Source organism: Manis javanica, chromosome 8 (assembly GCF_040802235.1).
Source record: "Manis javanica isolate MJ-LG chromosome 8, MJ_LKY, whole genome shotgun sequence".
Taxonomy (NCBI): domain Eukaryota; kingdom Metazoa; phylum Chordata; class Mammalia; order Pholidota; family Manidae; genus Manis; species Manis javanica.
Genome location: NC_133163.1, coordinates 1,093,540 through 1,162,084, shown reverse-complemented (window position 1 = coordinate 1,162,084; position 68,545 = coordinate 1,093,540). Strand labels below are relative to the sequence as shown.

At 59.9% G+C, this 68,545-nt stretch overlaps 1 protein-coding gene across 11 annotated transcripts; it reads left to right on the top strand.

Annotated features, from left to right (window-relative positions):
• Positions 1–9,913: 9,913 nt before the first annotated feature.
• PACS2 (phosphofurin acidic cluster sorting protein 2) lies at positions 9,914–68,345 on the top strand. Of its 11 annotated transcripts, none has more exons than XM_036991643.2 (25): positions 9,914–10,207; positions 40,936–41,023; positions 42,488–42,577; positions 43,570–43,695; positions 46,032–46,194; positions 46,807–46,880; positions 47,259–47,339; positions 48,630–48,689; positions 50,927–51,084; positions 52,578–52,668; positions 52,969–53,043; positions 53,626–53,768; positions 55,051–55,183; positions 55,527–55,631; positions 55,777–55,883; positions 56,366–56,520; positions 56,971–57,081; positions 57,349–57,457; positions 58,262–58,294; positions 61,465–61,507; positions 62,942–62,984; positions 63,280–63,415; positions 64,167–64,393; positions 64,597–64,710; positions 65,317–68,345. In XM_036991643.2, exons 1-25 carry the CDS (start codon positions 10,089–10,091, stop codon positions 65,433–65,435), a joined length of 2,703 nt encoding a protein of 900 aa, XP_036847538.1. In that variant the 5' UTR covers positions 9,914–10,088; the 3' UTR covers positions 65,436–68,345. The 11 variants fall into 11 exon arrangements, 9 of the variants coding, with proteins under 9 accessions (XP_036847538.1, XP_036847542.1, XP_073097834.1 ...); XR_012133607.1 differs by lacking the exon at positions 9,914–10,207 and adding an exon at positions 32,248–32,447 and having other exon boundaries at positions 64,309–64,393; positions 65,317–65,400; XM_073241733.1 differs by lacking the exon at positions 9,914–10,207 and adding an exon at positions 32,248–32,447 and having other exon boundaries at positions 47,259–47,315; positions 50,945–51,084.
• Positions 68,346–68,545: the final 200 nt, after the last annotated feature.

Sequence of the window (68,545 nt, the reverse complement as noted above, 5' to 3'; positions counted from 1 at the left end):
TTTGATAAAGGCCGGGGTAGTGAGAGAAAAACTCGATGGGCAGCCCAACAGGATCTGTTAGAACCGTGGCACCAATTAAAGCCAGAGCAGCAGCTACAGCCGCTGAGGTCCAGGACACAGAAACCAGAGTCAAGGCCACATGCCTGGCCCGTTCCCTGCGAAACTTCCTGGGGGACAGTACTCAGAATTCGCCAGGGCCCTCACCCCCACAGGAGGATGACTGGGCATTGTGGTTCGACTGAGGGAGTCAAAGTCCCCACCTTAGGGGACATGGTGGGGACCAGAGGCCACATGTAGAATTAGCAGTTCATTGGTCCCCTGTGAATGTACCACGTGTTGGTGCTGGTGGGCACAGGAGCTGAGTGTTCCCTGATTCGTGGCAACCCTGAGCGTTTTCCCGGGACCCCTGCTGTGACAGGTGGCTATGGGGAGAAGGCAATTAGAGCGAAGAAAGCCCAAATCTCACTGGGGATGGGGCGTTTACCCCCAAAGGAGTATACCGTGTTCATTTCCCCCGTCCCTGAGTATATTTTGGGGGTAGATATCCTGCAGGGCCTGTGGTTACAGACCCCTGCAGGTGAGTTCAGAGTGAGGGTACGTGTGCTAAAGGCAGTTCTGAGGGGACAAGCTAAGCACCCACCTGTAGCTCTGCCCGTACCTTGGTGGGTGGCAATTAAGCAGTATAAATTGCCTGGGGCACAAGGAAATTGGAGAAGCTCTACAGGAGTTGGAGTGGGTGGGCATCATAAAGCCCACTCATAGTCCTTTTAATTCCCCAGTGTGGCCATGAGAAAGCCAGACAGCTCCTGGCGTATGACCGTGGACTACAGGGAATTGAAGAAAGTCCCACCCCCTTTGCATGCTGCTGTCCCCTCTATCGCAGACATTCTGGACACCCTCAGCCATGAACTGGGAAGGTATCATTATGTAGTAGACTTGGCTAATGCTTTCTTCTCCATTGACATAGCACAGGAAGCCAGGAACAGTTTGCCTTCACGTGGGAAGGCCGGCAGTGGACATTCACTGTCCTTCCACAGGGACATCTCCACAGTCCCACCATCTGTCATGGGCTTGTAGCCCAGGACTCGGCCACACGGAAGAACCACAAACAGTGAGGTTGTATCACTACATTGATGATATACTCACATCTGATTCTCTTTCAGATTTAGAAGGGGCAGTTCCTAGACTGTTGTAACATCTACAGGAAAAAGGACGGGCTGTGAACAGCACCAAGGTTCAGGGACCCGGTTTGTCTGTGGAATTCTTGGGGGTTGTCTGGTTGGTAAAACTAACGTTGTTCCTGAAGCAGTCATAGACAAGGTCCAGGCTTTCCCCACCCCTACCACTGTGGCAGTGTTACAAGAGTTTTTGGGTCTTTTGGGCTACTGGAGAGTGTTTACCACACTTGGCACAAATTCTGAAGCCCTTATACTGGTTGGTATGAAATGGCATCAGGTGGGACTGGGATGAGACATGTGCAGCTGCTTTTACTGCTGCCAAGCAGGCAGTCAAGGCTGTACAAGTCTTGAATGTAATGGACTCATCAAGGCCCTGTGAGCTAGACATTCATGTAACCAAAGATGGTTATGGATGGGGTCTTTGGCAGCGGCTTGAATGGACAGGCCAACCTATTGGATTCTGGTCACAGCTATGGAAAGGAGCAGAGGTCCGGTACACCTTGACAGAGAAGCACCTGGCTGCTGTGTACCACGCCTTGCTGGCTACAGAACTCATTGCTGGAACAACTCCAACCAAGGTAATAACCACCTATCCCATCGTGGGGTGGATGCGAGACTGGACCCAAAGGCCACGGAGTGGCGTGGCACAGACACCTGCACTGGCCAAATGGGGCACGTATTTACAGCAGCACAGCACCCTCTCTACTAGCCCGTTAAGTGGAGAACTCCAGCGCTTATTGGGGCCAGTGACCTACACCAGTGGAAAGCGGGAAGAACTTGCTTTTCAGCCTTTGGCAGCCGAGATTCCTTATCAGGAGGGAAAAGCCCCTATACCTGAAGATGGTTGGTACACAGGTGGCTCCAGTCATGGGCAGTCCCCAAAGTGGAGGGCTGTGGCTTTCCATCCTAAGACTGAGACAGTATGGATGGAGGATGGAGAGGGGAAGAGCAGCCAGTGGGCTGAGCTGCGGGCAGTATGGCTTGTGATCCCCCAGGAGCCCTCCCCCATAGATGTCTGCACTGACAGCTGGGCTGTCAATCAGGGCTTGACCCTGTGGCTTCCAACATGGTACCATGCCAACTGGCTGGTTGGTCACCGGCCCCTTTGGGGGCAAGAGTTGTGGCAAGACCTATGGGCCTCTGGTCAGACTAAGACAGTTACCATTTATCATGTGACTGGCCATTTGCCTTTGGCTTCCCCAGGGAATCATGAAGCAGACACTCTGGCCCAGGTACACTGGCTACAAGGAAAGCCTGCCTCTGATATGGCCCAATGGGTGCACCAGCATTTGTTGCACGCGGGGCAAAGACAGTGTGGGCTGTAGCCCATAGGTGGGGCTTACCACTGACCTTTGAAGAAGTCAGCAGAGCCCGGAAGGAGTGCCTTGTGTGCTCTAAGAGGGACTTACACCGAGTCCCACAGCAACATGGGATAATAGTAAGGGGGCCAATACCCCTTGTCAGGTGGCAAATAGACTACACTGGGCCTCTGCCCATATCAGAAGGATATTGGTATGCCATGACTTGTGTGGACACAGCTACTGGCCTATTGGTTGCTTTTCCTGCACGTCACACAGATCAGCAAACCACCAAGAAGGGCCTGGAGCGTCTCTTTGCAGCCTATGGCCGGCCGCAGGTGATGGAGAGTGATCAAGACACCCACTTTACTGGACATGTGTTACAAGGATGGGCGCAGCAATTAGGAATAAAGTGGAAATTTCATGTACCATATAATCCTACTGGGGCAGGCATGATAGAGAGGTACAAAAGTTTATTGAAATCTGGCCTGAAGTTGGACACCAGTAGTCTATGGGGTTGGTCAGTTCGCCTATGGATGGTGCTGCGGCGTTTGAACGAGAAGCCCCGTGAAGGAGCTCTGAGCCCTGTGGACGTGCTCACACCTTGCCGCCTCTCCTATACAACTGTACGTCCAAACCAAAGAGGAGCTACTGAAGCCAGGATACGGGCAGCAGAGCAACACCCTGCTGCCAGCCCTACTGCATTAAGCCCTGGGGACACTGTTGAATGGACCTGGCCCTGGACATTTCAACACATGGACCAGCGATGGCCAGCCCTTCTGGTACCTTGGGGGAAAGGCCTGGAAGCTGGCCTCCTGTGTATTCCTGGAGTAACAGCAGAATGGCCCCCAAAGGTCATGGTAGTGTACCCAAAACATCCAGGAGGTAGGAGCATCTTGTGGGGATGTTTTGTTTTATCTTTATGGCCAGTGCATGTAGCCCTATATATCGACCCATCTGTCACTCCCACAGGGAGGGGGGTGAAAGTCTAGTAACTAGACCAGGGCGAGATCCCATTCCTGCCACTGTTTTATCACAAGGCCACTCTCTTGCATGCATCCTACCTGATGGACAAGATTTGCCTACGCTGGTGTCATTAAAACATGTATCTTACTGCCCTTAAGGTTATTTTCTCCTACAGTCCTTGTGGCCTGAATGCACCCCCTGGCTGCAGCTGCCGTGTGATGACTGCTCTGAACCCTCGGCTACTGCCTGCCTGGGGAATGGACGGGCTATGGACTTAGTCTGCATGGGACTTTGGACCTAGCTGAATCCTCCGGCTTGAGGATGGTCATGATTTTATTGCTGTTGCTGTTGTCATTAGTCTGGTCACAAAGCTCCAGTTTTCTCACCCAGGGACCAGTGCAGAAGGGGAAGGAGTAGACTCTAAGGCGAGATTTCTGGAGGGGTGGCCTGTGGGTAAAATTGTACCAGATTATCTTGCCTGGCTTTGGTGCATTTGCATATCCTCAGGGGTGGAGAGAAGTTAATCTCCATATCAATGGGTAATTACCTGGGCAACTGAGGGCTTATCGGAACCTGAGAGGTTAAGGGGAGGGGCTTGCTTGCTTGCTTCTTCAGAAGCAGAGGAGGGAGATGGCACTGGACTGCAGTTTGTGAGCAATAAACGGGTTTTAAGCTTTATTTCTCCCTTTGACTGATTTTGGTTTTTAGAGATGTTTTGCCCTGGAATTTCCTCTCCCTGGACTTACACTTCTTGCTGGTAAATTTGAGAAGTATCAACACCAGTGAGCCGAACACCCTGCCCCGTCCCTCTCACATCCGTGTCCCTCGTACTGGTCACTTCACTCCTCAGTCTCCTCCCACGATCAGTCTGGAGGTGCATCAGGTTTAGTGACCTTCTCAAAGAACCATATTTGGTTTATTGTTTCTATTGTTTTTCGTGTTCTGTTGCATTGATTTCTACTCTGAATCTGATCACATCCTTCCTTCTGCTTAATTGGGGTTTAATTTTTTTCTAGTTTTATAAGGTGGAAGATGAGATTATCAGCTTAAGATCTCTTTTATAACATAGTGCTATAAATTAGCTGCTATAAATTTCCAGTCACTATGTTAGCTAAATCCCATACATTTTGATATGTTGAGTTTCATTTCCATTCAATTCAAATTTCTTCCTAATTTTCCTTTTGGTTTCTGTAAGTCTGGGGAAAGGAAATCCCAGGGCAAAATATCTCCAAAAACCAAAATCAGTGAAAGGAAGAAATAAAGTTTAAAATCTGTTTATTGCTTACAAACTGTAATGCCAAGCCGTCTCTCTTTCCTGCTCCAGAAGAAGCAAAACCAGCCCTCCCCTCGCCTCTCAGGTACAGACAAGCCCTCCATCCCTCCATTGCCCAGGTAATTACCCATTCCCTCCACCCCTGAGGAATGATGCAAATTAACTAAAGCCATACTTCTTTCCACCTATGAACGCCTATTGATAGGCAGATGTATTAAAGCCAGGTGAGATAGTCTGGCAATATCACAATTTTACTCACATTTCTTCTTGGATTCAAGAATTATTTCTGTTTGGATTCAAGTACGTTGTTTATAGTTTCCAAATACTTAGTTTCTCTGTACACAAGTGTCTGTCTCTCTGTACATGATTGCATTCAATCCTCAAGGTGGTGCTTCATCTGAGATACCTTCATTTTATAGCAGAAACCCCTGAGAATTTAAAGGGCCACCTGCCACCATACCCACTACTGCCCACCTCCATTTCTGTGCATGCCCCCCATGGGTATCCCCACCCACCTTTGCCTCACAATTGAGTCTCTCCAGAACTGCCAGGGATGCTTTAGAAGCAGGAGGTAGATTACCACTCCCCACTTTGGAAAACTTCTAGTGGCTTCCTGCAATAAAGACCTTACCGTGGCTGGCGGGCTCCCCCCTCCCCCCTCTCTACCTGCCTCCTGCAGTTCTCACTGCTGCTGACGCTGCTTCTGCTGGAGTGGCTCCAGTCCTCGCTATGGGGCTCACACACTTGCTGTTTACTCTGTTCACTTATCAAACGCTCTGCCCTGAAGCTGCATGACTCTGAGGGCTCCTGTTGGTGAAATGACCTCCCCATGGTGTGTTTTCGTTTATTGCAGAATTCTGAGCACATACATATTATAGACCTTTGCACCTGTCTCCACATTTTGACCTCTTTTTTTGTATTTTCTATTTGAGCTGCCATCTGATTGATTTCCCCAGGTCTACCTTCCACTTTACTGATTCTGTTTCCAACTGTATCTAATCTGCTCTTTTAACCCACTCACTGAACTGAAGTTCAGTAAAAAAAAAATTTTTTTTTAATTTATAGTACTTCTCTTCAGTTTTTGTTTTTGAAATCTGCCTGGTCTTTGTTTTTTATATAATCTTATTCCTCCCCATTTTTGCTTTGAGCAGATTTGTGTTTTTTCTGTAGGTGATAACTCTGGTATTTGAGGTTCATGGTAAGTTCTCACTGAAGCTCGCATGGCATTTCTCTGTGACAATCCTGCATATCCACCTGGAAAGATCTGTGCCGGTGCCCACATGGCCCACCAGCCACCCAGGACCCTCATTGCCTGGAGCTCTGGGATAGTGTCTGGCTTCGGTCTCTCAGACACACAGAAGGATGAGCTTTTAGTGCAAACTAGGCTGAGGGTAGGCCTGACCTAAAACTTTTGGGGAATACCCTACCCTCCAGAGCTGAGCCAAGCAGGAAGCTTTCTTGGAGTGGGGTGGGGGCTGGGGGAGCTCCTGGGATAGTGCTGCCCTTTCTCATAGCTGGCTTCTCACTGTCCTCAGCCTCCAACTCAAACATTGTCTTCTCTCTCCACCCTGTCTCAACCACAACACCCCAGGTTGTATTTCCCTTTCAGAATGGACAATGTCTTTGTATGCTGGCTGAATTATTTATATTCTTTCTCCCAGACGATGTAAACTCCCTGGTGCAAGCACTGTGTCCTGCTATTTCTTTCCTCTGTTCCCAGGGTTTGAAACTGGCTTGGTAACCACTTATTAAATGAACAAATGTTTGAACCCTCTGACTCAACTCTGTGAAGGTCACAGGGGCAGCTCCTGGTAGAATTCCTACTTTCTGTGGCAGTCGGGCAGTGGTTAATGGGGTTCCCACCCCATGCCAGCTGCTTAGCAGGACATCCCAGGGGAGATACCAGATAATGTCTTGACTCATAAAGCTCAGGCTCTAGTCAGGGGTAGTGTGAGTAGACAGGTGAACAAGATAGGCAGGCACGCCCGGGTGTCTGTGAGCCTCTAGCCTGGCGATGGACATAGCAGAAGGATTATGGGTGGCACCGTCAATGTGACTTCTGCCACCCCTTGCAGCTCTTGTCCCAAGTGCTCACATTTCTGTTCCACCTGCTCAGAGCATCTCAGACAGGCCCTGAGGTCTGGCACTCTGCAACCAGCCTCCCTGCTCACGCCATTCCATGAGCACCTACCTTGTACCCGAGGCTGCCTGGATTCCTGATCCCAGCTGCCCCTTTCCCTGTAAGAGGACTGCCTCCCTGGCCACTCTTTGGGATCTGCTCTATGCCTTCTGTGAGAACAGTTTCTGTCTCTACCTCAGTGACGGTGGCTTGGACATCCGATGAGCTCCGCCAGGGGAGTGGATGGCACAGAAGCCACATCCAGGAGTTTCCCCAGTAGGTTCCTCTGCCACGAGCATGGACTAGTCAGGGCCTTGCTCCCCGGGGGGCGGCTTCCTCAGCCCTGCTTTGGGAAGGAAGAGAAGGCAGCGCTGCAGAGCTCTGGGCTGGGACGGGTGTGGTCATCCAGCTGACCAGAGCCACTTACCTGAGCAGCTGGGGCCGCCCCATAGGCTACAGTGCCCAGGAGCGCGCCAGTGCCCCTGGGGGAGCATGGCAGAAGGCCTGGCACCATTGTGCCATCTCTTGCCACTTTGGTGTGCAGAGTCTGCTGCTGTTCCTGGCTGTGAAGACACATGCCATGGTTCTCAGCCCAAGGGTGCCCAGGGCCCTCTAACCAGGAGGGGAACATTTTGCTGGCAGGGACTATTCCTGACTGGTGCCTCATCATGTCCCCACAACTGGGATGTATCATCTGAACTCAGGTTAAATAGATGCACGAGTTTCTAAGGAGCTGTAGGTCCAGAGGACCTAGAAATGCCAGAGGCCTATTCTGTAGGTGGAGGGACCCCTAGCAATGCTGGGTGGGACAGCAGGAAAGGGGCTTGTAGCCTCAGCCTCATCCCATCTCCCAGGAGCTGGGGGCCTTGATGGCAGGAATCCTAGTGCACATTTGGAAATCTGAGGCTTTAATTCATCAAAGGAAATGTTCATGCAGGTGGGTGCTGTTGGGTTCTCAGCAGGGCTTTACAGGGTGTCTTCCTGGGACAGCCCTCTTCTCAGGCTTCCTCCCCAGCCACACCGAGCCACCCCAGCTGTCCAGAGAAGTCCCTTTTGAACTAACTTCCTGCTTTAAAGAAATAGCCATCAGAAAGAGTACATGCGCTCCAAACATTTGTGTTTGTTTGGGGGTGTGTATGTGAGAGAGAGAGAGAGAGAGAGATAGAGCGAGAGCGAGAGTGAGCGAGAGAGAGAGAGAGAGAGAGAGAGAACGGGAGAGGGAGAGAGAGGAAGACATCTAGCCAGGCCCCTTTGGAGGCATCCTTCCAGCTATGAGGGTGCTCATCCTGGGACCCCCAGTCCATGAGTGGAAGGTGGGTACAGTCATTTTCAAATAACAGGTTCTGGCCAAACATGTAACTCTGATAACTGAAGTGTTATTTATCCACTGTAGAAAGTTTGTAAATCACACAAAGCCAATCTCATCACCACAAACACTTGGTGTCCATGTGGTCCAACCTCAACGCACAGTGCACACTCACACAGTCACCAGCACAGGGTGTTCAAGCACTTCCGCCATGGCAGTTCCTTGGGGCACTCCTCCCCTCAGCATTAAATCACCCTGTGTGCCTCAGTTTTCTTCATCTGTAAAATGTGGGTGGGCCAGGGATGTTCTGGCCCTGAAAGGCTCACCACAGTGCCTGGTACAGAGGAGAGGTGGGACTCTCTGGCAGCAGGCAGCTGGTGTCAAGTCCCTATGTGCACAGCTTGGTCACCCACTTCCCATCACTTGACCTCAGTTGTACTCCTTGCCTGGGTGAGATGCTGGCACACGCAGACACAAAGTGTCAGGCACCCGTTCTTCTGACCTTACCCGCACCCTGCTGTCCCATGGCACTCACCCCAAGGCTGAGGTCAGTGGGTATCTGTCTTCTGCTCTGCCACCAAAGGCAGCCTGTCTGCACAGGGGACTGGGTACAACTCTCTGAACACAGTATCCCCATGCCCCTCTCATAGGTAGGAGACCCACAGGCACTCTGCTTGGCAGGGACCGCACCATAAAACAATGCCTAGTCAGCTGCCCAGGACAGACAGACCCTTATGGGTTTGAGTTGCACTACCCCAAAGGGCAGGAACACGTGGAACACACAGATTCTCTTGTTCCCCTGGCTTTAAGCAGTCACAGCTGTTTGCAGCTCCAGACCAGCAGTTACAGCTGGAGGCCGACCTCTCACAAAGCAGGGAGCACGTGGGGGCCTTTGCAGAAGAAAGAGCCAACGGGGGCATTGGGGTGGTAGACCCCCGGGACAAGGGAGGAGAGCCGTTTGCTGGGGCAGGACCTGTTTTCATAGAACTCCTTATAGAGAAGATACAGGCAGGAACCGGGCAAAAGGCAACGGTGTAACTGTGGCTACAGACACAAGATGCCAAATCTGGGGGCGGGATCTGGTGACGACCAGAACCACCGCCAAGAGGACGAGGAGAGCCCCCTCTTGGGCCCCGAATCCAGACGTCCTTTCTAGGGCCTTTCTGACTGCCTCCGCCCCTGGGCCCAGGGGATGGCTGGTCGTCGCCCCCGACTGGCCGGGTCCTGTTTCCTTCGGGGCCAGCCCGGGCCCAGCCATCTGCTCCGCACCGCCTCGCGTGAGGACGCCTGCCTAGGGAGCACTCCCGAGGGGACCCCGCGCCCCGGCTTCTTGCTGCGGCAGGTCTGCCGAGGCCCTGCGGGTCCCAGGACAGGGACAGGGCTCTCCGGGGTGGGGGGCCTGCCGAGGCCCAGGAGGCACAGGGATACCGGGAGTGCGCGGCGGCCTCGGGGCCGGGGACGCGAGGGCGCCCGGGGCGAGGCTTGGTGTACCCGGCGGCCGGGGTCTCTTCCACCGTTCCCGGGGGGGCGGGGCATGACGGGGCGGGGGCGGGGGCGGGTCTCGGGGCGGGGCCTTGAGGAGGCGCGCTCCCGCGGGCCTCAGGCTGGGCAGGGGCCGGCGGGGAGCGCGCGCGTCCCCGCACTTCCGGCGAGCTCTGCGCCGGCCGTGATTAGGCCCGAGGGGGCGAGCGCGCGCCCGCCCAACCAATGGGCGGCGGTGGGCGGGGGCGTCGCGGGCGCGCGCGCGGGCGGGGTTCGCGCGGCGGGCGGGGCGGCTGCAGCCTGGTCGCCGCCCGCGGGCCTGTCCGCCTCGCCCCGCCGTCCCCGCCGCCGGCAGCCATGTGACCGCGCCGCCGCCTTCCGCGCGCCCGGCCCGCCCGCCCGCCGCCGTGCGTCCGCGGCCCGGCCGCAGCCCAGGCCGCCGAGGGAGAGCGGCGGGGCCGGCGCCATGGCCGAGCGGGGCCGCCTGGGCCTGGCCGGCGCGCCCGCCGCGCTCAACACGCCGGTGCCCATGAACCTGTTCGCCACCTGGGAGGTGGACGGCTCCAGCCCCAGCTGCGTGCCCAGGTACGCCCCGCCGCGCCCGGCCGCTTTGTTCCCGCGCGCACCTGCCGGCCACCCGGGGCGCCGCTCCGGGACCCGGCGCCCCGGATCCCGCCCGGGACCCCCATCCTGCCGTCGCCTTTGCGCCCCTCCTCCGGCGCGCGCATTCCCTGCGAGGAGCAGCCCCTGACCCCGCCGCGAGGGCCCCCGAGGTCCGGCTGCGGCGGGAGCGGGTGGTGCCGGCTTCTCAGGCCCCGCGGCCTCCGAGCCGCGGGCGCCCTCCTGGGCGCTCGGAGCCGCATCGTCGCGTCTGCCTGCCGATGCGGGGCTCGTGGAGTTGGCTCAGGGTGCCTCTCGTCTCCACCGGGTACCACACAGCTCCTTTTGCGTCCAGCCACGCCGGCGAGCCTGAGCGCCTGGGAGTGACCCGCAGGGTGCGACTCACAAGCCCGCGACCGCTGTTGTACCGCTTCGTCCCACACATGCTGTCGTCCTGGTCTTGGGGGTCTGGTGCCCCTCGCGCTGTCCCGGCCCGAGGTCATTTGCCCTCTGCCATTTGCCCTGTGCCGCCGCATGTAGAGAAGCTTCTTTGCATCTGTGGGGCAGACTGCGCTTTGCCCTGGGCTCTCAGTTTTGCCCTGGCCACTTGGGGAAGAGCCGTTCCCCACTGGTAGCGGCTGGACGAGGTTCCCCACGGCCCGTGCTGGGCGGACTCCACTCAGACCCACAACTTCCCTGTTTCTCCTGATGCTGCGGTCCCAGCCTCCGGGGCGCACAGACAGCGGGCCCCGAATCCAGACCTGCACTCCGGCCCTTCTGGAGTAGGCCCGGCAGTGGCCGTGCTCTGTCACAGTTCCCTCAACAGGTGTTACTGAGTTGAGGTGGTGGTGGGGGGACACAGGGGGCACTGGCCAGTGGGGTTTGCCCTCCTGCAGCGCAGGGCTTTGCTGTGCTGTGGAAAGGATGGGCACCCGGCACCGCTCCCAGGTGCATTGTTAACGTGCGACGTGAGGGCTGGGTTTGGGGCCGAGGGCTCTGTACCCGTCTGCTTGCCTCCCTTTGGAACATTTCTGGGCCTCAGAGCCGAGGTCAGGAGCCTCCCCCTGCCCAGTCCCTCTCCCCTTCCTGTCTTGGCAGTTACCACAGCACCAGGCCCCACAGCAAGGGGTCATCCTGGACGCCCCCCGCCCCCAACACCATGCTTCTCCCGTCTGTTCCCCTCTGCACTGTCGCCGGTGCCACCACCCCCGGACCTCTTGTGCTAGCTGCCTTTCGTCGGCGTCCCGGAGTCCCTGCCTGCCCCCCTCCAGCTGGACGTCCTGCAGACAGTGCGGAGCATAGCCTGTCTTTGCTGAGCCCTTTCAGCAGCTTCCCGTGGCTCCCCAAAAGACTGCTGAAGTGTTAATGGGGGTCTAGGGGGCTGGCAGGAGAGGCCAGGTGGGCAGAGGCCACATTAAGGGGCCTTGCCAGCCTCTCGTGGACCTGGTCCAGGAAGCCCGCCCTGGTGTGTGTGCAGTGAGGGAGTGGGGCGGGTTGCCATCCGTGGGGTGGAGGTGCTGGGCTTGGGGTGAGCCAGGCCCCTGGGGGCTGTCAGGGTGGGAAGGCATGCAGTCTGTGGGTTGAACATAGAGAATGTTGGTTGTAGTGAACACCCCCTTCCTGGCACAGTGTGCCCCTCGCTGTATCTCCTGAACATGCATCTTTGGACAGGCTAGTTTCACTCGGTGGGACTTCATTTAAAAGGGGTCATGCTTTCTCCGTGGGTCACACGCCAGCTTTCCCCAGTCCCATTCCCTGAGTGGCCTCTGTCATGATGCCTGTAAGACGACAGTGTCTGCTCTGCCAGGGGACCTGTGGCCTGTTTCTAGGTTGTGGCCATCATGAAGCTACCTGTGCATGCCCCCTGTGGGCGGGCAGGCCTGTCGTTGGGCACGTGCCTGGAGTCGGGCTTTGGGGGGTGCGCTCAGTGTTACTACCAGGCGGCTTTCTGGAGCTCTTGGTGCCAACGCGGGCCCCACTGGTGGGGACGGGAGGCCTTGCCACTCTGCAGTTTTGCCAACGCTTGCTCGACTTTTAATGTTTGCCAGTCTGGTGGGTGTGAAATGGTGTTGTGGTTTTAATTTGAATTTCTCTGATTACTAATGTGGGCCATTTGTGCTTCCTCGTCAGCAAAATTCCTGCTCATCTCCTTTGCCAATTTCTCTTTTTTTTCCCTGCTTGAGTCTCGGCAGTCACTTGAGGGGAGGGTAACCCTTCCTTGGCTGCATGTGTTGAATGGGATGCGTGTTGCCCTCTGTGTGCGCAGTCTGCGATGAGTCCCGAGGTCTCCCTGTCTTTGGCCTTGGTCTTGAACCATTCCCTTTCCTGCCTGTGTTGGGGCAGCTGGTGCCTGGCCCCGGGCTGTCACTCAGGTAACCATCACAGCACCCTTCCCTGCCACCTCCAGCCCATGCCCACTGCTGGTGTTGCCTGAGCTCCAGCAGGGTCCAGGGCGCTATGACTTTTGCATGCCCCACTTCTTTTTTCCTGATGAGGTTTGCTACGTGTGAACATCTTTCATGTGCTTACTGTTCCTCCCATTTTTACATGTACAAATCCTTGTGTCCTTGGCCCATTTGAGGAAGGGTCTTGGGCTGTGAGCGCTTGTCAGCCACCCTGCAGCCACATGGAGGGTGGCTTTGTCAATGGCCTGCTCTGTGTGCCCAGGTTGGTCCTGTCCAGCCTGGACTTCACGAGAGCGGGGTTGAACAGCCCCAAGCTCCAGGACGTGGCCTTCCTCCAGCGCAGGACTCTGAGGCCAACCTGCCCTCAGCCCCTGAGCTTGTTCCTCCGATGGGGCATGGTGTTCTGTCGCAGGCATAGACCCCTGTGTGTGGAACTGCGCCTGTCGGTGGGTGTTGGGTTGTTCCCAGTCCAGTGCTGTGTGTTCAGCTGCTGTGAGCCCTGGGTGCAGGGTGCTGGGGGCCCAGTGGCTTTGCTGCTTTTCAGTAATAGCTGGCTGGCCACAGGGCGGTGGTGTTCTGGCCTCCTGAGAAGCTGCCAGGTTTCTGAGGTGGTGGTACCACCTTCCATGGCTGCCAGCTGTCCAGTGTGCCATCCCTGCCATCAGCTGTTCAGTCCAGCCGTTCTAACGGCTGTTTGATGGCTTCTCCTCAGGGCTCTGTTCTGCACATATTGTGCATAGATGTTGAATATAACCAAACACTTTTATTAGGAGCATCGTGTGCATCTTCTCCCTTAATCACTGATGTGCTAAATAACAGAAATGGATTCCTTGGCACCAGGCAAGCCCCCTCTCCTGGGAAGATCCCAACATGGTCCCGCCATGCACCCTTCCTGTCCGACTGCAGGTTCGGGTCGCTCCGTTTTGCTTGGGACGTCAGCATTGGTGCGGAGGCTCTGTGACGTCCCCCTCGTCCGCTGCCCTCACCAGATTCTGGTGCCAAGACACCTGCAGAGTGGGCCTGCTGCACCACGGCGCGTGTCTGTGGGACCGGGGTTGCGGATTCCTTGAGTTTGGGAGAAAAACTCCATGAAATGACCTGAGCAGTGCAACTCCTGCCCTGTTTGCTTAATGTTTATAGGACACTTTTACTCACTTGGAGTTAGTTTTGAAACTACGCTTTTCTGGGAATTTGCCCATTTTGTCCAGATTTCCAAGTTTAAGGCCTGGAAGGCATGCACTTGTCTGTAGTACCCAATGGTTTCCTGAGTGTCTGTGGGATCTGTAGGGTTGCCCTTCTGTGGGCCGTGTGGGTGCGTGGGCACCCTCCGATGTGACCTGTGCCCCTGGCCAGGCTTGGTTCACTGTGGTCCTCCGCTCCTTCCGTCTTCTGCCTACTCAGGAGTGTGGGGGTGTCTTCTGGCCCGGGCGGGGTCTGTCCAGCTCCTGCCCTTCTCTGAGGCTGGGCAGTTAGGCACGTGTGTGGTCACGTTGCACGGTGTTGACCTCGACCTGGTGATGCTGCATGAGTGTGGCCGGCTTCCTCTTGGATGCGTTTGTTTACCTTTCTCTGCCTTTTCCCATTATGCTTTGCTGTGTCCCTGCGCGTCAGGTGCGTCTTCTGCACACGTCTAGATCCCATTTTCATTCAATCTCACCGTCTTTATTTTTTTAACCAGAGCGTTCAGTCTGGTGTCATTTACCTGCGTCCCCGACACTGGGTTTCATACCCACCCTTGGGTTTGTGCTGGTCATTGTCCCACCGTCAGGGCAGTTTTCCTCCTACCCCACCTGAACTTGCATTAACTTTTGAAGATGATTCTGTTTCCCCTCCTAGTTTGAAACGTGTCCCTCTTTCTGTTTCTCCATGGTTATTGAGTGGATTGTAGTTTCCATACTTGCTTTCACATTTAAAGTTAATTTTTCTTCTTTTCCTGAACAAGAGAGGGACCGTAGAGTGTTATTCTGACCCAATACCTTCATGTTCTTGTGTTTTTGTTTTGTGTACTTTGTCTTGTCTTAAGCTCATAAGAAGTCACTGTTTTATTCTGTTAAGAGCAGATTAGCCTCATCAAAAACTCACCACTTCATTCCTTCATTCTCCACGCATCTCAGAACCTAGGTCAATTTCTCCTCTTTCTGTCTGAACATGCATCTTCTGGACTTAATTTAGTGAGGACCTGCCTGTAACTAACAGCGCTTCCTGTGTCCCTGGTTGTGGGTGGAGGTGACACGTCCCCTCTGCACGTGGACGAGGCACTGTCCCTGACTCTGCTCACTGAGAAGTCATCTGTCAGTCTGGCGTGATGTGTCTGCAGGGCTTTCTTCTCCCTGTAGCTTTAAGATCCCCTCTCTGGGGCCCAGGGGTGGTCTCCTTGGCCCCTGCCCTGCAGGGGTTCCTGGCTCCCTGACTCTGTGGGTCTGTGCTTGGCACGGGCTCTGCGAAGTCCTGGTTGCCTTCTGTGGTGTGGCCTCTGCCCTGCTCTCCCTCTCCTGGACCCGGAACTTCAGCCAGGCTGTGTCAGGGCCTCCCGCCACGCGTTAGCGGAGAGTGGCCGGCTGGGCAGGCTCTTGTGTCCCTGTAGCGGTGGCCAGTTCTCCGCCCACTTCTTGCTTCTGACCGTGTACCTGCAACTGTGGCCTGCAGGAGAGCGGCCGCTGCATGTGGGGTCTCCTGGCAGCAGGTGGGGACAGGCTGTTTCCCAGCCCCGCCCTGAGCCCCGCTTGGAGCAGCTCCTCGGCAAGCGTTCCTGGAGCTGAATGGAGATGCCACACTCAGGAACCTGGTTTTGTTTTGAGTTATGGGGAAGTGACTGACCTGTTATAAGGTGGGTGCTGGGGGAGCCACGCTGGCCTGCCTGAGGGTGGGTGTCCCTGGGGAGGCCGTGGGCTGCCAGAGCCCTTGCCGTGTGGCGCAGCTCTGTGCAGCCCCCGCTGCTGTGCACACGCCTGGGCAGTGGGCCGCTGCTCCATTGTGCAGCAAAGCAGGCAGCGGTTTTCCGTGGGGCTCAGCGCTGTGTCTTGCCCCCCAGTAGGCTTTTGTGCGGGGGCAGCTGCCTGGGATGTGGTGTGCTGTGCTGGGCAGGTGTGTGGTCTCATGGGGGCTCAGAGACCTGGGAACTGGACCCTGGGTGCTGGCTGTGTGCCTCCTCTTGGGATCTGGGCTGCAAAGCCAGCTGGCCCCTGCCTGTGCCCTGGATGCTGCTGATGGGGAAAGGAGACGGTTCCAGAGAGGGCCCTGTACTCAGGAGAAATGGTGGGTCTGTTTTTGGCCCTGTGATGGGCTTGTGGACGTGGCAGCGTCCTCCAGGAGCCCAGGCATCGTGTGGCACGGCTGGAGAGAGCCCTTGCAGAGACAGGGGCTCGCGTGGAGGCGGGAAGGGCAGGGCAGGATGGGGAGCCCGCGTGTCCGTGTGGGCCTGTGCTGCTGGGAGCGCATCCTCCCGGGGGCTCAGCCAAGTCCCATCAAACCTTCCCGGCTGTGCTGCTGAGCCCTGGTCTCCCTGGGAGCTGGGGCATCTGTCATCATGCCCACTGGTCCTGGGAGATCTTGGGGTCTGGGATGCAGAGGGCGGCGTGTGGGCATGAGCGGCTGGTCCAGCTGTGGGCTGTTCCCAGTGCGCTGCTCAGCCCTGGGGGATTGTTAGACAGTGGCATTGACAGTTGGCCCTAAAAATAGTCTGGAGGTGAACTGCCTTCTGTCCTGGAGGTGGGTCGTCACGCAACCCCACCAGGGCGGCTTTTGCCAAGGGTTGTAACAGTCGTGAGGACTCAGTCTTAAGATCTGAGTTTCTAAAGCACCTTGTGTTTTAAGTGTCCAGCCTGTGCCAGCCACTTCCCCGTCCGAGGAAGGCAGTGCTTTGAGCTCTGTGCTTTACAGGAGAAGCAAAACCTCTGGGGATCCGCTCCTGGGATCCACCCTTGGCAGCTGTCAACACGCTCCTGGCCTTAGCTGCCTGGTAGCTGGCACCCTGTGGAGTTCAAGGCTGTGGCCCCCCCACTTCTTGTGAGGTCAAGCCAGGATGGGCCCGTGGGAGGGGGTGCCTGGAACCCCAGAGGGGCAGAGATGGGCCGTGGAAGGCACCAGGGAGAGGGTTCACCTGTCCCCCTGTCCCCCTGTCCCCCTGTCCCCTGTCCCGGCATGCACCTCCCTGGCCCACAGCCAGTGCCCAGCCGTGCTGAGACCCTGGAGCAGGAGAAGAAGCTCTCCCAGGGCACTGATGCCGGATTGTTCTGGTGGCAAGACAGGGCGGGGCAGAGGCAGAGGGCTCGGGATGCGCGGCGGCCACTGGGCGGCGAGGCGGGGGTCAGGCCCACCCGCAGTCGTGTCTCCCAGGCCTCGGGTGGGCTGGGCCTCTCCTCTGGGGGCAGATGCACTGGCTCCTGCTCTTGGCGGAAGGGAGGCGCCTTGCGCATGCCAGGCCCCTGGAGTCAGCTGGCCTCCGTGCGGCTGCCCTCACACACCGTGGGTCCAGGCATGCCTGGAGGGCCTGGCGTCTGTCACGCCTCCAGCCTCGGCCCTTCCAGAAGGCTGGACGCCGTGGGGGGCTGTCCTGAGTGCCGCCACCCTGGCCCGGCAGGGCAGACATGCAGTGCCCTGGGAGGCACTTCCCTCTGCTCGGGCGTGGTCGTGCCCTTCACCATGGAGCAGCCGGAGTTCCGGCCACCTCTGCCTCATGTCAGCCACAGGCTGCCTCCTTAGGCGCCGACTGCTCCGTCCCCGCTTGATCTACTTTACAGGGAGCCTCCTGTGCCCTCCGGACTGACCCTTCCGGCGAGGCCGCTGGAGTGACGGCATGGCAGCGCTGCTGCCTGCCTCCCGTGAGCCGAGCCCAGCCTTCTGGGTGACTTCCGAGGACACTGCCCCGTATCTGGCCGGGGCCTCCTTGTTCCAGATGCGGGAGGACTAGACAAGCTTCTCCGCCAGTTTGCATCCTGGAGCTCAGGTGCTGCCCTGCGGCGTGGCAGACGGCTCTGTGCAGGTGTCCCCAGGCCACGGAGGCTGGGGTCCCCATGCCTCTGCACTCGATGGGGGTGGGGCTCCCCCGGGCCCATCTGCCCATCTGGGAGTGGGCCTGGTGTATTCCTGGGTGCCCCAAAGTGCCTCGGATGGGCATCCTGCTGGAGGCAGTTGTCCTGGATGGAGAGGGGCTGCCGCAGATGCTCCCTTGGCTCGGGCGTCTTGGTTTCTTCACCTGAGCACGCCAGGGCCGGCCGGCCAAGCTGCCTGCAGATGCTCCGTGGCGAACCCGGTGGGGATGTGAGGCAGTGACCCAGTACCCGCCCCGCCGCTGCAGACTGAGATGTGCTCCATGGGCAGGGAAGGCAAGCTTTGGCTGTGACCCGCCCTGGGTTCTGGACACACTGCCGTCTGTTTAGTTGGGGTCCCTCTGGGGGTGCTGGGTGGCCCATTCCTCCAGGAGCACAGGGCTGGGCCAATTCCAGCTTCGACTTTAGCCGGCAGCAGAGCTGGAAGACGAAGGTGGCCCCACACGGTAGGTCCACAGAGGATAACAGAGTCAGTGTGCCCTGCTCTCAGTGGGCAGGGAGCAGGCATGGTGCTGGCTGAGCAGTGGGGTGCTCGTCTGCTGCTGTGGTGGGCGGCAAGGCTGGGCACTCCCTTGTGTGGGTTTGCTTTGAGAGTGGAAGCCAGCTTCCCCCCAAGAGCAGGCCTGGAGGAGCCAGTGGAGGGGTGTGGGGAAGGCCAGGGGCTGGCGCTGGTGCAGCTGAGGTGGCGGGAGAGGTGTATGTGCACCCGGCCCCCAGCGTCCACCGAGGACTGCCCCTGGCCTGGCTGGTGGTGGGGCCGAGCTTGGATGCCAAAGTTCAGGGCCCCCACCAGCCACTTTCCCTTCAGGCTGTGTCCTGGTCTTGTGCCAGGTGCTGGGCTTGGCTCCGTTGAGGGGAGTGCCCTGCTGCGGGTCCCCGAGGTGGGAAAGGGTGCCACAGCCACAGGGTCCGGCCTGCATCTCATGCCTCTGTCCCCAGCTTGCCTGCATGAGCCCCGGTGGGCACGTGGGACCCACACAAGGGCTCTGGAGATCTGCTGTGGCTCCCACAGGCCACAGAGGGTCCCAGATGCTTACCAGTGACCCTGGCCCCTGAGGCTGTGCTGCGGTCACCCACCGGCTCTGCTGTGGCAGAGAAGGCCTCCAGGGGGGCGGACTGGCTTCGAGGGTGTCTGGGGAAGCCTGCAAGGACGGGGGTCCTTGGCGGGCGAGTCAGTGAAGGACTGTGCAGCCGCCACCCCTGCACAGCAGGAGGCCCTGCTGGCGCTCAGCCCTTCCCCTGCCCCTCCTGCCTGAGCGAGACCCTCGCCTGCCTGTGTTCACGCTTTCCGTTTTGCTGCTGGAGAAAGTTCTCTGAAGAAGGTGATAATGGCCTGGTGCAAAACAGTCTCCCTGCTCCCTTGGGGCCGTGCTGCCTCCCGCCTCGCTCAGCATTTTGGCCTCGACAGGTGCCACTACCGCACAGGGGCCCCTGGGCAAGGGACAGCTGCCACCACTTATCCCTGTTCAGCACAGAAGCCACGCTCGGCCGGACTTACAGTGACTTGAAAGCAGGGATTTGCTCGCGTGTTCTGCACCTAAAAGAGGGCCCAGTGCCGCTGTCTTTCAGGGAGAGGCCAGGCCAGTGCGGCTCCTCGATGGGAGCTTGGTGGCGGCACCCCCACTGTGTGTCTGGTGGGAGGAGGCTTTTGGCGGGCCTGTGTAGAGAGCGCCTCGTGGGCCTCTGCTCTCGTGGCCCCAGCTGCCTCAGGGTCGGGGCCGATGAGCCCGCTGGGACGGGAGGGCGTGAGGTTTGCGGAGCTTGGCTGCAGAGTCCACAGCTCTGGCATTGCTGGCTGGCCGGCCTATGGCATTGCTGGCCGGCCGGCCTGTGGACTTGTTCCCCACGCTGTGGTTAACTCAGGACTCTGCTGACCCTCACGTGGAGGATGAGGTGGACCTGGGGCGCAGAGTCCCAAACTCCCAAGGAGGGCTGACCCTGTGCTCTCCTCTCCGAGCTGGGGCTGGGACCCCCATGCGCTGGGTTTGGAAGGAGCAGGCAGGTGAAGGCCTGGGGGCGGGTGCCTGCAGCCCCCTCTCGTGTGGCCCCTGGCCTCTCTGTGCCCTGTGCCCCTGGTTTGGCTTTTGCACCATCCAAGATCTGCTTCCTGGCAACCAGCCTTCCCACCTGGAGCAGGGCCCGCCCGCTGTGACCTACCTGCTGGGGACTGGACTGTCATGGTGGAAGAGGGGCCTCAGGGCTGCCAGGGGCTGTAGGAGCGCTGGGGGTGCTTGGACCCCAGCTTTGGCCTCTGCAGTGCATCCAGCGGGTGGCAGTGGTGGCAGCCACGCCTCTCAGAGCCCTGTAACCCAGAGGGCTTCTCACGGTGGGTGTGTGGGGTGCAGCCTCACTTGTGGTGGGGTATGGTTGGGCCTTCTGGACCAGGGGGGACCCTCTTGAGGTGGGGTACCTGCACATCTCTCCCGACCACGGCTCTGTGGCCCCTAGTTGAACATGAGCCTGTGAGCGCAGCGGCCTTGCTTCCCAGTGGGACGAGGGCCCGTGTGCCAGGTCTCAGGCAGGACCCCTGCAGTGGGACGTGATGCACCTGGAGCCTGGGGTTGGTGCAGAGAGCTCTGACCTGCCCCTGCAGAGGACAGGCTGGCTGGCGGGTGTCGAGGGCCTTCAGTCCCCTGTCATCTGCTTGCCTGAGTTTGGACTTGTGAGGGGACCTGAGGCCCCGTGAGGGTGGGTGTGGGTGGTGTCCGGTGCACCCGATTGCCGGCTCGACCTGCTGTACCCCTGTCCCTTGGGGGTGATGGCCCTGCAGCCCCATGGCTCTCGGCGGTCAGCTGGGAGTGCCCTGGGTGTCCAGGTGTCCTGGACCTGGGTTTTCCAGCACCAACTGTTGGGATGAGGTGTGTGCTGGGTGCAGACCCCGTGTTGGGGCACCGAGAGTTTTCTGGGTGGGGACGGAGCCTGGTGGGTATGGCCAAGAGGCTGGGAGAGGACAGGTGTCCTGGGCGAGGAGGGGGCCGGGGCAGCTGCAGGGCCCGGGGTCAGTGTTGTGTGTGGTGGGGGCGGGGTGCCCGCCAGCAGGACTGGGCTGCTTGCCAGCCTTCCTGGGGTCGCACGGTCCTGTTCTCAGTGGAGTGGGTGAGGAGCAGCGGGGTACGTGAGGCGGGGGCCTGGGGGACCTCCCGGAGGGCGGGGGTCTGACGTCTGTGTTGCGGCCCGCTGGACAGTGGCGCAAATGTTCTCTGAGGTTGTCCAGCTTCCCAGGGGAAGACTTGCTGGTGAAGTAGGTGTTCCCGGGTGGAAGCAGGAGGGCAGGAGAGGGGGCCAGGGGCTCATGGACAGAGGGGTGACAGGCAGTGGGTCTGGTGCTAGAGGTAGCAGGCTGGGAGGTGGGCCGGTCAGAGAGGCAGCCTGGGGATGGGCGGGGTTTCCTGTGCACAGGCCATGCCCAGCCATGCCATGTGGTGGGGGACCGCTTTGCAGCCTACCCCAGCAGGTCACAGCTGGCCAGACCTGTGTGGCTCCATGTGGGCCCCAGCATGTCCCCGGCCACTGCCTGTCTGCCCCACTGGGACACCAGAACACAGGCCCCCCCAAGCTCCCCAGCCGACTCTGGGGGTGGCCGGGGCTGGCCTTGCTTAGGCCCCGGAGCCTGCCCTGCCATTTCTGCCATAAGCCCGCCCTGACGGTATCTCGGTGCCAGCTGTGTCCTCTGCAGCGCGCCCAGCCCATGCCGTCAGCCTTCCCGGCCCCTGTGAGCAGTGCTGGAAAAAGTGCCGGAAAACCCAAACTGGCTTTTAACTGGCTGTTGTCTGTGTCTGACGCCTGGTGTATGCGTTCATTTCTGGTCTTTGTTACTCCTCTCCCTTTTTTATTTTTGGTCATCTCTTCCTTGGAAATTGATCAAGATTGATTGTTTCCTTTATTACTGCCCATAAAAATCTGTATTTGTACTGTTTACATGTAACTGGCTTGCTGAAAAAGTGAGTTACTACACTGAAGGGGAACAAACGTCCCTGCCGCCTTTGCAGACACGGTGAGGACCGCAGGAGGTAGGGTCTGCCGCCCCCTCTCCGGCCCACCCCGACTCCTGACCCTCCTCCCGGAGGAGCTGGCCCTCTGGCCTGCTGTCCCCGAGCTGTGTGTGGGAGTGCTCAGCCCCCCCTGGGCGACAGAAGGCATGTCCTGCTCACGCTGGGGGATGGAGGGGTCCCAGGTTGGCCATCTCATAGCCTTGGGATCTTGCGATTCCGCCCTCACTTCCCAGGTGGTCGTGAGGAGTTTGTGGTCAGCCTGCTCGTGCGCCCCGTGGTGGTGTGGGTGCTCGCTGGCTGCCAGGGAGGGTTTACCAGGATGTGGCGTGTGTGGGGGCTCCCATCCACCCCACCACTGTCACCCTCCTTAGCAGCCTGTCTGCTGGATGCGAGCATCTGCCCTTCCTGCTTCGGGTCAGATGCCGTGTGTTCCCGTCTCTCCCTCCCGTCACCTCCCCGGGGGCAGCCTGCGCCCTGCTGTGCATCCAGCGCGGGCTGTCTCACGGCGCTGGAGCTGGTCAGGAGTGCTTGACACGGAGGGGCACCATGCCGCCAGTGGGCAGAGGGGAGCAGGCGGGCTGCTCTGGGGTTACCTGTGTGGCCGGGCCCCGCAGCACCCCCCCTAGAGGTAGCTAGGGTCTTGGGAGCCCCCAGAATGGAAACCTGGACTGTGCTGACGCTCCCCTGACCTGTGGTGGCTGCGGTGAGAGTGAGGGCAGGCATGGTGCTGCACAGCTCTGCCCCCAACCCTCCGACGGTGGATTGCCACCAGCTGGTGGCCTTCAGGCCACCGGGCTTCCTGGTGGAGGTCTCTCTGTGGGAAGCCACGTGGTGTAGACGGGATGTGGTTCAAGTGGAAGCATCTGGGTGGCAGATAAGGGTCCTTCCTTGGAGCCCCCAGCCCCGGGCCCAGGGTTCCGAGGGCTCCATTTCCCTGCTGGACCACGACCCCCTCGGCCTCTCCCTCCGGTGTCCCCTGTGCCCCCCAGAGGGGACAGGGCGTGGTTCCTGAGCAGGAAGGTCAGTCTAGAGGCCTCTGCCTGTTGTAGGGCAGAGAGGGGACCCCGAGCAGGCTGCACTGTCCCTGTCTGGGCCCCTCGGGCTGCCCCAGCGGAGCAGCAGACAGTGGCTCCGGCAGTCGGTACTTGCGCCTCGGCTCTGGGCTCGGGGTCCCAGATCAGGACGCCCAGGTTCCCTGTGGGGGGGGCTCTTTCCGGTCCATCGGGGTGCCTTTGCTCTGTGTCCTCCCTCAGAGGGGCTGGGGGCTCTGTGGGGTCTCTTGTAAGACACTCATTTATTTCTGGAGGCCTCCCTTGACCCAGTTGCCCCCAAAGCCCTACCTCCTGACATCACACCGGGGTTAGGCTTGAGCATATGAATTGGGGGACTCAGATTTTGGTCTGTAACTCCCACTGTCCCCGCATTTTCGGGGGTCTGGGAGCAGTGCACTGGCCTGCTCTCAAGTGACCCATGTGTGCGCCCCTGCCCACCCCGGCCGGCGCCCGTGGCCGTGTTGTGCTTCCCCGTCTGCTCGGACCCTGTGCCCACAGTGGGCCTCCACCGGGTTGTGGTGGGAGCGGGGCTTGGGCTTGCGGGCCCCAGCCGGGGTCTCGGAGCTGGTCAGGGCCCGTGTAGCCTAGCTGGCGTGTGACATCGGAGACGCGTGGACCCTGCCCGGCTGCCACCCTACTGCCCTCGGGGCTCCCAGCCGCCTGCACCCCGTCCGTGCTCACCCTCGTTGCCTGACCCGCATCAGGGGCTGGTTCTGTCACTCCCCAGCCTGCACACAGTGGGTGGGGTGGGTGCTCTGCGGTCGGTGGGCCCCGCCTCCCCGCCCTTGTGGAAGCCTGTCACCAGAGACTCTGCTGCCCAGGCTGGGGAACTTGGCGTTGCCAGAGGGAAGGCTCTGGCTTCTTGCCGGTGTGGCCTGGGACACACATGCCTGAGAGAGGTCGGGCTGGGCTCACTGAGCCTTTGGGAAAGTGGAAGGTTGCAGATGCTGGAAAATGGGGCCCACCTATGAGTGTGAGTGTGCCCACGCCCACTTTAGCCCCCGCCCCCTGGCCAGAGCCAGAGAGGAAAGCCACGGTCGCCTGCACCTGTCCAGCTAGACCCAGGGCTGGTGCTGTCTGGGCTTTGCTCTCCTGGTTGGGAGGCACCTGAGCCGCAGCCCGCGGCAAGGGGTGGTGCAGCCCATGGGCTGGCAGGAGGTGCGCTGGGGGCTGCCAGCCCACTGCCCCTGCCCCTGCCCCTGCGGCTACCCTCCCCCACTGCCTCACTGGGTCTCCTCTGCTCCTTGAAACCCCTCATTCCCAGCAGAGTGCTGGGGGGGCACGTCTTCGGGGACAGCGTGGGGCCTCCCCCAGCTGCTGGTGAGGCATGCCCGTGTGCCTGTAGGTGCTGGGCAGGAGGCGGGGGTCGATGGCCTCTGGGCCTTTAGGTCACTGAGGTGGAGCACACAGGCCCAGAAGGCCCAGGGAGGGGTCCTCTGATGGCTGGACCCAGGGTGGCTGATAGCTGACGGCTCCCTGTGGTGGTCAGAGCCCCCTGCTCTGAGCCCCATGTCTGTTTTCCAGCATTATCTGCATGAGCCCTTCCCTCACAGGCATGCTCTGCTCTTTGTAGGTGCCCAGGCTGCTGTGGCCCCAGTGGCCACCCAGCTCCTTTACACGCGTGGCATGTCCACGCTGGCCTTTGACTCCAGCGCCTGCCAGCACCTCCCTCAGGGACTGACCCCTTGCCCCTGCTGCTTCTCCTGGTGCTTGGCCCCCCATGGGTGGGGCTGGGCCAGAAGGTGGGCTCACGGTGAGCCAGCCGCCCTGCACCCCTTCCAGAGGGTTCCTGCCTCGGCCATGAGGCCTGACTTCCTCTCACTCCTGCAGGAGCCCTCCCAGCCCTGTGTGCCAGCTGACAGAGACACCGAGAAGGCACTTCTGACCTCTCCTGATCAGCAGGAAGTGGCCATGTCCAGATGAGGCTCAGACACAGGAGAAAGCTGAGCTGGGCCAGGGAGAGCTGGCGGCCACTCTGGGCGGCAGGGAGGGTGGCCAGCACTTGCAGCTGTGGGTGGACAGAAGCCTTGGACCCTTGTGGGGTGGCTGCAGGCTGTGGCTCACTGTTGCCGGAGCATTTTTACAGAAAGCTCTCCATCCCTGCACGTGCCTACTTGCCTGTAACCATGCCATGGCCCAGCCACGCAGGCCACTAGCACACGCGGAGTGCAGGAAGGGCCTGCTGATCCCGGGAGGCAGGCAGGGTGTGTGGGACCCTGGGCAGCTGCCAGCGCAGAGCTCCACGTCCTGCTAGGGCAGACCCGTGAGTGCGTGGGCGGGGTCTGCTCAGGGAGACAAAGGCCCCTTAGTTTTTCTCCTAAACATGCAGTCAGTGGGTTTGGGGCCACAGAGGCTCGCCCCACGCGCGGCTGCATTTTTAACCATTCATGTTCCTGGGGTGCCTGGAGGAAATGGTGGGAGTGGTGTTGCCTTCACAGGACCAGCCTGGTGCCAGTGCACTTGGTGGGAACCGAGTGTGCCCTCCTTACCCTGTGCAGCTTCACGCTGGGACCAGGGGGGCGGCCACATGGTGTGCTGTGCCTAGCCTGGAGCAGAGCGCTGCTAGTGGGACATGAAGTGGGGCAGAGGAAACAGTCTGTGACCCTCAAAATGTCAGACGTGAGGTCGCCATGTGGCCTAGCAAGTCGCTGTCTCAGAAGGATCGTGGCAGGAGCACACTCGATGGCCAAGCGACTACATGGAAGCTGGTACTGTGGCTGCCGCACTGCAGCCTCTCCCCGGCTTGCTGCTGCGGGCAGCCGTGGCCTGGGGGTGGGTGATCCTGCTCTGACACGTGGACAGAAGGTTGGTGGCAGCCAGCACCATGCCACAGGCCTGCGCTGCCCCTCACTCCATCTCGTCATGTGGCGCTTTGTCATCCCACAGCACCGTGAGGAGAGGGCCCAGTGGGCCGCGTGCCCGTGACTTAGGAGCGTGTCATTAAAGTCTGTTTGTTCTGCCATTAACTTCTGCCCTGAGCCTCTCACCGCACCTGGTTTGTATGTCTCACCATTCACAGCTGCGTACGTTTGGGAGGAGACTGCTTGCTTTCAGGGCTGCGCACTCTGCAGGCTTCAGGGGCCGCGGACGGGGGTGTCAGCCTACTGAATGTGAGCATCTGCAGCAGCTTTACGCACACGTGCCAAACGGTGGGCAATCCGAGGCCCATCAGTGGAGGAGCACCCCGACAGAATGTAGCCCACCAAAGAGTGGAATATGATTCGGCCTTCAACAGGCACAGGGCCTGACACGCCACGTGGGCGGATCTAGAGAGCAGATGCTCAGTGCAGAGGCCAGGCACAGAAGGCCGCATGTGCAATCGCCTTCGCATGAAATGCTGCAGGTGCAGAGAGAGCAGGCCGGGGCCGCCAGGGGCTGCGGGCAGAGGGTGGGAGCAGGGGGCTGGGGGATTCTCTGTGGGGCGATGAAAGTGTCCTGGGATCTGAGGCAATGGTCGCACAGCTCTGTGAACGTGCTAAAGGTGCACCTTAAAATGGTCAGAATGGTCAGTTTTACATCATGAGCATTTTACCGCAGCAAAAATGAGTTTTAAGAAAGGGGAGCAGGGATGGTTCTAGGTTCTAGGAAGCCAGACCAGCAGGTGAGAGGGTGTGATGCGTGGCTCACTTGGACCCTGTGCTGCCAGCCGCGCGACACCCTGGGATGGCGAGCTCAAGGGCGTCTGCCGGGCGGCCCCTTAGGAACCGGCCCCTTGCTCTGGGGCAGTGTCGAAAGCTTAGCATCTGGCCCCCTAGCCCACGCCCAGCTGTTGGCTGAAATGCCTCCATGTGCCCAGGAGACACCCCAAGTGGTGGTGCTGAGACTTCACAGCAGGAAGTCAGGGTGCACTGGCCCGTGCCTGTCTTCGCCAGCTCCTGGTGGCGGGCAGTGAGTCCGCCCAGCCCTGGAAGGTTCTGGAGTCTGAGGTCACTGTGTGTCGGGGTCTGCACTACTGTAGCTCCTGTCCGCATAGCCACCGCCCACGTTTCTGTGGGCCGTTGTCTTCTTGCCGTGCCTGCCTAAGAGCCTTTGTGCTGGGACATTGGCCCTTTGTCCGCCACTGGCTTTGGAGTTGTTTTCCTGCATCTACTGACCACCTCTCGCTGGCTTGTGGTAACAGCCCCGTTTCTGATCTAGCTGAGCTAGTCTCTCATGGGGCTGGGCGAGCCGCTGCGTTGGGGCGAGTGACTCCCTCTGGGCATGGTGTGCCCAGCCCTTCCTTGGTGAGGACCTGGCTGCATGTGCCAGGTGCTGTCCGAGGCCCTAGGGTCCAATCCCATTCCTGTGGTCCCTACCCTCTGCTCAGGGAGGCAGACAGTGAACCAGGAGACACGAGTGCCCCCGTGGGGAGGAGGAGGGGGCAAGGTGGCAGTGTGGCAGCACAGACCCATGTGCTGCAGGGGTGGGGGACAGCAAGGAGGCCCGAGTGGCCCAGGGCGGTGGCAGGCTGCGGCCAGGCCCTGTGGGGCAGCCTGGGGGCTGTGCTGTGCCGGGAGTACAGGGGGCAGTGGGCCCCGCAGGCAGGTGGCTCTCTGGCTGGTGCCAGCAGGACAGCAGGGGTCTTGGGGTTGTTAGTGCAGGACCAGGAGGGCCGGGAGGAGCCCTGGGCTGCCTTGTCAGGGTGGCAGCTGAGCAGCGGCCAAGGCACAGCCGCCTGGGACAGAGGCACTAGCGGCCTCGTCCTGCTCTGGGCTGCAGCAGACGCCAGGTCCAGGTTCCACCAGGCGATGGCGAGCAAGCGAGCAGGGAGCAGAACTCAGTAGGGGCGCAGCCCTGCATCTGTGGGACGGGGCCAGGAGACTCTGGTGGAAGAACATTCCAGAACAGTGAGTGTCTGTGAGAGCTAAACTGGACAGTGGACGCGGATAGCTCAGCAGCAGGAGCAAGGCTGAGACGCTCCCAGGGGGTGGGCAGAGCCGGAGGGAACAGGAGAGGGCGTGGGGTCCCTTGCCGGAACCCCAGTACGCTGGGGACAGGTGCTGAGTGGAGAGAAGATGGGGGTCTCGGCGCTCCTCCAGAAAGGCCCCCCGCCTGTCCTCCCTCTGCCTTTGGTCCTCTGCTCTGTCCACTCTGTCCCCAGCCATGCGGGCACTGTTCTGCCTGAGCTGTATGCCCGTGCCCGGTGTCCTGAGCCGCACAACTCTGTGGCCTCCACTCACCACGCTCAGGCCCTGGCAGGCCTGGGGTGCAGAGGGCCGCCTGCTCTCCTCCCAGGGATGCGGGGAGAACCCTCCTCAGCAAAAGCCTTCAGTCCCAAGCCGCCAGCCCGCCCCTGGGCTGCTGGCGGGGATGCAAACCGGGCAGCTGCCGTGGGAAGGGGGCCCCCTGGCCGAGCTCGGGGTCACCACGTGATGCAGCAGTTCCAGTTGTGCTCTGTGCCCAGAAGTGAGCCAGGGTGTAAGCGGATGTGTGTGCTCGCATGCTCACAACATGGCCCAGGCGTGGGGTGGCCCAGTGCCCACTGAGGGATGCACGGGTGAGGCCTCCGCACGGTGGAGTAAGAGGGGAGGTCCTTGCCGCGTCGCAGCAGGAGGACCCTGTGGACCTCAGGCTGAGACAGGGAGGGCACTCCGCGTGACCTGCCGCATGAGGGGCCCCTGGGCAGGCTTGGAGGGTGTCTACATCCACGGGGAAGATGGAAAGTTCTGGACAGGATGGTGGGGACGGCTGGACATGTGAATGTGTTTAATGCCACCAAACCACGCACTTACTTGACAGTGGCTTATTTTACATATATTTTGTCCCAATGAAAAGACAGGGATAGACATTGCCAAATTGTTCCCCAAAATAAGGCTGTAGCAGTTGATGCTCCCACCAAGGGTGGAAAAAGTTACAGCCAAACCCATGTCACCCGCGCTAACCTCCGGGCCTGGCTGGGCTAGACTGGCCTCTGGTGCAGGCCCAGGGAAGGTTCAGGTGCCCGTAGGCCTGGGCTCCAGCCCGAGCCTCCCACGTGGGGTGCCTTCCTGTGCACCTCTGCCTCCTGGGGCCCAGGACCCTGGTGGTGGTCCACCCGGCCCCTGGCCAGTGCCCTCCCATGGCCGAGTGAAGCTAGGATGCCTCCCAGGCTCTGGGAATTTGGTTTAAAGGGGGTGCCCAGCCCGCTCCACTGGGTCACGGATGCTCCCTGAGCCACCCTGTGTACCCCCAGGCTCCCGCCCCTGGTTTCATCACACACCTGGGGACAGTGGGGGGAGGGGGTCTCAGTCTTCCAAAGAGAAAAGGCAGCTTTCTGCTGTTTGTCGCCCTGTCTGCCCTTGGAGATCTTGCCCCCACCACTTGGAATCGAGGTTCTGGAGGCGGGTGAGCTGAGGTCTTTGTCCTGGGACTGGGGCATGTGTGCTGACCATGTTTCCTGGAGGCAGGCAGGGGTCCAGGGGGGACCCTCAGCTTCCTTCCCCCACTGTGGGGTGTGCATGTGGGCTCCCAACATCACCACTTGGGGAGGGGTGGGTGGAACTGGCCTCTGTCAGCACCTGGGAGTACAAAGCTCAAGCCAGCCCTGTGGAGGGAGGCGCCCCTCAGGCGTCAGGTGGGTAAGTCTCTGCAAGACCAGGCTCTCGTGAGCTTTCTGAAATGTCACTTGTTCCGCGACTCACAGAAACTGGGGCACCGGCGTACGGTGTGCCCTCCCTGCTCGCTGCCTCTCCCGCCTCACCACCTCCCCAAAGCACCTGTCCTGGCCTGGGGCCTCTGCCTCGGCTTTACCCACAGCAGACCACTGGGCCCCTGCTCCCTGCCCACTCGGGCCTTGTTGAGTGGCCCCTGGAGGAGGTCCCTGTTGTCCCCACGCACCTGTCCCCAGGGCACTCTGTGCCTCCGCCAGCCCCGGAGTCCCAGGGGTCAGCGTCTGTCCGTCCCTGACCCTGACCCACCCGACTCCTGCCTGCAGGGCTCAGCCCAGGAGCACCCCTGCTCTTCCCATTGTGAGTCCACCAATACGGCTCAGCTCCAGGGTGGACGTGGAGGCCTTTCATTCGCCTCCCTCCCCACCTCCCCCACCCTCCCCTGCCCTGCTCTCCCCTGCGGCAGGCAGGCACCTGGGAGGCCTACCTCCCCTCTGTGTGGGGGCGGGTGCCATGTGGTGCAGGGCCTCGGCGCGGAGCTCAGGCACTGCGTCCTGTTGGAACCCGCAGGCCCCTGACCTGACAGCATGCAGAAGCCCCAGCACCCTGAGCTGGCCCGAGACCCAGAGGCCCACAGGCGGGGACTTGGCGATGGCTGGGTCCACCCAGTCTCCTGGTGGCAGGAGGTGGCGCTGAGATGCTTGCACTTGCCTTGAGCTCGATTCCAGCCCAGCCTGGGGTGTCCGGTCATCCTGGGCCGTGAGCCGCTGTGCCGAGCCTCCTGGCTGGCTTCCCGCAGGCCCTCAGGCCCTGCCCTGCAGGTTCTTGGGGATGCTTGACCATCCCCCAGTGTTTGCGGCCCGGCCCTTCCTGCCCGAACCAGTGGCCCTGAGGACTGGGGGTGTGTCAGACCCTCTCCCACCCAGAGACGTGGCACTCTGCGGCCGAGAGCAGGGTCGTCCCCCAGCCATCTTCAGGGGTCCCGGTAATGGTTCCTCCCTCCCCCACCAAGGCTGGTGCATCAGTGCGACCGACCGCTCGGTCAGGCGGTGTTGCTGCCCTGTCACCGCTTGCACACATGAACGGGGAGCCCTGGGGGCTCACGGGTGTGAAGAGGGGCCGTGGGCCGGGCTGAGGCCGGCGTGGTGGCTGGGATGGCAGCCTCGATGGCTGGCAGCCCCAGGAGCATTCTGTTGCGGTGGTCGTGTGAAGTGGGGATCGTTTTGCCGGGGCCCTGGAGTGGCAAGGAGACATCCCCGGGAGAGGACAGTGGGCTGCCACGTGGAGTCAGGAATTCCCACGGTGTCCCATTGGGTGTCGGTTCTGAACACCGAGTGTCCTCATTCTAAGTGCGAGTGTCCGGGGGTGAGAATGACGTCCCACCCGGGAGCTCCCGTCCCATGCAGACTGCACGCGGCAGAGTGGAGCTTTGAAGACAGAGGAATGGAGGAAGTGCGCAGCAAGACTTCACAAGCCAGAAAACTGCTGGGTATCAGCCAAAGCCGGAGGCCAGCTGCTCGGAAAGATGGGTGACAGGGCGAGCCTTTGGCGAGCGTGATCACGGAAAGGAAGCACGTGGGGCTCAGGAAGAAATGAAGCAGATGACGTCGGGAACACTCAGCAGGAACTCAACAAATACAAAAACTTGGTGGTAGGATAATTTTGTAGAAAAGATGTGAATTGCTTAGTAATTGACTAGAGGAGAGAAAGTGTGAAGAGACCAATTACATTGAAACCTCCTCTCTCCCCAAAGAGCAGCAGGTGTTTTTATTTTGGTAAATTTTACCAAATCTTCAAATAATAAGCTCCACCTCATATGAAGTGTTTCAGAGATTGGAAAGAGGTTAAAAGAAGAGGTGAGGCTGTCCATTTACGTGGGCAGTGGGGTCATGAACACTTGCAAGGACAGCCCAGGTGGGGAGGCAGGGTGAGCCCTCTTAGGGGTTCAGATGCGAAAGTCCGAAATGAAATGTTGACCAAAAATCTCTACAAGGTATAAAAAGACGAAGTTACATTACACAGGAGGAATCATTTCAGGGATGTGATTTATTTAGCATTAGAATATTATTTTAATTTGTCACACTCAGATTGAAAGGGAAAAACCGTATGGTGGTCCAGAGAAAGCACCAGAAGGAATTGAGCATACACCCTTAGGGATCTGGGAGTGACCCGGAGACTTACCCTGTCGTGCGGCACCTGCGGAGATGCCGCAGCCCTGCACACTCCAGAACGTGGGCCACTGTGGCAGCTGATTCGTTAAAATGTGCATCTCATGCCTGAAGCCGCGCTGGCCACACATCCCGTGCCGGCCACTGTGTCGGTGCAGCTGTGGAGCGTTTCTGTCACTGCAGGAAGTCTGCGGGGTAGCGCTACTGTGCCCACATCATTCTTGATGCCAGAAGTATTACCTTCAAAATCAAGAAGGAAGGTAACTACTTAGAACTGTCCTCAAAGTGCTGGGCAGCGTGACAGGACACGGAAAGTAAATAGGACTGGGTGGGAAGAAACAGAATTGCCCTTCGCGTACAGCATTGTTCAAATGGGCAGTAAGAGGGTGTACGAATTATAGGACCAGTAGTTCTGGAAGGTTGATTGGTGGGAGGTCAACATACAGAGTCAAGAGCATTGAGATGCCTGCAGTAATCACTTTGAAATGAAATGTTATTCATAAAGCAGCTAGTAGCCATCTGGGAATAAATGGAGCCGAGGGGGTTAAGGCCTGGCACAGGAGAAGTGCCTGACCTCTCAAGGATGCAGGCCATCGAGGAGCCGTGTGCAGACTCAGTGACCAAGACCTGTCAGTTCTCCCTAAATGCATTTTACTTTCATAAATTCCATATGGGAATAGAATTTGGTAAGGTAAATCTAAAATTCATGTGAAACAGGCAACTTTAAAGAAAAATGCATGTTTGTGTTGGAGGAGTACTTAGCAGGTACTGTTTATTTCACTAAGCTTTACTAATTAAAACAGTGTGAAATGGCCAACTGTGGACACACCGTACTGGGGTCCATGACAGCACACACCCATGGTGGGCTTCGGACGGGCCTCATTCAGGAAAGAGAGGACGTGCTCCTGGAGAAAGGGTCCGGGGACAAGGGGACATCTGCCCAGGAAATAGTAATATCAGTCACCGCCTCACACCACACAGTGATGCCGAATGGGTGAGTTACCTCAGCGTGAAACAGGAAGTTCAGTAGCTGGAAGGAGAGCTATGAGATCAGAGAACGTAGCATCCGGGGAGCGTAAAACTTCATTGCGTACACATTGGAGAGCCACTCATGTGACAGGCTGTGTAGGCGACGTCCATAGCAATTATTGAATCTAGAAAAAATGACGACTTCCTTGCCGCTGATAAAGCATCGGCCCAGCAGGAGATAGGTGAGGGGCGAGGCCGGAGGCCACAGGAAACGCTTCCAGCAGCGGACGCCTGGGCAGAGGCTCGGCCTCCCTGGCACAGAGCAAAACGGAGCACCTCCCAAGCCAGACCCCCAAATGTAATGGGTCTCCATTTGGGGCATGGTGACTTGGGGATGGAAATGTCCCACCAGAATTCGCATGTTGAATTCCTGGCTCTCCCAGTATCTTGGGGATGTAACTGTTTGGAAGTGGAGCCTTTAAGGAGGTGATTAAGTTAAAATGAGGCCATTAGGGTGGGCTTGGTGACCTTATATTTGGGTGGCAGACACCATGTGGGCACATGCACAGAGGGAGGCCACGTGAAGAGGATGTGGGAGTGTGGCCGTCCACGAGCCAAGCAGACGCCTGGCATACCCTTGTGACCAGAGGAACCCCTCCTGCCAGCACCCTGGTCTCAGCCCCCACCCACAGAACTGGGAGGAGTAGATGGCTGCTGTATAAGCTGCTGGCCTGTGGTATTTGTTCTGGCGGCCCGAGCAGACCCACACCCGCTGTGGGCCAGGAGGAGTTCATGTTAGTGCCACACACAGCTTGGAAGAAGTGGTTTGACAGTCCCCCAGACAGGCTCAGAGCCAGCGATCCCAGTCAGGTGCGGCTCCACAAGCCCCTGTGTACATGCAGGCTGGAGGTGGTCCTGTGAGATCGCCAGACAGTCTGAATGGCCCTCAGCAGAGGGTGGAGAAGTTGTATGAAGTGAAGTGTACACTTTAGGGGAGGGCTTGTGAGCTGCGTGGCCCAGCATGGACGACTCTCTGAAGGAAGTGAGATGAGGGTGGGAAGAACATGCTGCCAAAGTGTACACAGACCCATGTCAGCTGCATGGCTTAGGACACATGCATGCGTGTGTAGGAAAGTGTGGTGTGCCTGGCAGGCTAGGGTGCAGCAACGTTTCTGTGCAGAAAGCTGGAAACACAGAGCTGCTGAGCTGGTTGCTGCCCTGCATGATGGGGCAGGCGTCCATGCTCCAGAGCTGACTGGGGGCTCAGGGGCACTCGGCGCGTGGCTTCCTCTTCTGGGCCCACCGTGGCTGCCTAGGTCCTGCCATTGCAGCCAGGAGGAAGGGAACTGGCAAGGCATGTGCTGCCTGGGACGTGAGGCACATCAGTCTACTCGGGTTCACTGCTGGGGCTGCTTGGCCTCACCCACTGCCTGTAAGGCAGGACCTGGTATCTGGTGGGGAAGCCAGCAGGCAGCTGATGTGGGGGGGGCCCGCTACCATGGGAGGGTGGGGAGCCCAGTGTGGGGACAGCTGCCAGTGTCCCAGAGGGATACCCTCCGGATGGTGGTTCCTGCAGAGGGAGCAGAGAGAGGGTGGTGGGGAGCACGCAGGGGGGCTCTGCGGTTCTGGCCAGCTTGCTTCTTTAGAAAGACCTGCAGTTCACGCAGAGCCCGTCTAATTCTCGTCAGCAGACACCTGGGTTTGGGGCATTGCCCTCGGCCTGCCTCTCTGCTCCGGCCCAGAAGACACACCAAGGGCTGCTGCTCCAGGATCCGGTAGCAGTTGGCCTTTTGCCCTACGGCTCTGAGCAGACACCGTCCGAGAGAGAAGAGACGCTAGGCGTGGAGCAGGCCCCCTTTGGGTGGGAAATTGGGTTTTCACCTGTTGAGGGGATCACATTTTATATGACAGTCTTTTTAAAATATGCTTGGCTGCCTTCTTTGTCACTGCTGAGTGTATTACAATTGCAGGGTGTTTGAATAACAGTTCCAGGTCAGCGATGAATCATCTTTTGTGGGCTTTTTTTAGTGTATTTGCTCATGATTTCCTTGAGGGCCAAGTGTTGCGCAATAAATCCATCCTTGGTTGCCTGTAATCTAGCCCTCGGGCCTCTCTCAGAACCAACCTTGGATAAAAAAAACAAGGCATTTTTTCTGTTTATCTGGTTCAGTTTCTGTATGCAGTTGATTCTCGTTGTGCTTTTAATGTTTTCATGAATTACATCAGCTTGATAGATTACCAGGAAAAAGGGAGTCCAAGTGGGAGGTGTGCCTCTGGAGAAGCAGGCAGACGCGCCTGGTGTAGACTGGCTCTCCGCAGAGCCTGCGCCCACCCGGCGGGCTGGAGGGGCAAGAGGGCTCCCCACGGCTGGAGGCCGATGGCCCCCTGATGAGGAAGCACCGGAGCGGGGGCCCACTGTGCCTCCCAGACGGAGCCCCACCACCACCAAGCAAACCGTACAGGATGGAAACTTCTAGAGGTGGGGGTGGTGGAACCCTGAGAAGGAAGAGAACGGAGCCTCGAGCCCCGTACACACCGCGGGAGTGCTCAGGGCCTCATTCACTCCGAGCAGGGTCCAGGGGAGGCTCCTTGTTTGTCATTGGTCAGCATGACCTCTGGCTTGTTTGTATCTTTAACTCTTGAAAAATTACTTTTTAAAGTTTACATATACTCGATTTCAACTTGCCTCCATGTTTATCTGCAGCTCTGAGACTCCCATCGCCACCCTTGACCAGGCTCAGGACACGGGGCGGCCGTCCCCAAGACCACCCCCCTCGGCCGTCCCCAGCCCCGCTCTGCAAGCCTGCTGCCCCCCACCTTGCCTCTGCCTTTCCCGGGGTGCCACTGAAGCTGGCTGGCCTTTCACCTGCGCTCCTCCTGGCATCATGTGTGTGCAGGCCACAGTGGGTGTGCGTGTGTATATGCGGATGGATGCCTGCGAGCGTGTGTCTGGAGGTGTGTGCACGTGTGTGTGGAGTTGTGTATGTGGAGGTGTGCACATGTGTGTGGGGTGTACATGTGTGTGTATGTGGAGCTGTGTGCACACGTGTGTATGTGGCTGTGTGTGTGCTTCAGTTCCCTGCTCCCCAAGCAGCCCTCCTGGTGTGGGGGGACCATTTCATTTCCCTTGGATGAAGTGTGTGCTGGGGGGGGGTCACTGGCTGCGAAGCAGCTGCACATCTGGCTCTGGATCAGGACCCGCAGGCACAGTGCCCCCTTGCTTGCCTCCTTGCCAGCGCGCACATCAGGTCCCTCGGTTTGGGGGGCAGGCAACAGGTGTGTGCTGGTATCTCGTTGTGGCATGTTCCTGATAACTAATTATGTAGAGCAGCTCTTTGGGTGTGTATTTACTGTCCATTTTTTTTATTGGGTTGTTTTGTTTTCGTGCTAACTTTGGAGAGATCTTTATGTATTGTGGACTAAACCCTCTGTCAAATGTCTGATCTGCAAGCCGTTCATCCCAGTGTCAGCGTGTCTTCATCCTCTTAATAAATTTTTATTATTTATTTATTTATTTTATTAAGGTATCCCTGACATACACTCTTATGAAGGTCTCACACCAAAAACAATGTGGTCACCACACTCACCCCCGCCAGCATGCCCCCCCACACCCCGCTGCAGCCACTGCCCATCAGCACAGCAAGATGCCACAGAGTCACTGTTTGCCCTCTCTGTGCCACACTGTCTTCCTCCTGACCCCCCCACACCATGTGTGCCAGTCATAATGCCCCTGAATCCCCTTCTCCCTCCCTCCCCACCCAACCACCCCCTCCCCTCCCCTTTGGTACCCACTAGTCCCTTCTTGGAGTCTGTGATTCTGCTGCTGTTTTGTTTCTTCCGTTTTGCTTCGTTATTATACTCCACAAATGAGGGGAAATTTGGTGCTTGTCTTTCTCCACCTGGGTTATGTCACTGAGCATAATACCCTCTAGCTCCATCCATGTTGTTGCAAATGGTATGATTTGTTTCTTTCTCATGGCTGAGTAGTATTCCACTGTGTATATGTACCACATCATCTTTATCCATTCATCTACTGATAGACACTTAGGTTGCTTCCATATCTTAACTATTGTAAACACTGCTGCAATAAACAGGGGTGCATATGTCTTTTTGAATCTGAGAAATTATATTCTTTGGGTAAATTCCTAGGAGTGGAATTCCCAGGTCAAATGGTATTTCTATTTTGAGCATTCTGAGGAACCTCCATACTGCTTTCCACAATGGTTGAATTAGTTTACATTCCCACCAGCAGTGTAGGAGGGTTCCCCTTTCTCCACATCCTCACCAGCATTTGTTGTTCTTAGTCTTTCAATACTGGCCGTCCTAACTGGTGTGAAGTGATGGTTTTTATTTGCATTTCCCTGATAATTAGTGATGTGGAGCATCTTTTCATGTGCCTGTTGGACATCTGAATTTCTTCTTTGGAGAATTGTCAGTTCATATCTTCTGCCCATTTTTTAATCGGGTTATTTGCTTTTTGGGTGTTGAGGCATGTGAGTTCTTTATGTATTTTGGATGTTAACCCCTTGTTGGTATGTCATTTACAAATATATTCTCCCATACTGTAGGATGCCTTTTTGTTCTGCTGATGGTGTCCTTTGCTGTACAGAAGCTTTTAAGTTTGATATAGTCACATGTGTTCATTTTTGCTTTTGTTTCCCTTGCCCGAGGAGATGTGTTCAGGAAAAAGTTGCTCATGTTTATATTCAGGAGATTTTTGCCTATGTTTTCTTCTAAGAGTTTTATGGTTTCATGACTTACCTCCAGGTGTTTGATCCATTTCGAGTTTACTTTTGTGTATGGGGTTAGACAGTGACCCAGTTTCATTCTCTTACATGTAACTGTCCAGTTTTGCCAGCACCAGCTGTTGAAGAGGCTGTCATTTCCCCACTGTATGTCCCTGGCTCCTTTATCATATATTAATTGACCATATATGGTTGGGTTTATATCAGGGCTCTCTAGTCTGTTCCATTGGTCTATGGGTCTGTTCTTGTGCCAGTACCAAACTGGCTTGATTACTGTGGCTTTGTAGTAGAGCTTGAAGTCAGGGACTGTAATCCCCCCACTTTATTCTTCTCAGGATTGCTTTGCCTTTTGGGGTCTTTTGTGGTTCCGTATGAATTTTAGAACTATTTGCTCCAGTTCATTGAAGAATGCTGCTGGTAATTTGATACGGATTGCATCGAATCTGTATATTGCTTTGGGCAGAATGGCCATTTTGACTATATTAATTCTTCCTAGCCAGGAGCATGGGATGAGTTTCCATTTGTTAGTGTCCCCTTTAATTTCTCTTAAGAGTGACTTGTAGTTTTCAGGGTAAAGGTATTTCACTTCCTTGGTTAGGTTTATTTCTAGGTATTTTATTCTTTTTGATGCAGTTGTGAATGGAATTGCATCCAAAAGAGACTGATTTCTCTTTCTGCTAGTTCATCATCAGTGTATAGGAAAGCAACAGATTTCTGTATATTCATTTTGTATCCTGCAACTTTGCTGAATTCAGATAATTTTGTTCTAGTAGTTTTGGAGTGGAGTCTTTAGGGTTTTTTATGTACAATATCATGTCATCTGCAAATAGTGACAGTTTGACTTCTTCTTTATCAATCTGGATTCCTTGTATTTCTTTGTGTTGTCTGATTGCCGTGGCTGGGACCTCCAGTACTGTGATGAATAACAGTGGGGAGAGTGGGCATCCCTGTCTGGTTCCTGATCTTAAGTGAAAAGCTTTCAGCTTCTTGCTGTTCAGTATGATGTTGGCCTTGGGTTTGTCATATGTGGCCTTTATTATGTTGAGGTACTTGCCCTCTATACCCATTTTGTAAGGTGTTTCATCATGAATGGATGTTGAATTTTGTTGAATGCTTTTTCAGCATCTATGGAGATGATTATGTGGTTTTTGTCCTTTCTGTTGATGTGGTGGATGATGAGGACAGATTTTCTAATATTGTACCATCTTTGCATCCCTGGAATAAATCCTACTTGATCATGCCATCATGATCTTTTTGATGTATTTTTTAATTCAGTTTGCTCATATTTTGTTGAGTATTTTTGCGTCTATGCTCATCAGGGAAATTGGCCTATAGTTTTTTTGTTCCATACTGTATCTGTCTGGTGTTGGTATCGGGGTGATTGCTGACCTTATAAAATGAGTGAGGATTATTTCTTTTCTGTTTTCTGAAAGATATTATGTACAGTTGGTATTATTTCTTCTTTTAATGTCTGATTAAGTTCACCTGGAGTTCTCTTTTTCAGGAGTTTTTTAACTGTCAATTCAGTTCCTTTCACAGAGTAGGCTATTCCGTGATCTGCTGTTCATCCTGGGAGTTTGGGCACTTGGAGGCTTCCAAGGAATGGGCACAGTCTGTGCAGGCTCTCGACGCGTGTGCACGCGGCTCTTTGTGGTGTTCCCTGATCACACTTTTATGTAGTCTGTGGGATCTGTAGTGATGTGCCTTCTTTTATTCCTGATATTGGTGATTTTTGCCTTCTCTCTCTCTCATCCTTTATTTTTTCTCTGTCCAGTCTTCCCAAAGAACCAGCTTCGGGTTTTATTTTCTCTGTTGTTTTTTGTTTTCAATTTAATTGTTTCTGCTTTTATGGTCATTATTTCCTTTGTACTGCTCGCTTTGAGTTTAATTTGCTCTTCTTTCCCTAGTGTGTAAGGTGAAGCTTTGATTGTGTGCTTGAGGCCTTTCCTCTTTTCTAACACACACATTTAACGGTATAGATTGTCCCCAACCTCGCTTTGGCTGCGTCCCATAGAACTTGGTTTGTGTTGTTTCACTTCTGTCCCACACAGAATGTTTCTGTAGCCCTCCGAGGCGTCCTCTTTGGCCCGTGACATGCTTAGGAGTGCACTTCACTTCTGAGTAGTCGGTGTGTCCAGCTCTCTTTCTATTACTGATTTTTGGTTAACTGGTCAGAGAACATACTTTATGTAAGTTCAGTATTTTGTTTTGTTTTAAAATGTATTTCATCATCATTATCATTTTTGAAGATCTAAGCGGCTTTATTCAGTGATGTGTGAATTGGGCAGCACCCCTTCTAGTGAATGGGCAGGTGCTCTGGGCTTCAGTTCTGTGTCTGTGGCGCAGGATGTGGTCTGTCCTGGCGAGTATCGACTCCTTTAGGCTGTCTCCTTCTCTGTCTTCTCCCCTTGCCGGTTGTTTGCTCAGTAAGATGGAGCCCTACGGAATCAGAGTGGCTCCAGTGGGTGGAGCCGGCAGGGCTGGGAGCCAGGAGGGGTGCTCGGTTCCCCCGTGGCGCTGTGTCTGTCGGGACTGTTTAGGGCCTGTCTGTCTGCCTCCTGCCTGGAGCTGCCCTGCGTCCGCTGCTCCTCCAGGCTCAGTGGGGTGCAGGCAGGGCCGCTACTGCCCCCGCTCTGTGCCACCTGTGACAGGCTGACTTTAGGCCCAGTTTGAGTGATAACACAGACAAGTTGGTGCCATTGAAAGACAAGTCTGATATTACTCACCGTACCCTAGAAAGAAGAGGCCTGCCAGGGTGCTGAGGACCACCAGGAGGCCGAATGGGAGGGCAGGGCCCAGGCCAGAGCCCTCATCGGGTTCCTGTGGGAAAAGCAGGGCAGGGCAGACAAGCAGGTCAGCACTGGCCGTTTGAAGAACCCAGCGGCTCCCCAGCCTGCTGGCTGCCCAGGGTGTTCAGGACAGATGACAGGGGCCTGGTGTGGGGCATCTGATAAAGAGGTGGCTGGAAGTATGGGCTGCGGTCCAGGGAAGATGAGATGTAAATAATCTCGGTCGTTTGGCTTTATGACTAATGGGTGCCAAGTAGACAAATGTAAAATCTAAGACGCACAGGACAGTGGGGTCCCTGGTCCACGCGTGGCTGGCAGCGCTGAGGGCACCTGCGGATGTTGCAGCCAGGTCTTGGGGTGCAGGATGCATGTCCAGGCAGTGGGATATTTGCCTGGCCTGCCGAGCCTGGCTGCTGCGGGCAGGGCGAGCACGTGGGTCACCACGTGGAGGCTGTCCTGCTGTGTGGGGCTCAGGTTGCAGTGTAGGGCCGGGGAGCAGCGTGCTGGGCACAGAAATCCTGGGTGCCCCTGTGGGCCTGGCCTTGGCACCTGTGTGGGGGTCCCTTGCCCTTGGGCCCTGTTGTTGTCCTCACAAACAGGCGGACTGGCGTCGGGCTGGAGAGGAAGCCCGGGCAGGTCTCTGGTGGACGCGCATCCCGCCACGTGGCTGCTGCCACCCTCCAGGCCTCTCTGCTCAGGGCTGCGGGGCCCCAACTGGGGATGACGCGCGGGGTCTGCAGGGGGAGGCGGTGCAGAGCTGCCCTGTCCAGGGCTTCCCTGGCCTGCTGCCTTTCTGCCTGCTTGTCCCCAGACCCGCGCTGAGCCACCACCAGGAGCCTGAGACCCGTCCTCAGGGACCTGGGAGGCGGGGGGCCTGCCTCATGCATGGAGCTGGACAGTGGCTCCGGCCTTCCTGCGATACCTGAGGTGGGGCGCTGGGGGTTGAGGGTCCTGCTGAGCCGCCCTGTGCCCTTTGCAGGTTGTGCAGCCTGACCTTGAAGAAGCTGGTGGTCTTCAGGGAGCTGGAGAAGGAGCTTATCTCAGTGGTGATCGCTGTCAAGATGCAGGTAAGGGCCCTCTTCCACCACATCCTGGGCCCTGCAGAGGCCCATTCCGCCTGGGAGATGGGTGTGGACCCACCCACCCCGACAGCCCAACCTCAGCAGTACAGGCCGCCCAGCCGCTTCTGGCCCAGGGCCCAGGGCGCGGGATGCTGTCCCCCAGGGCCCCCAGACCGCGTGCCCTTCAGGGCAGGCCTGCTTCCCTTCACTCCCAGGCTTCTGGAGCCCATGTCCATGGCTCCACGGGGATGCCTGGGACCAGCCTGTGGCTCCTGATGCGTGTGGCCACCTTCATTTTTCCTGTCAGTTGTTACCACCCAAAACCTGATAGGCCTTTAAATAAAGATCTGAAGAAATGCCTTTCCTCCATGAAGCTGCTGCCGTGAGTTTTCAGCCCCAAAGCTACACAAGGGCGGAGGGCAGGAGGCTCGGCCCTGGCCGTCCCTTCCCACCCCCTGGGGAGGCGGGACTGGTGGGAGGGGCCGCTGCACACCACAGCCGAGCAGCTGGGGCACCCGGGCCTCTGCACTGATGCCACGTGGTGCCTAGGGCCGCAGCCGGGCTGCCATCAGCTGGCTTGGCAGCAGGATGTCCAAGCAGAGCCCCACCCAGGGCCACACCAGCCAGCGACGCTGCGGTGCCCAGGGCTCCTGTCGGCTCACACGTCTGTCCTGGACCCACACCCCACTCCTGCTCTCTCTCATTTCTCTGCACCCTACATCTTGGTCCGACGGATCCCCTCCCTGGGTAGCCTCTGGCCCTGTGGGTTTCCCCCTCAGTGCCCCACACATGGGGTCACACAGTGTTTGTCCAGCTTCCAGCACTTGGCATAAAGTCACCAAGCTTCATCCATGTTGGCATGGGTGTTTTAAAACGATACTGTGATGAACATCTTCAATCTGTTTGGAATTTATTTTGGTGTAAGGTTTAAGGTCAGAACCTGTGAGTTTTATACAAGTGATTCCTTGTCTGCTTATCACAGCCGTGTCGTGGGTAGATGGCCTTTCCTCGTGGCCCAAAGGCTCATTGTCTCTGTTGATGTGCTCCTGTGTGTGTTTCGGATCCGTTTCCCGGTCTTCGTGCTGGTGCCCCCGTGTTTTAATCACTGTGCCCTGTGCCAGTGTGTGCCCTCGGGGCTGGCAGCACCCCTCCTGCGCCGTTCCCAGAAGCGCGTGGCCCCCGCACACCTCTGCTCTCCCGGGCATGTCCCGCCGCCCTGCGCCCTCTGTGTTTCTTCATGGTCGCAGAAGCTGAGGGCGTTCTCAGGACAGATTTCTAGAGGACTCACTGAGTCGAAGATGGGACATTTTTAAGGCCCTTGGTCAATCTCCCACGGTGCCTTGGGGAGCACGGGAGCGCGCGCCTCCCGCCTGGCCCTGTGCCCTTCGTGCAGAGGAAGAGGAGGGGCTGGCGGTGAGTCTGGGGCTTCCCTGCCCAGCGCTGTGCGTCAGGACTGTCGCTGTGTCTCAGGGCTCCAAGCGGATCCTGCGGTCCCATGAGATTGTGCTGCCCCCCAGCGGACAAGTGGAGACCGACCTGGCTCTGACCTTCTCGCTGCAGGTGGGCCTGGCGCTGGGCGGGGGGATAGCGCCCCGGTGGGCAGCGCGGCCCGCACTCCTCCCCGGATGTTCCCTCTGGGGTGGTGGGAGGCTGCTTTGCTGTATTACATGGAGTTTTCTGTCCCGGCCCCATGGAGAATGCAGGGGGGCCTGAACGCGAACCATCCTGGTGTCTAGAGAAGATGCCGAGAACTCTGGGAACTCAGCACTGTCGGGCCCCTTTAAGTATTCGGGGTGGGTGCAGCTTAGCCTGGGACGCGCCCCCAGTGTGAACGATGAACAGAGGACTCCCTGTTGGCCGCGCAGAGCCCTGCTGTGTTCGAGGCCCCGGGCAGCCCCCCGCTGAGCCCCCTTAGCAGAGCCACTTTAAGGCCGGCGTTCCCCAAGTTCAGCAGGCACACTTTCTTCTTGTTCAGCACACTCAGTCTGAAGATTGATCCCGCACTTACCATCAGGCCATTTTAGACCCATTAAAAGTCCTCTTTGCTCACAGTAAGTGTGTGAGATGTGTGGTTCACCCTTTCAGTACAAGGTTCTGTGGGTTTGGACAACTGCACAGGTGTGTAGCCACCATTGTTGGGGTAACGACAGGTTCCTCGGACTTTGATTCGTGGGACTTTGAGTAACACTTCTGAGAGGGTGTTACACACACGAGCTTGCGGGCGACCTGGGCCAGTGCAGCCTGGCCCGCAGGCACCAGGGCGGCAGAGCGCCGTGCCCCACTGTGTGGGGGGACTGCTGGGTGCCCCGGCCCGCTGACCGTTCTCAGCAGACACGCTGCAGAGCTGGTTGGGACGGACGCAGATGTGTGCGGCCCCTCCCAAAGGCCTCGGCAAGCAGCCGAGCTGCAGCTTCTAGCTTAGACCGTGGCGCATGGCCACCCGTCGAGGAGCCAGCCTCCGGGCTCACGGGGGGCCCATGAACGCAGGTACTCCAGACCCCACAGGGCCAGGTTGCTGGCATGGATGGCAGCCGTGGCCCCTTCTCCCGCAGTACCCTCACTTTCTGAAGAGAGACGGCAACAAGCTGCAGATCATGCTGCAGCGGAGAAAGCGCTACAAACACCGGACGATCCTGGGCTACAAGACGCTGGCGGCGGGTGCCATCAACATGGCCGAGGTGAGGGGGCTGCGGGCCGGGCCGCACCAGAGGCCCTCACTCAGCTGGACGGACGCCTGGCTGGGTGGATTTCTGCCCAGGGTGGGCCTGTCTGTGCCCTCCTGGGAGTGATGTCTGGGTAAGCGCCCCTCTGCCCAGCTGCGACACCCTCATTCTGCTCAGCAGGCACTAACCATGACCAGCTGCTCGTGGGGGGTTGGCGTGGCACAAATCTGGCTGCAGAAGGCCCCTGGCATGGGACTGAGGGGAAGCACACAGGGACCAGCCCCCAAGACCACACTGTCCTGTGGCACCTGGTGTCCCCAGGGTGGTTGGTGGGGGCTCAGGGGTTGGTCCCCAGGCCGAGGAGCTCAGCTCTCACTGGGCCTTTGGGAGCCGCAGGATGGATCTGGGGGAAGGGTCAGCTGAGGGTCTCATGTGTTGGGGCCTTCAGGGTCTTAGGGCCACACTCAGGGCTGGCGAGGTGACCGCTGGGTGTCAGTGACACTTGGGAGTGTGGGGCTGTGTTGGTACCAGGGCAGCGGCTGCAAGCGGCCCTGCCTGGGGAGTTGTCTGGCCTGGGACCCCCGTGCAGGGCTCAGAGGGCAGTGCTGCCCACCCACGCCCTGTACCAGTGCCTACTTGGGCCTGTAGGCCTGTGCCCCTCAGGAGCTTACTGCTTCCTGCTGGTCCATCCAGGACAAGCTCAAGCTTGCTGCAGGTTCTGGCCCCCGCCCAGCTGCCTGCCCCTAGGGAGATGGAGGGTGTGCAGAGTGCCAGGGGGCCAGGGTCTGTTGGGCCTCGCCTCACTCCCAGCCCTTAGGCACAGATGCAGCACTGGCAGGTGGCCTGGACTCCTTGGGGCCCTGGCCTTGGGTTGCTGGTCAGCCTGGCTGTGCCCTCTCTGGCCATTCTGGGCCTCCTGCCTCTAGGCTGATTATGGCTCGGGAGGCTGGGAGGTGCCATCCTGCCCTCCTGCTGTGCAGAGGGCTCTGATTAGAGCTACAATGCCAGGCCGCAGCTAGATTTGCCGCAAGGGACTCAGACATTGGCAGACCCCTCAGAGCGGCGTGGTCTTCTCTCAGAGGCTGGCTGCTCTCCATCCTCCCTCGGAGGGGGTAAGAGTGGGCTTTTCCTTAGGGGAGAAGCGGCCCCACTGCCCACATCCAGGCCCCACTGCCCAGGCTGACCACTGACGTACGCCTGCACACTGAGCCTTCGCCCGGGCTCCTTCCAGGACAGCCTGTCCTGTGGCCCAAGTGGTGTGGGTCTGCCTCCTCGCTGACCAGGATGCCTCTCCTGGCATTGGTGTGCACAGCTCTGTGCTGTGGGGACTCTGGCAGTTAGACGGCCCTTAGCAAGGTGACACGCGCGTGCTCGGAGCACTGCCTGCATGGCAGGCCAAGCGGGAGGCAGCTGCGGCCCCGGGCAGTGCGTGTGAGCGTGTGCACCCCCGTCCGTCAGTGCCCTTGCCATGTGCATTGCGCGTGCAGGTATAGGGAGCCAGTCTGAATGTCGGCATCAAGTCAGCAGCCTTCCTGATGTGGGGCCTGCAATGATGACAGGCCACTTTCTCAAAACTCTCATTTTCTTCCTGACGGAAGAATTGGCTTTCCACGTCAGGCCCCAAAAGTTCAAAAGAAATCTGGCCCATAAAAGCCCAATATCTGGATTTGATCAGATGACCCCAAAGGCAGCTTCCAAAAAGGAAGGGCTCTGGTCTGCGTGTGTGTCCCGAGCCGCCTTCACAAGACCGGGGTCAAGGCGACAGCTTTACATCAGGGGCAGCTTAGGCGCGGGCCTGGCTGCCCGGAGTGGCGGGGCTCTGCCCCCTGCCTGGTTCGCTGGAAATGTCTCCGGACCAGAGTGGCCCCAGGGGTTCACTGTCCTGGTGGGCTGGTCTGGCAGGTGTCAGCCCCCTGTGCTGGTGGCCAGTCCTTCTTGGTCCCCCACAGACATGGGTGCCTGAAATTGGATTCAGTTGGTGGCCGAATCCGGGAGTCCCGGGCTGGCCAGCACCCACAGCTTCATACACTGCTCTTGGAAGGGGGTCTTCAGACCCTCTTCTCTAACACCCTTCAGTCCCTTGTAGCTTAGCCTGATGCTGACCTCCCCGGCTCAGCCCACATCCTCCTCATGGGGCCTGTCCACCCGGCGCCCATGTCCTTGTGTGGCCCACCCACCCTGCTCCTGTGTCCTTGTCCTCCGGGCCTGTGGCCCTGTCCCTGCTCCCGTGGTCACCTGCAGAGGTGCCCACCACTGGGAGGAAAGCCCTTGAAGTCCAGCACGTGCACTGATGCTGGGGCTGCCAGGCCCCCTGCTCCATGGTCCCTTTTGTGAGAGTGCCCTGCCCCCAGGTGATGCAGCACCCCTCCGAGGGGGGCCAGGTGCTGAGCCTCTGCAGCAGCATCAAGGAGGCCTCAGTCAGGGTGGCCGAGATCTGGATCTTCTCCCTGTCCAGCCAACCCGCCGACCATGAGGACAGTGCCATGCAGACCGGCCCCGCGGCCAAGTCCACAGGTGAGTGCGGCCCACGGTCGTGTCGTCTGCTGCCTCTCCGTAAGGGGGTGCCACCTCCCGGCCACCACCCTGCCAGGTTTGGGAAGCCGGGAGGGGGCACAGGGTCTGCCCTCTGGGCTCCAAGTGTGAGCAGCTCTGTGCATGCACACATGGGAGCTGGGCAGCAGGGCCCGTCATTGCAGGAGGTCTCAGGGTCCGTCACGGTGCCTTCCCAGGGTCTGGGTACAGGTCCTGGTATGGGCTGTTGCCCTCATCATAGTTGGGGTCATTAGCCTTCCTGAGTTGCTGGAAGGCAAGTGGGGGCCCCAGCCAAACATGAGATCCAGGCTGAAATGCATGATGGGCAGGAAGGGCCACTGGGGTCTGAGACTGGTTCGTGGGGGCCGTTGTGGCCGTGGGATGGGCACGTGGTAGCAGGGAAGCACGGCGACCCCTCCCCGCCCCCCACCCCCCGGCTCCTAGACTGCCCACCTGCTGGGTTGGCTCCTTCCTGCTGCCTGCAGGCATCTCCTTGGGCTCCCCTTGGGTCCAGGCCCACCCTCCCAGTGCCGCCTCCCTGCCAGGATGCGGGCGGGACCTCAGGCGCTGTCCCTCTATGTGCCTGTCCCGCAGATAACTACTCCGAGGAGGAGTACGAGAGCTTCTCCTCCGAGCAGGAGGCCAGCGACGATGCTGTGCAGGGGCAGGTAACCTGGGCCTGGGGACAGCTGTGCGGTCCCCAGGGCTTCAGGGGAGGCGCTGGCTGCGGGGCTCCTGATGCACTGCGCCCACCTCCTGCCAAGACCCCCAGCAACTGTGTAGCCTCCAGTGGCAGCCAAGGACCCTCCCAGGCCCCCACCACACAGGCGGCATGGGGTGGGGAGGCTGGGAGCCTGGCTCCCGAGCACTGTTTCCTTTCTCCCATCTGCACCCTGTGGGTTAGCACACACCCTGGGGGCACCAGGCGGTAGTTCCCTCTGTCAGCTCAGGTGGGACTGGCCTCCCTTGCCGAGCCTCCGGAGGCAGGTGCATGACGGGCAGTGGGAGCCCCTGGGGCACCTTAGGCACTGCGGCTGTCTCTGCAGGATTTGGACGAGGATGACTTTGACGTGGGGAAGCCCCAGAAGCAGCGGCGATCGATAGTAAGAACGGCGTCCATGACCAGGGTCGGTGGAAACTGGTTTTACTAACACTGGGGAAGGTTGGGGGAAGGGGCCCGGGTGGGCATGAACCTGGGGGCGTGGCCCACATGGAGCCCTCTCAAGAGGAGCAGGTTCAGGAAGGGAGGTGGCCTGTCCTGGGATCATGGCAGGAGCTCATACCATCCCCCCAGACTGTGCTGGCTTCCCTGAGGCCCGATCCTTTCCTGCAGGTATGGCATGAGGGTGGGCAGCCCCCACACAGCCTTGCCCTGGGAGGGCAGGAGGGGGCTGCAAGGTACCCAGCCATGATCAGTTAAAGCTGCACAGGCAGGCGCAAGCCAGGCAGGGCGTCCCCCTGCTGGCCACAGGCCCCCCTCCTGCCCAGGCCACTGCACGAGCAGAGCCGGGGGGCTGTCTCCTCCCCACTTGTGCCCAGACATGCCCAGTGTGAGGCTAGTCCTGTTCCTCTTCAGTATCTGGCCCCCCCTAGCACAGAGGTCGCAAGGGCTGGCAGGGCTGGCAGACTTTTCCTGCAGGAGAGCTGCAGGCGGAGGCCTTAGCCCATCGCAGGCTGTTCACTGCTGGTGCCCAGAGCTCCCACGCGGACTCAATGCCCTGCTGCTGCTCCAGGGCAGGCCAGCATGGAGGGCTGCCTGGGAAGCCACGGGACACAAACCCAGCCTCCAAAGCCATTGCTACCTCTGGCAGGCGGGTGTGCCTCTGTCCTCTGCTATGGTGCTGTGGCCCATACCGCTGTGGCGGCCCCTGATGGAGTCTCACTTCTGGAGCCCGAGTGGCCAGCTCTGTGGGAGGGAGCAGGGACCTCCTTTTTTAGGCCCCTCCCGGGTGCTGGGAGCATCCACCTCACTCAGTGGCCAGAGTGGAGCCTCTGTGGCTCGGGCGGCCGTGGGAGTGGACAGAGCTCAGGTCCTCTGCTGAGCCCTGCCCTCCCGAGTTGTATGGGTAAGGTGGTGCCCCGGGAAGGGAGGGGCCGTGAGCCAGGGAAGGGCCGCGAGCCAGGGAAGGGCCGCAGTCTCGTCGGCATGGAGGCTTCTGGGAGGACTGTAGAGGTGGTGCTCGCCCTCCCTCTAGTCCCCGTCTCCGGGCTTGGGACTGGGCCCCTCAGGGCTGTTCCTTGGCTGACCACCTGCTCGTGAAGATACTGGCCTCCTGCAAGCCTGGCATGTGCCCTGAACGCCACAGTGTGCTTGCGTTCCACCCCCCTGCAGGGCCATGCGTGGGGGCAGCTGCTGGCTTGCTGTGTCCCCAGGGGAAGAGGCCCCGGGCTCTCATTCTGTCCTGCTTGTCTTACAGCAACAAAACTTTAAGCAGAAAGTTGTGGCACTGCTGCGGAGGTTCAAAGTGTCAGATGAGGTGAGGGATGCCGCCTGCCCCTGTCCCCACCCTGCACCCCGTCTGCCACCCCAGGCAGAGCGCCATGGAGAGAAGGGCTCTGGCAGCCTTCTGGGCTGTCCGGGCTCTGCTGCTGACTATCCCCGTGGTCCTCTGGACGTTACTGGCCTTGTGCCCATCATCAGGCACAGCTCAAGGGTCGCACAGAGGCCCCGAGAGCCTGCCTGCGCTGGGATGACAGGCTTGAGGCCTGGCCCAGGAGGAAGGCTGGATGGCATGATCGGAGTGTGACCACACGTTGTTGTGTTTTGTGTTTTTGTATAAACTTTTTTTCAGCAGTTATAGGTTCACAGAAAAGTTGAGCAGAAAGTACAGGGTTTCAATATACCACCTGTCGCCACACATATGGCCTCCCCGTTTCTTCTAGTGTAAACATTTTCTATGATTACTGTGTATAACTTTACAACCAGAAGAAAAATGCTTGGTTTTATTTTTAATGTGGTCAGAGGAAAGTCAGTCCGCAGGCTCTGGACCCACCGGAGGAGGTGGCGTGTAGGGTGTCTGACTGTCGCCACACATGGTCACAACAGCACCGAAAGTGAGCTGAGCTGCCCGGAAGTGGTGGCTACATGTGCACATACCCAAGGCCACCCCCTCTGAAACATGGGTACTGAGACAGTCACGTCCTGGCCATGCCCTTCCCAGGTGGGTCTTCAGATCAACCAGCTCTCCTAAAACTTACATGGAAATGGAAGGGACCCAGAATAAACAATGTTGAGAAAAGAACAAAAGAGACTGACAGTTCCTAATTTCAAAGCTTACTACAAAGCTACTCTTATCAAAACTGAATAGATCTATGGAATGGACTTAAGAGTCAAGGAGTAAGTCCTCCTGCCTTTGGTCATCGGCTTTTGACAAAGACTCTGAGACTATTCAGTGGGGAAAAAAGTCTTTTCAAGCCAATGGCACAGCAACAACTGGCTTTCCACATGCAGAAGAGGAGAGTGGGACCCCTGCCTCACACCATATCAGCGATGAACTCAAAGTGGGTCAAAGACCCAAATGTAAGAGCCAAAGCTGTGAATCGGGGAAACATGGGCTGCAGCCTTTGTGTCCTGGGGCACCCTGGCGTCTTAGGTGTGACCCAAAGGCACAAGCAATCAGAGGAAAAACGAGTATGTTGGGCTTCATCAGAAACATCAAGAAAATGAAACAACAGCCTGTGGATTGGGGGACATCTGCAAATTACGCATCTGGTAAAGGGCTTGTGTCCAAACATACAGAGAATACTTAGCAGAAAAACAAAGAGCCCCTCAAACACTTAGTTGCCCAGTTCAGTAACTGGGCAAAGGATTTGATTCGACAATTTGTTCAGATGATACACAAATAGCCAGTAAGCCCACAGCAAGGTGCATCGTGTCATCTGGGAGTGCACGTCGGAACCCCCTGAGGCGCCCCGCAGTGTCCACCGTGTGGCCGTGATGCAAAAGGGAATGTGGAGGATGTGGGCCACCTGGACCCTCATCCAGCACGTGGGAACCTACAAGGGTGAGGCTGCTTTGGAGAACGGCCCAGCAGCTCCTCAAGAGAGCCACGTGTGCTTGCCCAGCACCTGGCAGTCCCGTTCCTGGGTATCTGCCTGTGACAGGAGCAGACACATCCCCACAGGAGTGGCAGGCACAGAAGCGTCGCTTGAGACAGTGGTCACGGGAGATGTCCCGTACCCACCCGCTGCTGCCTGCTTAGATGCGGTGGTCACCACTCGGTGCAGAGGAGGCCCTGTAGGTAGACGGAACGGGTGGCTCCGAAGTGCGAGGCTGCGGCCTTTGTGGCACATTTACACGGCATCTGGAAGAGAACGAGAGCACGGGGCAAAAGGGACCCCACTGGTTGCCTGGGGAGGAGGGGGCTGTGGGAGGAGGGGGCCCACTGGAGGGAGCACGTCATACCCGATCGTGGTGGTGGCCACACTTCAGCACACTCGTCCCAGCGCTGCTTGCGCTCCAAACGGCGTGTCCGTGTGTTGAAGCCTCCGTGAGCTGGGCCACAGGAAGCACGTGTGCCATGCCCAGTGCCCATGACTGGGGGTTCCCGGGGCTACCCCTAGGCCTGGACACGCTGGTTGGTGGGGCCTGCTAGAGGAGGCGCTTCATGGCTCTGCCCCCTCACGGCCTTCTTGCAGGTGCCCCTTCCCCAGCTGGTGCTGGGCTGCCCAGGGGCGCAGCCTTGCTGGCCCTCACACGTATGACCTACTGTAGGTTCTGGACTCTGAGCAGGACCCTGCAGAGCATGTCCCCGAGGTGGAGGAGGACCTGGACCTTCTGTATGACACACTGGACATGGAGAACCCCAGCGACAGCGGCCCTGACATGGAGGATGACGACAGTGTCCTCAGCACCCCCAAGCCAAAGCTCAGGTGGGCATGGCCACTGCCTGGCACCAGAGACACCAGGCATGGCTGCCAGCCAGTGCCAGGTGGCTGTGCACCCTCCAGCCCAGGGGCCACAGGCAGTGGGCGGAGGCGGGTGGCGAGGTGTGGACCCCACAGGCACCCCGGGCCTGCCGTATCGGTGCACGTGACCAGCAACAGAGTGATAAGGTCAGGCGCGCATCTAGGAAGCTCTCTGGAGTGTGCTGGGGTTGGGGGAGTGGTGAGGGGCAGCTGGGGCCATGCCCACGGGCGGCCGTGGCATCTGGGGTCGGGAGGGGTGCTGGGAGGGTGTGGAAGGCAAGAGCTCCGGGTGCGGGGTGGGCAGGCGGAGGAGGCACGCCGTCCCAGGAGGGGCACCAGCAGGCGGCGGGCCGCCAGGCTGTCTGTCCAGTGAGGAGATGGGTGTGCTGGGTACAGCAGAGGGGCCCCGCCACACGGGTGTCGTGGGCAGCCCAGGTGAGAGGACAGGATGCAGGTCTGTACGGGGCCCGGGCCCTGGACGCTCAGGAGGCCTTGGGGCCGGGAGGGCCTCGGCCCGCAGGACGGGGCTGTGGCTGCTGAGGAGGACGGGGCAAGGCGAATTGGGTCCGGGAGGCTGACAGGAGCGAGAGACAGAGGGGCACAGCCAAGCCAGCCCGCTGTGCTGCTGACGCCCCTCAGCTCACCCGCAGCCACCGACACCCCCCCAGGAGCCTCATGTCCCATCAGTTCCCTGCGGCCGCTCCTCCAGCTCAGAGCCGGGCAGCTAGCCCAGTGCTCTGGGTGCCCTGTGGCATCCCCCGCCCTCAGCTGGGGAAGGTCTCTGCTTTCATCAGCCCATATGGGCAGTCCCCTTGCTGCCCAGTGACCTAGGCCACCACCCATCTGTAGCTCCACTTGTCAGCCGCCCCTATGGGGGACCCCTGGCCAGCTGGTGTTTGCAGTTCTGGGGTGGGGTATGGGTGCCTTGGGGCCCTGCTTCTGCCTGCAACACACGGTCCTGCTCACACTTCCACGTCCCCGTGTGGCCTTGTCCCTGACGTGCTTGAGCCCCGCCCATCATTCAGCTTCACCGCCTCCCAGGCCCCTTTCTTCAAGAGTCCCTGATGTCTGCTGCCGGGAGGGACGTCTGGTCCACCCAGGCTGTGCTGAGGGCACTATGTCGCACTACTGTGGTGTCCCTGTGTTCCTGCTGTGTGCCCACGACCCCCACCCGGACAGTCCTCAGGGGGGTTTGGAGGAGGCCCACTGCCCCATGCCATCTTGCCCAGGGCTGCTGGAGCAGCTGGGGACTTACGTCGGGCGGGCAGGGCAGCCAAGAAGGGGCAGCGTGGGCCTGTGCTCTCTGTGCTGTTGGGGGGCATGCACTGATGCCAAGCCTTCTGAGAGCACTTCTCAGAGCCAGCCCCGCCCGGCATCAGAGCCCTGCTGGGCACAGTGGCTGTCCATGTGTGGGGAGGGTCCTGGAGAATGACCCCCTGTCCATTCACCATCCCCAGGCCATACTTCGAAGGCCTGTCGCACTCCAGCTCGCAGACGGAGGTCGGGAGCATCCACAGTGCCCGGAGCCAGAAGGAGCCTCCGAGCCCCGTAAGTGGGCGGCTCCCAGGCAGGGCGGGGCGTTTAGTCCTTCCTGCCTGCCTCGCTTGGGGCTCGGGTGGTGCTTGCACAGTGGTGCTGGGCGAACTGGAACCCAGACGTGCTCCTGGGTCTGTGGTGTGGCCGAGTTTCCCTGCCCGATGCCGGGTGCCTGCATGGGGCGACCCTGAGACCCCATGCGGGAGACCCCGACCATCTGCCTGGGCCACCTCCCAACCCAGAGCCCCTGCCCACAGAGGGCCAGCCCCAGCAGCCACCTTTAAACCACGCCTATACTCACTGTCCACACAGGCCGACATGCCTGAGAAGACGCGGGCCGTGGGAGGCAAGCAGCCAAGCGACAGCGTCTCCGAGGCAGCGGCCCACGTGAGCAGGCGCAAGGCTGCACTCAGTCGCCCAGCACAGACCAGCTTACATGCTTCCCTTGGGGTTCTGACCTGGCAGGGCAGGGTGCCCCATGCAGGTCCTCCTGCTCAGTGCCCATGACCACAGCCACAGTGAGGGCGCCCCTGGACTCGCCACCCCAGGGGACAGTCAGGTCTGGACTCGCCCCCAGCCTAGGGATGGTCAGGGTGCCCTGGACTGAACCCCACCCCATGGGGACAGTGGACACCCCTCCGCTGCCCTGTCAGGCACAGGCCCTGTGAGCACCATGGTTGACCCTCGCGCAGGTTCTCGGAGGGTCCTGGCCCTTGAGGCAGGTTCTAGGGGTGTGTGGTGCTAGTCTCCTTGTGGCGGGTTGGAGGTCAGGGCCAGCCAGGCTCCTCGGCGTGTCGGGGAGAAGGTCAGACAGCCCCTTAGGGAATGTATGTGGCTGTGTCATACGCAGGGGCCCCCCCGCCCAGGAGAGGCGCAAACACCCTCACAACCCCTAAGTGTGAGAGTCTGGCCCCTGAGAGGAACCACTGCAGGGTGCGGGGTCCTGAGGGCTTCCTTCTCTGCCTGCAGAGCGTGCCCGCCCCTGGGGAGCAGCCGGCTCAGCCAGAGGACAGCCCAGAGGTGGAGGCCTCCGCCCTGGACGTGTTCACCGAGAAGCTGCCGCCCAGCGGGAGGATCACCAAGACTGAGTCTCTGGTCATCCCCTCCACCAGGTGATGGGTGCCCTGGGGAGGCAGGGGCCTGGCAGTGCCCTGTGGGCCAGTGTGGGTGGAACAGACATGTCCGGGTGTGGCGCCCTGTCAGGGCAGGACCTGTGTGCCCAGAGAGCATCGTGAGGGGCACACAGACTTCTGGGCGCACCCTTGGAGTCCCACATTCAACTGCCACCCCTCCATTTGTATCAGCTGCCACGCATGTGTCGGGGCCAGGCTGGGGTCCCCCTCGCCCCATTGTGTACTTACCTGGAGCAGGCTCCCCTTGGGCCGGGGCTCGTGCGGGAGCTGCCCAGTGTGGTACAGGCAGTGGACCAGCCAAACCTGTGGGCGAAACTCCAGGTGGAGCTGGCCCACTGCCCGCTGTGGGCCCCCCATGGGGTGGGCCCAGTTCCCTCCCTCCTGGAGTGGGTCGTGGGGCTGGTGAGCACTGGGTGTGGAAGGGGGTGGGTCTGAGTTGCTGTGACTACAGGTGGCTTCCTTGGGAGGGACGTGCTCTCGGGGTCTCTCACCTGCTCTCTCCCGCTCTGCTGTCTTGGCCAGACCAGGGTGCTTTTCTGAGACCCAGCCTGGGAGGTGCTTTCCTGCCCTGGCTCCGCTGAGCCTTCCTTGGGCACCTGGCTCGGCTCCTAGCTGCCCTCTGTGCCTCCAGGCATGGTCATCCCCCAGCCCCATACCCCCACAACTACCAGGGCTGAGGGCTTCCGTGGGGTGGACAGGCTGCCAGAAGGAACAGTGGGGCTGGCATGGGCACCCTGCCCTACCCCAGGACTGCCATCCCATGCAGCTAGCACTCGCATGTGGCTTCAGGCCTTCTTTAAGGCAAGCGTGCCAGGTGGCGTGGCCTCCACCAGCCCTTCATGCCATGGGAATCCGCTGACAAAAACAAAGCCCAGTGTTAGCCCAGCATTCGGTAGTGAAGGCTGGACCCTACACTTTCACCAGACCAGGGTCCCCGTCCTGGCCACCACAGCCAGCGGGGACAACGTGCCAGCCAGTCTGCGTTTAATGGTCTTGGGACAGAAGCCTCCAGTCTGGGTGTTGGTGTTTACCTGGTGGGGTCACACAGGGGCCTGGGTCAGGGCCAAGAGGGACCAGGCTGGTGGGAACTGGCCTGCACCGGCTTGTCCCGGTGTGGGGGGGTCTCGGTCTTCACAAGTGACCCTGAGGCCCTCATGTCACCTGCCCAGGGATGTCAACTTTGGCTGCCCCCACTGATGATTGGCTCCCTGCCCTGGGGCAGTGAGCACATGGACCCCAGCCTGTGTTGGCCCCCCCACAGGTCCGAGGGGAAGCAGGCCGGCCGCCGGGGCCGGAGCACATCCCTGAAGGAGAGGCAGCCGGCAAGGCCACAGAATGAGCGAGCCAACAGCCTGGACAGTGAGCGCTGCCCAGACACGCGGAGCCAGCTGCAGGTGCGGGGGCGTGGCCCGGCGGGGAGGGGGCGGAGCCATCCTGGGCGGAGCGGGGGCGGAGCCAAGGTGGGGGCGGTGTCAACTGCAGGGGCTGGGGAGCCGGGGCGGAGCTCGAGTGAGGGCGGCCCGTCACCCGGAGCGCTGGTTAGGACAGCCCCACTGCTCGTGCTCGCTGCCCTCCCCTTGGTCCCGGGCGGCCTGGCCTGGAGGGGCCTTCACCGCGGTGGCCTCTCTCCAAAGCGAAGTCGAGTTCCTGCCGGTTGCGGGGGCCTGGGGAGCTGCGCGGGTGTGTGGGGGGTGCAGTGCCTCTCCCACCTGGTGTGCTCGCGCCGTGTGTCTCTAGATCCCCAGGAAGACCGTGTATGATCAGTTAAACCACATCCTCATCTCTGACGACCAGCTCCCCGAAAACATCATTCTTGTCAACACCTCCGACTGGCAGGGGCAGGTGGGGAGGGGCCGGGCGTCCCCTCTGCAGGGTGGAGGGGCGGGGGTCTGGCCAGCCTGGCACGCTGTGGATCTCTGATGGCTGCCGGGTCGCGGGCAAGTGGGGTGGAGGCAGCCGAGGCTTACTCTCCGCCCTCGGCCCCCAGTTCCTTTCTGACGTCCTGCAGCGGCACACGCTCCCCGTGGTGTGCACGTGCTCCGCGGCCGACGTCCAGGCGGCCTTCAGCACCATTGTCTCACGGATACAGAGATAGTGAGTCCCACACCTTCCTCGTGGTGTCGCTGCCCGCGTGTCTGGTGGGCTCTGCTCTCCACCTGGTCTGGAGCTTGGTCATGGTGCTGCGGGCAGATCCTGGGCATGCTGACCACAGGTTCCCCAGGGGCTGTCTTCTCTCCAGATCTGGGCGGGTGCTGGGACAGTGGCCCAGGCCAGAGTGCCCGCAGCATGGGGGGGCGCCTGGTAAAGAAGCGGCCTCAGGTGGCTGCCACGCAGGGCCCAGACACCCACCTGCAGCCTGGGCAAAGCCGAATGACCTCTGGCTGGGGGGGCTTCCGCTCTGAGGGGCTGGCTCAGTGGCTTCATCGGGATGGGGAACAGCCCTGCATTTGGGGTTGCAGGAGGCAGGGTGCATGGACGCCTGCACCTCCGCCCCGGGCTCAGCGAGGGTGGCACTCGCAGCCAGGGCGGCTCCCTAAGGCCTCTGTCCCCTCTCTATCCTGTCTGTGGGGACACAGCTGCAACTGCAATTCCCAGCCCCCTACCCCTGTGAAGATCGCGGTGGCTGGGGCTCAGCATTACCTCAGTGCCGTGCTGCGGCTCTTCGTGGAGCAGCTGTCTCACAAGACCCCGGACTGGCTGGGCTACATGCGCTTCCTCGTCATCCCACTGGGTGAGGGGCTGGGGCTGCAGAGACCAGGGCTCACGCCGGGGCCTTGCTGAGTTCACGGCACAACGTGCGGGGCAGTTCCAACCCGGCTGGGCCATCCCCGCCCCATGCGCTGGCCCCACACACGGCTGTCAGGGTGACTTGATGCCGACTTTGATTTCCCTTGTCAGAAATGAAAAGTAGGAGTTAGTCACGAGTCCTGCGCAATCATACTGCTTGTATTTCGGTTCACACAGTTTGTGTGGTGACAAACCTGTAACTGTCAATCCACCGGAAAGCAAGGGTCCTGGGGGAGACCCTGGGCCACCTCGAGGCCCCTGGTGTCGGGCGCCGGCCGCTCTGCAGGGTGTGCCTGGCCCAGCCCCACTGCCGCCTCCTGCCCCTCGTGGAGGAGCTGGGGCTGCTGGGGAGCGCGGCAGGCCCGCACCCTGACGCTGCGCCCTTCCCTTGCAGGTTCCCACCCTGTGGCCAGGTACCTTGGCTCCGTGGACCACCGCTACAACAACTTTTTCCAGGACCTCGCCTGGAGAGACCTGTTCAACAGGCTGGAGGCCCAGAGCACTGGTGAGGCCTGGCCCGCGGCTCTGGCGTCCACACCACCCACCACACCTCGTTCTCAGCCCAGCCATGCCCGAGCGCCTGGGGGCTGTCAGGGCACACCTGGTGTGGGGCTGAAAGGGGCAGGGCCCTGGGGGTGTGCCCTCGGGATGTGGGGAGGGCACAGACCCTCAGCCAGACTCCTGGCTCGGGGAGCTGGGCATCCTGGGAAGCTGAGGTGGGGCGGGGCCTGAGCGTAGCGGCCCGCGGACCCCGCCTGGCCTCCTCGCGCAGTGCAGGACACGCCGGACATTGTGTCGAGGATCACACAGTACATCTCGGGGGCCAACTGCGCCCACCAGCTGCCCATCGCGGAGGCCATGCTGACCTACAAGCAGAAGAGGTACCTCCCTGGGTGCTGGGCTGGCAGGTGGGGGAAGCGAGGGACACCCAGCCCCATGCGGTAGACGCAGGCCTCCTATGGCCACCGTGTCCCAGCTCCATAGGCGGCGTGTTGGGATCTCTGAAGGATGGGACCTGGGTGGGCTTGGGGGGAAGGCTGCGGGCCAGCAATTGGTCCCCTCCAACCCCTGGAGTCTCCCTTGCCCCGGGCGCAGCCAAAATGAGCTGGGTGTGTCTTCTGTTTTCTGTTTCGTAAAATTGAAAGGGATAGCTGTTGTGCTGCGCAGCCCCCAGCAGTTACTCACTCGCTCCTTTAAGCCCCCAGGGCCTTTGGGAGGCGGGGGCACACCATCACCCTGCCCAGAGCAGGACCGCAGTCAGGCGCCACGGGCTGGAGGCTGGTGGGGTGCAGGTCTGGGTGCCGGGCCCACAGGCTGGGGCGCCAGGCTGTTGAAGGACACTGAGTGGCCCCTTCTTGGCCAGGCCTTGGACACAGCAGCCCCTCTGGGGAGTCGCAGGTGGGCGGAAGGCCCGTCGAGGGGCAGGAGCAGGTGGGCCCTGCAGCCTGTCAGAGCAAAGCATCTCTGCCCCCCGCGCGGGGGCGCCAGGCGTCTTTCCTGGCGTGGGAGGTATGGAGTTAGGTTACAGTGTCTGTGAGGGACAGTGGCCAGTCTGGTGACGCTGGTCCGTCCTCGCACATGGGGCATCTGCCGCCCCTGCGCACACCTCTGCTGTGCCACGCTTGGGCGTGTGGAGCGCCGAGCCATAGTGACTCTCTGTTCTCTCTTTGGGGCTCTCTGGAAAGGAAAAAGAACTTTCACTTTGACTTTGCCCTCAGGTACCGCTGTCTTGGGGTTGCCCCCCTCTGTCCCTAGGCTGGTCTTTAGGGTTGTTTAGCAGTGTCAGCAGGTGGGGGCACCTCCCCAAGGGCCACCAGACTCCCTCCCCTCTGCGGCTTTTCCCCTGGGGTCAGGACAGGCAGCACAGGCCCGCAGGGTCCTGGCTGAGTCAGGAGGGCAGCCACAGCACGGCCCCCCCACAGCCACCCCATCCCCACCATGGAGCCTGCCCGCACTCTGGACCCTGTGGCAGCGCCCTGCAGGCTGGAGGTCAGGCACGCGGGCCTCCTCTGCCCTCTTTGGTCTGTGGTTGTGGGTTACAGAGAGGCAGGACTCTGCTCCTCAGTGTGTTTCTGAAGCCCCAGGTGGCACAACCTCTTGGGGCAGAGTAGAGGCCTGGGGCCACAGTGCGGGTGGCTTGGCCCCCTGTGAGCAGCTTGACTAGCCCTGCTCAGGCCTGATGGCCCTGGGAAGCCAGCACTAAGCTGATGCAACCCTAACGGGGGGACGTTCAGGCAAGGGAGGCTGGGAGCTTGTGCAGGGCGCTCGGAGCCTGCCCCTCCCACTAGCAGGGGCTTCCTTGGCACAGCTCTGTGGCTTGTCTGCACAGGCCAGACCCCCGAAGTCACCCCTGAGGTGGCTCTCCTCTCTGAAAACCTGTATGTTGAGAGTCAAATCCCGGATGCCCCCAGAGCAGCCTCTCCCGCTGGGGGCCCCTTCCTGCCCCAGCATCCTGCTCTGTCACTGCTCTGGGCCTCGGGTTCTTTGCCCTTACAGGACCCCCACCCAAGGGAGGATCGTTGGGTCCCAGGTTGCCCCTTGCTGGGCCTTAGAACAGATCAGAAGAGGGGGAGTCTGAGCCCCTACAGCTGTCCTGCTAAACAAGCCTTCTTGGGCGAGAGAAAGACCAGTCCCACTGCGTTCTGCGGACCCCCAGCCGGCCCTTGGGCCTGTGACGGCTGCGCTTTGCTGCAGCAGCTTTTCTCCCCCACGGTCAGTTCCTCTGAGCAGCAAGTGGGGCTTTCAGAGACCCTGACCCTCCTCCCTTGCCCCCCGCCCCCGCCTCCGCATTACAGCGGTGACACCGGCGCCCGGGGGTGGGGTGAGGGCTCCAAATGCTTGGGATAAAGGTGGCCCCGTGTGTCAGCCATTCTCGGGGCCCAGGGCCAGGAGGTCAGCAGGTCAGCCTTTGCCAGATGTGATAGAGAGCAGCCTTCTGTGCGGGAGGCCCAGGAGAGGTGAGTAGTGTGCACAGCCCTCCTGGGCCTCTTTGGCCCGGGCCCCCCGAGAGCCCCTGTAGGGAGGATCCTGTCTGCACAGCACCCAGTCCTCAGCCTGACATCAGACCTGAGGTTAGACCCCATTGCTGGTCGCTGCCCACCTCCTGGGTGCAGCCCAGGCAGCTTCCTCGGGTGCTGGGAGAGGATGCCCAGTGCCCCCACGTCCTGGCCCATGTGGATCACACCCCTGACGTTTGGGGGCTCGCTTCGCACCTGCTGCCTCGTGCAGGTCTCACGAGCCGGACCCCGGGCCCTTACGACGGTGTGAGCCTTATTAGCTCTGGCCGCCACCTCTGCCCACGACTTGGGTGCTCTCTGCATCCAGGGTTCAGGCTGAGGGCCTCGTTAGCAAGCCGGTGTCACCCCTGTCATGCCGGGCACGGGCACGTGTTGAGAGCTGAGTGTTGTCTGCATGGCCCAGAGACATGGCTTGGCTTCGAGAGTTCCTGTGCACCCCGTGTTGTGGCGCTGCCCGAGTCCCAGCCCTTGAGGCCCTCGTCTGCCTCCCTGTGTGCCTTGTGGGGAGGGTAACAGGCAGCCCTCTCTCCGGGTTGGGACCCCCCATGGGCCAGAGACCCCACTAAGGCCTCGCTGCAGAAGCGGGCCTGGACCCAGGATCGGGACCGTTCTGTTACTTGACCTGATGGATGGGGGATGTTTTCTTTTCCACCTCTCCTGCTTTTAGCTGGAAGAGGACGGCTAAGAATGTGGTCATTTCCACAGGACAGACCGAATCTATGGGTTCTTTCAGGCAGATGTCGGCCAGGTCTTCTGCAGGGGTGGGACGGGCTGCTGGGCAGAGGCTGTGGGTCCCGGGAGCTGGCACCCAGAGGGCACGTCCTGCAGCAGCTCCCTGTGCGGCACGCACAGGTCTGTCTGCAGGGGTCACTCTCTGATGTCAGGCTCTGTGGTCTGCGGAAATGGAACAAGAAACGGAGCTGGGAGGTGGGCTTTAGCCACGTGGACACCACCAACCTGAGGGGCTGCGGAGGGAGCTCACCTCTGTTCTCTGAGTCAGCAGGAGGGACAGAGGCCTAGGAGTGGCCCTGCTCTGGGGACCTTCCCCAAGGCTGAGAAGGAGGTGCTCTTCCGGCCAGGGGTGGGGCCTCGGCCTGAGTCCCGCAGAGAGCCCCCTGGGCTGTAGCCCAGACCTCGGCAGAGACCCGTCAGTGGGCAGCCTGCCGCAGGGCCAGCCCTGGCCTGGGCCTCATGCTTCTGCACTGTCCCCACCCCTTCAGAGGGCCCCTGGGCTCTGCCCTCACCGTGGATTGGGCTGTAACGGCCGTTTTAGGGAGGTTGCAGTTCTGAGGAAAGTTGTGCAGAGCTGAGTCCAGACAGCAGCTCCATGGCCACCACTGCAGCAGCATGGCCCAGAGGCCTTGGTCTCTTCTGGGCTATTCTGGGGGTGTTGTTCTCTCAGAGCATGGCATGTGTGCCCCTCACTGAGGCCAAAGGCCTGGGGACAGTCCCGCCTTTCTAGTCAGTAGTGGGCACCAACTACTCAGACTATATGGGAGAAACCTCCATGCCCTGGCTTTGAGGCAGTCCCCTCAGTCACTGGAGACCAGACTGTTCCCTGGGGGCCCCAGAGGCATGCCAAGCAAGTCCTTCTCTGGGCTAAGTAGGGAACCTAGGTCTGCAGGGCGGGCAGCAAGGCGGGTGGGCAGGGCTGGCATGGAGAGCAAACCACTTGGACCTCATGCTCCCCAGGGCTCCCCTGGCCTCTTGGCCTTGGGTGGGCACAGAAAGAAAGGTGTAGGTCCCTGTGTGCCACTGGGGGGAGGGGCGTGGCTGGGATTCCCGGGCTGCCCCCCAGCTGGCAGTGTGCCCACCTTGATGTGGGAGCCTGCCCCTACAGGAGGCTGTGACTGTGTCTTCCTTGCTCTTAGCCCTGATGAGGAGTCCTCTCAGAAGTTCATCCCCTTCGTCGGGGTGAGTACTGCGTGCTGGGCTGTGCCCTGTGGGCGGCATGTGGCTCCGCCTGCTCGGGGACCTGTTGACCTAAAGGGCTGCCGCAGCCATTCTACATTAATTTGAACATTCCAGAACATCTTCACCACTTGGAGTTGAGGGCCCTTCAGCTGTCTCCCATGTCACAGCTCATTGTTCTCTTCCTGTGCTGAATGGGGTTGCGTCCAGGGGTTGCCAGGGCCCCAGCTCTGCGGGGAGTGGGTGTATGCAGGCAGGCAGCCACCTGCCATGCCGTCCTCAGCACCCACCGAGCATCGCACCAGTGTCAGACCAGCTCTGCAGGTGGCGCTTGGCCGGCAGAGCCTCAGGACGGGCCCTTCCCAGGGTGAGGCAGAGGAGGCCCCTGTCCTTTAGGGGCTGTGGGACAGGAGGGGGTACGTCCTGTGCTGCCTGCTCAGGGGACACGGCCTGTGAACGGGAGCTTCACCTTTCTCCCACTAATGAGGGTGAAGGGCTGCTCCATGCCAGCCAGCCGCTGTGGCCCCCCTGGCCCCATGTTTGCACAGCCTCTAGTGGCCTCTAGTGGAGGTGTCTGCTGCCCAAGCTGTAAGGTGACCTGGAAGATGGGGCCACCAGTCAAGGCAGGTCCTCTGGCCCTGGTTCGCCCTGGTCAGGCATTCGGGTGGCAGCTGGCCTTCCTGGCGAGTGGTGGGGGGAGGATTAGTCTAGAGCAGCTGCCCCATGGAAGTTTATGTAGAGACAGCCACAAGCCCCTTGTGACACAAAGTGCCACCATGTGACCAAAGCACGAGTTAGAGTGAGTCCCTTTAACTTTAGAAAGCACCCGTCTGGCTCGGCACGGGTCTAGGCCCCTGACAGTCCGCCCAAGGCTCTGGAGCAGCAGCTGCCTGGACCAGGCACCTTGTGTGGCCTGTTAGCTGGGCAGGCTCCTCACTGACATTCGGACCTGGCCAGGCACAAGGCCTTTGGTGCACTGATGGCCAGGCTGTGGGACCTGAGAGGCTGAGTCCGGGAGAGGCCCTGCTGGAGGCCTGGAGGCTGCGTGCACGGGAACACCAGGTGCAGCCACACGCCAGGCCAGGGGCGGGCTGGCAGCCGTGCACCTCGTGGGGCCTGTGCCTCCCTCGTGGGGGTGCAGGATGGCCACGGAGCATGCTGTGCCTTGGAGTCCCCCAAACGCCCCCTCAGAGGGAGGGCCCCTTGGCCCGGCCTGGTCGTGGCCGACCATCCGGGCAGTGGCTGCCCCGAGCTTGCCTCTGCCGCACAGACTGGGGGGACTAGGACCCAGCTCCGCCCAGCAGCTCCTGTGGCGGGGGGGCGTGGCAGGCAGGCGGCAGTGTGAAAACGGTCCTGCCTGGGTCTGGGCCGTGGCATGCCGGGTGGTATGGCTGGCCGTCACCCCACCTCTGATGCAGCTCATGTCCTGCCTTCCAGGTGGTGAAGGTTGGAATAGTGGAACCGTCGTCAGCCACATCAGGTGACTCCATCCTCCCACCTTTGGGGCCGGGATGCAGGCAGGGCAGGGGCAGCCCCAGAGCCTTGGCAGGGCCCAGGGGCAGAACCGCATGCTCACGGGGAAGGGCGACCGCTTTGTGCCACGCGTTCCGTCATGCCTTGCGTGATATTTCCGCTTCCTGAAGACTGGGTCACCCCCACTACGGGCACAGCAGCGCCTCCTACAACACCCTCCCCAGCCCATGGGGCTGCCCAGCCTCCCTGCTGCATCCCGGGACAGAGCAGCAGGGGGTTCAGCGCTGCCCCTAACTCCTCAGGTGACTCAGATGACGCAGCCCCCTCGGGCTCTGGTGCGCTCTCATCCACCCCACCGTCCACATCCCCTGCGGCCAAGGAAGCCTCCCCCACCCCGCCTTCCTCCCCGTCGGTGAGCGCAGGCCTGTCTTCCCCCAGGTAAGCACAGCCATGTGGGCTGGGCTCCCCCTTTATTGCCTAGGTGCCCCCACCCCTGACCCTTGACCCTAGACACACTGCCCATCCAACTCAAGTTCCCCTGGGGACTCAGGTTAGGGGACACCAGCTCTTATGGTGGCTGACCGCCCCACAGGTCCAAGCTGGGTCTGGCTGGAAGGTGGGTTCAGAGCCTCAGGGAGGGAATGGGCATGCTTGGACAAGGGTGCCCAGGACATGGGGCGGGTACAGGTCCTGGTGTGGCTTCAGAGGCAGGGGACAGCCTGGTGTCTCTCCCAGCCCCCACCATGGGGGCCAGAAACTACACAGTCAGTAGATGGGGGTGTTCTGCACAGACAAGGGTCTTGGGAACTCAGATGTGGTAGACAGCATGTGGGGTGGTCAGCAGCCCTCTGGGCCACCCTCAGGTTTCATGGGAACTTACCCTGCAAAGCTGGGGGGTCATCACAGCCGAGTGGGCCATGAGGTCACAGGGCTGCGCCTCTGAAAAGGCTGGTTGACCTTGGCCCTCCAGACTCAAGGGGCAGCTTGGGAGAGCAGGTGGGTGGCAGGCCTAGGCACTCCAGGTCGGCCCTGGCATCATGCCCATGTGAGCACCTGGGGTCAGCCCTGCACACCATGCCCAGAGTTGGGCAGCACAGGGCACCCGCTGGCACCTCCGTGCCTGTGCTGGCCCAGGGACGCCACTGTCGCCGCCGAGGACGGAGGAATGAGCTGCCCTCTGCTTTCACAGCCAGGGCCTCGGTGCCGAGCTGATGGGGCTGCAGGTGGACTACTGGACGGCGGCCCAGCCTGCAGACAGGAAGAGGGATGCGGAGAAGAAGGACTTGCCTGCCGCCAAAAACACGCTCAAGTGCACCTTCCGGTCTCTCCAGGTCAGCAGGCTGCCCAGCAGTGGTGAGGCTGCAGCCACGCCCACCATGTCCATGACTGTGGTCACCAAGGAGAAGAACAAGAAGGGTGAGGTGGGGGGACAGGGTGGCTGTCGGGACAGCGGGGGTGGGGCCCCACGGGTCTGGGGGCTGCGCGTGACCAGAGCCCTGTGCAGAGGCCTCCTGGTGCGTGGGAGGGCAGGCGGCGGCCACAGCGGCAAGTGGGCTGTCTCAGCGGCCCGAGGACCGAGGGGCAGCAGTGGACTGACGCACGGCCCCCCCTCCTCCTAGTGATGTTTCTGCCCAAGAAAACCAAGGACAAGGACGTGGAGTCCAAGAGCCAGTGCATCGAGGGCATCAGCCGTCTGATCTGCACGGCCAAGCACCAGCAGAACATGCTTCGGGGTGAGTGCCCGCGGGGGCCCCTCGACTCAGGAGGCCCCCAGGCCAGCTGTCCTTCCTTCAGCAGGGAGCCCCTGAGGAGTCAGGCCCTTGCAGGACACTGCCGGCTCTGTGTGTGACACGCAGAAGGGACCCAGGGCAAACCCGGGCTGCTTTTAGAGCCACCTCAGGAAATGCTTTAGTTTGGCTGCAAAATGCATCTTACATACTTTGGTTAAGGCACTTATACGCATGGGATAGCTTTCAAATTGAGAAATAATTTCTCCATCCTCTTTTGGTCTTTTAAAAGATTGGTTTTTATAGAAAATACTCTGTAGGTAATTGATTCAGAACATGGAGCTCGAGAGGGTTTGCTCTTTGCATGCACGCCTGACGTCCTCGGCGGGTGAGAACCACCATGCCTTCCTCCGGCAGTTTTCCAGCTCCAGTGGAGGGTGTTTTAAACCTGCTGTGCAGAGCCGTGGGAGGGGTGGGGGCAGTCTGGCCTCAGTGGGTGGCTCAGACCCCGGAGGGGCAGTGGCAGTGGGGGATCCCTGGGGGGTGTCAGGCCCCTTCAGCCTTGCCCTGTGGCCTGGAGGGCAGGCGGGTCAGGCAGTCTTGTCCCCGCAGTCCTCATCGACGGCGTGGAGTGGAACGACGTCAAGTTCTTCCAGCTCGCGGCCCAGTGGTCCTCCCACGTCAAGCACTTCCCCATCTGCACCTTCGGACACTCCAAGCCCACCTTCTAGCCCCGCCTGTCGGGGCCACCGCAGCCCTGCCTGCAGCCCTGTGGGCCGAGTGCCGGGGCCCAGCTGCTTTCTGTTAACATTTCAGTTCACTACAGACGCAGACTCTTAAAACACAGAGAGAAATGGTCTTAAGTATGACTGTGCTCACAGCCTGGGAACTAATGGGGAGCTTCCCCCTGGAGGCCCGTTGACTGCTCCGCTTCTTAACCAGAACGTGCTGGCTGGGTGGCCAGGTGGGCTGCGTGCAGCTGGAGGATCCTGGAAGGTGTGCCCCCCCGGCGAGAAGGGTTCTCATCTTCGTGTCCTGTCCTTCCTGAAAGCCAGGACTCTGCGTCCTCAGGGAGCCGGGGGCAGGCGGGTGGCTGCACAGACCAACAGGCTGCCTGTGTGCCCAGGCGCAGAGCTGGGGGGCCAGAGCCAGAGGCCAGCCTCCAGAGCACAGAGGCCGGCCGGCCCCACCTGGGGCCCCAGCCACCTACCAGCCCAGAGGTGCCCCAGCACCGCCCACGCGTGGTCCCTATAAACTCCAGCCTCACAGGGCAGAAGAGGCTTTTAGTAGCAGATATTTTTAACGCTGTTAAATACATGTTATAATGTAGCTGCCAAACAGACATTGCTCTTCTGATGTCCCTGCGCCCCTCAGGGCTGGGGCAGAGCCAGCCCCCAACACCGGTCTCGCCCCACAGCGTGCTCCCACCACTGTTGGAGACACCACCACGCTCCTGCAAGCTGTCCCTGCCCTGAGTTCAGCAAGCACGGTGGCCTCCACAGGCACCCCAGCCTGCTCGGCCGCCTCCCCTGCTGCCAGCCCACCTTCTGGCTGTGGCGTGCGTGGGCCAAGTGACCCAGGGTTTTGTGTAACCCAAGCACCACTGTGGCCAGTGAATGCCCAGGCAGGGCGGCCTGACCGCAGGGGCCAGGACCACTGGAGCTATGGTTGCAGCCTGGAGGACCCCTCGGGCCAAGGGCCCGGCCACTCGGCCAAGCTCCTGAGTGAGGTTTAGGTTTGGGTCCCGCCCTGGGTGGCAGTCCTGCCCTCCGCCTTCCCGGGTAGCAGGAGGTGGGGTCCTCCCCAGTCCTGCTGCTCCCACAACCCCACAGCCCGGTCCCCACAGGAAGAGCCCTCCAGCTCTCGCAGCTGGGACCCTGGGACCCTGCCGGCCCACCCCGAGGGCTGTGCTCTTGGTTTCCTAAGGCCCTACTCGGGAAACAGTGCCAGACACGGGACAGGCTGCAGACCGCTCCCATTCTTCCAGAGGACGGGCCTCTGGCAGTCCATGGCACAGGGGTGCAAGATGTCCCACTTTTCTTACCCGTGACCTTCCTGCTTCCCTCCTCCCCCAGGTAAAGGGACGGGTCCGAATGTTCACGGTCACAGGCCCTAGGTGAGTTGGTGGACAGGACCAGGACATGACCTTGGGTTTGGCCCCCACTTGGATACCTGCAGGCAAAGTGCTGGGCAGAGGGCTGCTCCCAAGAGCCCTTTTCACTGAAATTTGCCCCCTCTGACAGCACCTGGGACCTGGCTTGGAAGGAACTGAGGTAGGGTGCCGGCCACAGAGCAGGCCTGCCCGTGGCTTCTATTTGAAGGGAGCCGTGGACCCCTGAGGGTCCTGCCCTCACCACTGAGACCTCATCTGCTCACTTTTTCAGAGGTCACGTTCGACAGGAGCAGGTGCTGGTGAGGCACCGGACTCAGCCTTCCAGCTGCAGGGCAGGCTTCAGAGAAACACCCAGGGGCTCCCCTGCCCCTCCTGGCTGAGGGCCCCCCCTTTTCTGGGTCCTCTTCTGCCCACTTCTGTGGCTGTGTCCTCACATTGTGCAGAGGACCCAGTGCCTCCACCCTGTGCCTGGGCCTGCAGAGCCCGCTGTGGTCTGTCCTCTGCCTGAGTGCTGTGGGGCCCACACACCACACCCTCCCTGGGCCACACCTTGCTCAGGGACTCGGGCTGCACGTACCCCTGTGCCTCAGTTTCCCCATCAGCTAAACGGGAATGGTCACATTTCCTCTGCCTACCTCATGGAGCTCTTGTGAGGATACATGTAGAAGCACTTTGTCCCTCAAAGGAAGAGGACACAGAAGCCAAAGCCATCTGACTGCGCGGGTGTGGCTGTGAGCACAGCGGGATGGGGGGCGTGAGCTGTGTGGGCCCCAGACAGCAGCGCACAGGACAGGAGCGGCCCCTCGGCAGCAGTTCTCAGCCCACTGGTTAACCAGAGGTAACTAGCACTCAAGCCACCAGTTACCATCAGGCAAGGCCAGGCTCCCCCGCCAGCCGGGCTGCTGCAGTCCAGCATGGTGCGGGCAGGCACTGCCCTTGCCTGGGCCTGGTAAGGGGCAGCCCCTTCCTTGCAGCCAGGCTCACTGCTTGCTCCCTCCCGTGACCCCCGGCTAGTGTCATGAGTGTCATGGCCGCACCTCGGAAAGAAAACCCCCTGGGCCCAGCCGGGGTCTGTGGGGCAGAATGGCCAAGGCCGACCTTGCTGCACTGTCCTCGCTTCCCGACGGCCCTTCGTGGGTCTGGCCTTTTGCCCAGAACAGATTCCTCCTTAGACCAGGCCGCCTTGCTCTGAGGGCCAGCGGCCTGTTCTCTGACCTCCTCCCCAGACCTGGCCTTCCCTCCGTGGGGATGTCCCTGGGCGGTCTGCAAGAGCCCGAGGGCTGGGCTCGATGGCAGGCCAAGGGCCGCCACGGTACCGGTCTGCAGACTCCATCCATCCCGTTAATGGCGCAGTTTGGTTTCTAGGATGTACGCGTTGCTTTTTGTTTTTGTTTTTTTTTTTAACAGAATTAATGTAAGCCTTTTTGGGGAGCAGATTCTAATCTGTCACGAATGTGACCACGTGGACTATTTCAAGGTGCTGATGCAACACTAATAAACCTGGGGAGCACCCCCAGGCCCTCCTCCGCCTGCCGTGTGGTTCCTCGGGGCGGCCTCGGTCCCCCCTCACCCCGCCTCGGTCTGTTCAGACGCCGGCGCCGCTCCCAGTACCCCGGGGGAAACGGCGCGCCGCCGGGAGGGCGCTGCTGGGGCGGCGGGCGGGAGACCGGGAGTCGGGGTCCAGGAGGTCAGGCCCAAGCTCCAACCTGCCCTTCGGAAGCCCCCGGA

Bases quoted from the DNA above. Each gene is read 5' to 3' on its own strand.
- PACS2 (XM_017674038.3), top strand. From the start codon at position 32,263: ATGGCCAACTGTGGACACACCGTACTGGGGTCCATGACAGCACACACC. The intron at 41,024-42,487 runs GTAAGGGCCCTC...GCTGTGTCTCAG, and splicing joins TGATCGCTGTCAAGATGCAG to GGCTCCAAGCGGATCCTGCG. The intron at 46,195-46,806 runs GTGAGTGCGGCC...CCTGTCCCGCAG, and splicing joins CCCCGCGGCCAAGTCCACAG to ATAACTACTCCGAGGAGGAG.